The 72,089-nt window shown below is 48.9% G+C and overlaps 1 protein-coding gene and 1 non-coding gene across 2 annotated transcripts; both read left to right on the top strand.

The window, feature by feature from the left end:
• The first annotated feature begins 48,175 nt into the window (after window positions 1–48,175).
• Window positions 48,176–48,248, top strand: TRNAR-CCU (transfer RNA arginine (anticodon CCU)). The gene has a single exon. It is a non-coding gene; the product is annotated as a tRNA-Arg (tRNA).
• A 3,268-nt stretch (window positions 48,249–51,516) lies between these two features.
• On the top strand, window positions 51,517–62,323 carry LOC133361868 (neuronal cell adhesion molecule-like; the record flags this gene model as incomplete). The annotated part of the gene is made up of 12 exons (XM_061580856.1): window positions 51,517–51,622; window positions 52,090–52,207; window positions 52,268–52,349; window positions 52,681–52,809; window positions 55,321–55,488; window positions 56,315–56,423; window positions 57,078–57,301; window positions 59,223–59,357; window positions 59,956–60,099; window positions 61,104–61,215; window positions 62,042–62,201; window positions 62,303–62,323. Coding segments are annotated over 12 exons (1,508 nt in total), but the record flags the coding sequence as incomplete, so codon positions are not given.
• Window positions 62,324–72,089: the final 9,766 nt, after the last annotated feature.

Raw genomic sequence — 72,089 nt, 5'->3', positions numbered from 1 at the left:
CGAATGAAATAACTTTTCTCTTAATATCTGGAGGTTTATACTCTTTGGTTCTTTAGGTAAAGTCACGTAGAAGGGAAATAATAAAATAATATAAATATAAAACAATTAAAATTCTCATGACGTTTCGACTGCAACACAAGCTATCATATATTTATAGTATTATTTTATTATTTCCCTTCTCCGTGACTTTACCGAAAGAACCAAGAATATGAAAATAATTAAGTTACGACGTTTCGGAGGCAACACAAGCTTCTGTCATCAGGTGGGACAACCAGAGCACAATCACTGCCGTGAGCAGAGAGCTCTTAGTGACACGCTCTTATATAGGGTGAGAAGGGGGAGGAGCCAGGGAGGAGGGATGCAGGGGGGGGGGGCTCCCTGCACACGGATGTCTCTGTAGTGCGTGTGTGCATGTTGTAATGTGTAAGGTATATCTGCAGTCGATTTCATGTTGTGTGTAACGTGTAAGGTATTATTCTTTGGTTCTTTCGGTAAAGTCACGTATAAAGATAAAATAATAACTTAAATTAAATACGAGCATACGACGTTTCGATTGCAACACAAGCAATCATCATCAGGTATAAATTAAATAGAAACACAAATCTAGTATACTTAGAAATGTAATGTAATATAACAGAGAGTCGGATAACATAACAGTCAACACCCTATCTGGTTGATTACGTTCTTCCTGAGAATGCTAAATTTGAGAGAGAGATTTAATCTCTCTCAACCAGATAGGGTGTTGACTGTTATGTTATCCGACTCTCTGTTATATTACATTACATTTCTAAGTATACTAGATTTGTGTTTCTATTTAATTTATACCTGATGATGATTGCTTGTGTTGCAATCGAAACGTCGTATGCTAGTATTTAATTTAAGTTATTATTTTATCTTTATACGTGACTTTACCGAAAGAACCAAAGAATAATTCCTGCAGTCACGAAAGCTCCAAATTAAGTGTAAGGTATATTTGCAGAGTCGATCGCATGGAGAAGCCCTCGACAGAGCCCCGTGCTAAAAGGCATCAATGCGACCGGTGTGCCTACAGCACGGATCACACTGGACACTTCAAGCTGCATGCGAGAACACACACGGGCGAAAAGCCATTCAAGTGCACCACGTGTGGGAAGGCATTTGCTCGTTTACAAACTCTTGAACATCATCAGAGAACACACATGGGGGGAAAGCCATTCAAGTGCGCCATCTGCGAGAAAACATTTGTACATTCATCATATTTTCTAGTTCACCAGAGAACGCACACGGGCGAAAAACCATTCAAGTGCACCACGTGTGGGAAGGCATTTGCTCGTTTACAATATTTAACATATCATCAGAGAACACACACGGGGGAAAAGCCATTCAAGTGCGCCATCTGCGAGAAACATTTTATATATCCATCTAATTTTCGAGTTCACCAGAAAACACACACGGGCGAAAAACCATTCAAGTGCACCGTGTGTGGGAAGGCATTTGTCCATTCAAGATATCTTCGAGTTCATCAGAGAACGCACACGGGCGAGAAGCCCTACAAGTGCATCGTGTGTGGGAAGGCATTTGTCCTTTCAAGATATCTTCGAGTTCATCAGAGAAAGCACACGGGTGAGAAGCCATTCAAGTGCACCGTGTGTGGGAAGGCATTTGTCCAGTCAAGCTCTCTTCGGATTCACAAGAGAACGCACACGGGTGAGAAGCTCTACAAGTGCAGTGTGTGTGGGAAGGCATTTGTACAATCAAGTTATCTTCGAGTTCACGAGAGAACGCACACGGGCGAAAAGCCATTCAAGTGCACCGTGTGTGGGAAAGGGTTTATTGCGTCAGGAAAACGAAAGAAGCATGAGAAGATCCATGAGAGGGTGAAATCTACTTGCGATGGTCAAAGTGCTGCTCCCATGAGTCCATCTCGCATAAAACAAGAACCGGAAGAAAATTACAACTTCGCTACGTGGCCAGGAGTGACGGTGAAGTGTGAAGAAGAGACAACGGTGAAGCGTGAAGGTCAGGGTTCGACTCCAGGTGGCGACCTCCTGGTGGATGGAGTCTGCGTGAAGCAGGAGGATGAGAATCGAGATTGTCGCTGGTGATGACCCCGTCGCTTTTGAAAAAGGGGTCATTTCAGCTTGGTCGGCATTAGCGGGGAAAAATAATGTGTTTAGTAAACTGGAAAATGACTTTGGCCATATTCCAGGGATCCATTTGTGCGCCGTTTTCTTTTTTTTTGGGGGGGGACTTATAAATCGCGTAAATATAAGTATATATACTGTATACCTGGTGCGGTTTGTAAACATTGCCCCCTAGGGAGACAAATGCGTTCAGCCGTATTGCTGGCCACCCACCCACTCACTAGTGTATAATGTAACATAGAGACCCATAGGCTCACAAAGAGACCCATAGACTCATAACGCAGACCAATAGATTCATCACGCAGATACCCATAGACTAATCACACATACCCATAGACTCACAAAGAGACCCATAGACTCGTCACGCAGACCAATAGATTCATCACGCAGATACCCATAGACTAATCACACATACACATAGACTCACACAGAGACCCATAGACTCACAAAGAGACCCATAGACTCATAACGCAGACCAATAGATTCATCATGCAGATACCCATAGACTAATCACACAAATCCATACTCATCATTTAGAGACCCATAGACTCACGCAGAGCCATAGACTCGTCATACAGAGACCCATATACTCACAGACCCATAGACTCATACAGAGACCCATAGACTCACAAAGAGACCCATAGACTCATAACGCAGACCAATAGATTCATCACGCAGATATTCATAGACTAATCACACAAATCCATAGACTCATCATTTAGAGACCCATAGACTCAAGAGCCATAGACTCGTCATACAGAGACCCATATACTCAGACCCATAGACTCATACAGAGACCCATAGGCTCACCACAGAGACCCATAGACTCATCATTTAGAGACCCATAGACTCATACAGAGACCCATAGACTCACCACAGAGACCATCGACTCGTCACACAGAGACCCATAGATTCACAAACACCCATAGACACAAAGACCCGTAAACTCATCATACAGAGACCCATAGACTCCCACAGAGACCCATTGTAATTTTCATAATTGCATTGTGAAAATTCGAAAGTTTTCAGAAATGTTGATTGTGCAATGTAATGTTAGATGTGTCATTACAAAAACGTGTTTGTTGTGTGTGTTATTATTGTTATTTGAAGTTTTCGTGACTGCAAGAATCCATACTCTTTGGTTCTTTCAGTAAAGTCACGTTTCGGGCGCAACACATTTTATTTTATACCTACGTGACTACCGAAAGAACCAAAGAGTATTATTGTTGTGATTTATATTCTTGACTAATATGTATGTTTATGATTATTTTCGATTGTGCACAAAGTGTATCGCGACTTGTTACTGGCTCTCTAGTTGTCTAGGGGTTTGTATTGTCAATCGTGACGACATCGATGAATCTCGCTTCAACATTCAAACGCGGCGTGTCGGGCCCAGCACGCTGCCTGTAGCAGCAGCCTGCACGTGACCCCCCCCCTCTCCCCTGGCCTCTCCACCAAATACAACGTCAAGTCACTGGGCTTAACCAACAACTTTTACAGCCTGTCGCTCGGGCACTCTATCGGTGTGCGACGACTCAAATCTCCACCTGTTCCACGTCTCAGCTCACAACTCTTAGCTCAGTGCAGTACGACTTCTCCAAGTCCTTTATTCTGCAAGTGACTCGAAAATGAAAAAGCGTCGAGGAAAACTTTCAGCGATACTTAAGTCTGCCTCGGCAAGAACTCAACTCTTAACTACTCGGCGCTTTTCTCCCGGCAAAACTCAACTTATGGATGATTGCGAGAACTGTACCTCAATGCACGTGATGAATGACGTCACAAAGCAACCCTTAAAGGGCCTCAATGCACGTGATGAATGACGTCACAAAGCAACCCTTAAAGAGCCTAATTGCACGTGATGAATGACGTCACAAAGCAGCCCTTAAAGAGCCTCAATGCACGTGATGAATGACGTCACAAAGCAGCCCTTAAAGGGCCTCAATGCACGTCATGAATGACGTCACAAAGCAGTCCTTAAAGGGCCTCAATGCACGTGATGAATGACGTCACAAAGCAGTCCTTAAAGAGCCTCAATGCACGTGATGAATGACATCACAAAGCAACCCTTAAAGAGCCTCAATGCACGTGGTGAATGACGTCACAAAGCAGTCCTTAAAGAGCCTCAATGCACGTGATGAATGACGTCACAAAGCAGTGCTTAAAGAGCCTCAATGCACATGATGAATGACGTCACAAAGCAGTCCTTAAAGAGCCTCAATGCACGTGATGAATGACGTCACAAAGCAGTCCTTAAAGGGCCGCATGCAGCTCCGACGCGTCAGGCTGCCAACCCCCTGGGTCTTGTCAATTGCAGCCTGCGGAATTGTAAGTCTTGGTCATGTGACTTACTAACTGTTTACTATATATTTCACCAGGCAAGGCCCACTGAGATAGAGAGGTCTTTTTTTCCGAAAGCGACCTCGCCGAATGAGGTGGCTTGTCACGTGGACTTTTATAGCAGCGGCCAATGCACATGGAGGGGAAAAGCCGGAGGGTGCCGGGAAAAAAATCCACACAACCATGGGGAGAGAGATGCGCAAACTTCAAACATACAGCAGCAGGCGTCTTCAGGGTCGAGATCAAACCCACGACCTCCTGTACACCAGGCGAGATAGTCAACATCTGCTAGCCACCATGATGATGAGAGACACTCAAACTCCAAACATACAGCAGCAGGCGTCGTCAGGGTCGAGATCAAACCCACGACCTCCTGTACACCAGGCGAGGTAATCAACATCTGCTAGCCACCATGATGATGAGAGACACTCAAAATCCAAACACAGCAGCAGGCGTCAGGGTCGAGATCAAACACACAACCTCCTGTACACCAGGCGAGATAGTCAACATCTGCTAGCCACCATGATGAGAGACACTCAAACTCCAAACATACAGCAGCAGGCGTCGTCAGGGTCGAGATCAAACCCACAACCTCCTGTACACCAGGCGAGATAGTCAACATCTGCTAGCCACCATGATGATGAGAGACACTCAAACTCCAAACATACAGCAGCAGGCGTCGTCAGGGTCGAGATCAAACCCACAACCTCCTGTACACCAGGCGAGATAGTCAACATCTGCTAGCCACCATGATGAGAGACACTCAAACTCCAAACATACAGCAGCAGGCGTCGTCAGGGTCGAGATCAAACCCACAACCTCCTGTACACCAGGCGAGGTAATCAACATCTATCCACCGTGGTTCCCCTCCGATGTGGTTATAATCTCGTTGATAAATGAGGAGTCCTGTAATGATCTGCGAGTTCTTCTGAATGGTCACATGGCCTGTCGGTAGCTAGGGACGAGCTTATCGGGTATCTCAATAAAGCTGTCGTATTTTTGGGGAACATCGGGGCCGCCGCTCGCTCCGACAAACGCAACTCCCTCGTGGTCTCTCGACTTCTCAGGCTCGACTCGACAAAATCAACTGGAACTTCGCCTGATGGGGCGGGGGCGAAATGGAGATTGCGCGCTCACCCGGGATGCAAAGCTGCCAAGGGCACCGAATATTTCACATCTTGAGAAGGAGCTTCGCGGATGTTGAAGTTATGTTTAATGATAGAATATAGTATTGTCATCGGTATGACGTACCTATGCCAAGTTTGCAGTCGATACGACATTGTGAAGACGGTTAAAAGTGAGTTTCAAGATTTGAGGATACAACAACCGACGGAGTGAGTGACATAAAAGCGTGTAAAATGTTTTAAAAATATGTTTTGGATGTTTTATGATAGAATATCGTGTTGTCATCAGTATGACGTAGATATTTCAAGTTTGCAGTCGATAGCACATTGGGAAGTGGGTAAAATTATGAGTTGGAGAAGACGTTTTTTGGAGGATACAACAGACTGAGTGAGTTACATAAAAGCGTGTAAAATGTTTAAAAATATGTTTTGGATGTTTTATGATAGAATATCGTGTTGTCATCAGTATGACGTAGGTATTTCAAGTTTGCAGTCGATAGCACTTTGGGAAGTGGGAAAAATTTGAGTTATTAGAGAAGATGTTTTTTGGAGGAGACAACAGACTGAGTTAGTTAAATAAAAGCGTGTAAAATGTTTAAAAAATATGTTTTGGATGTTTTATGATAGAATACCGTGTTGTCAGTATGACGTAGGTATTGCAAGTTTGTAGTCGATAGCACATTGGGAAGTGGGTAAAATTTGAGTTATTAGAGAAGATGTTTTTTGGAGGATACAACAGACTGAGTGAGTTAAATAAAAGCGTGTAATAAAAAGAGGATGTCACTCCCCTGTCTGTGTGCTTTTACATCGCACGGGGCGGTGTTCGTGCAATGCGTTTGATGAGTTTGTTTAATGTAATCATCACACCCACCCACCCATTTCATTGCATTATTTATTAACGAGCTTTAATATAATTTCTGCCTTTTGTTCAACCGTCTGAGGTCGCTGGGAAGTGTTAATGGAATTGATTTGAACTGTATCACGGATAGTCATAATCTTTGGGTTTTTTCGGTAAAGTCACGTAGGTAAAAAAATTTAATTAATAAAAGTAAAATAAAATAAAAATCACGACGGTTCCACCTGAAGACGGAAGCTTGTGTTGCCTCCGAAACGTTGTGATTTTTATTTTACTTTTATTAATTTTTTACCTACGTGACTTTATCGAAAAAACCAAAGAATATTAATCCTTGCAGTCAAGAAAGCTTCAAATCTAGAATGTATCACGGATCTTTGCGATTTATTTATTGCTTTATGACCTTTAACAATGAGGCCCCCATTGAGATACAGCACATTCATGTGTGTTGTGTTATTATTGTGATTTGAAGTTTTCGTGACTGCAAGAATCCATACTCTTTGGTTCTTTCGGTAAAGTCACGTGGGGTATAAAATAAAATAAATCGCGACGTTTGGGGCGCAACACATTTTATTTCATACCTACGTGACTACCGAAAGAACCAAAGAGTATTGTGTTTATGATTATTTGCGATTATGCACAAAGTGTATCGCGACTTGTTACTGGCTCTCTAGTTGTCTAGGGGTTTGTATTATCAGTCGTGACGACATCGATGAATCTCGCTTCAACATTCAAACGTAGGTCTACAATCTTGTCGCTGACATCCTTGTAGAGCTCTTTGGTCTTGGCCATGGTGGAGAGTTTGGAATCTGATTGATTGCTTCTGTGAACAGGTGTCTTTTATACAGGTAACAAGCTGAGATTAGGAGCACTCACTTTAAGAGTGTGCTCCTAGGAGACGTGACGTCATCGCACTGAACGGCACACCTGACGTCACGTCCCCATTTTACTCCTCTACACATATAATGAAATTTGATTTAAGTCTGACAACATTGATGTATCACATCGTGATGTGAGTGAAAAGGAATAACACCATTGGGTTTCACAATAGCTTCGTGTCTCTCTGTATGCTGAACGTCTTTCACACCGTACGTAGTCAACCACGCTCATCGCCATGTGTTAGGCTACTAAATACGGGTAAACTCTGGTTATCCGCGTCTCATTTGGGGATTGTTGAGTTTATCCACTTCTAATTTGGGGAAAGTGGCATTGCAACACCAAGCCCTGAACAGAGACGGCTAATTTATTGTCACGCACAGCGATGTCAGTGTACAAATTACTGCAAAAAAACACGGTGATAGAGGAACAGTGGCAACACAAGCCAACAATCTTGTCAGAATTATTAAATTGTACATTTACATGCGATAACAAGTACATGTTCAAAACTTTGTGACGTGTAGGGGTTGGAATTCAAGCATACTTTCAAGGTGACACTGCAATGCACATGCTAACAGACGATACAGTTGTTTAAAATGAAAACGTAATTTCAATACTCAAGCATGTTTTTACATTTCGAATTTGTCTCAGAGGAAACATTCTATATCGCGACGGAATCCACGCACACACATTACTAGGAATTGAGTAAAATTGCTTTAGAATTATTACGTACAGAACACAATCATCTCCACACTCGTGCTTAAATGTGGGAGTCACGGCCTTAGGGCTGAAAATAAGATTTCAGAGCTCACGGGAGTGAGGCCATTGTCTGAAAGGCACGGCCATTTTAGAGCCTCGGGGATTCTACCACTGGGCCTAGGGGATTTTTTTCGATGTAAAGCTTTCGTGACTGCAGGGATTCATCTTCTTGGTTCTTTCGGTAAAGTCACGTAGAAGGGAAGTAATAAAATAATAAAAATAAAACATAATAAAACAATTCTCACGACGTTTCGGCCACAACGCAAGCAGCCGTCCTCAGGTGAAAACCAGGTCTGTTGGGGAGACAGCGTCTGAATGAAACAGCACACGTGACGCTGTCGCCTCAACAGACCTAGTTTTCACCTGAGGACGGCTGCTTGCGTTGTGGCCGAAACGTCGTGAGAATTGTTTTATTATGTTTTATTTTTATTATTTTATTACTTCCCTTCTACGTGACTTTACCGAAAGAACCAAGAAGATAGGGGATTCTTGCGCGGTTTCTGCTCCGATGGCAGCCAACGGTATCGGCCCCCGCTGAGGGTGATCCTACATCACTCCTTGAGGGGGACCCTTCGCCGTCTCTCTCTCTCTCTGGGTTCGGCGCTGCCGTCAGCTCGACCGCGGAGCCTTCAACGGAACCCCACCACCGCCGGCGCGTCGATCGCCGTGCCCGGGGGCTCTGCGCCCGTCAGCGGCGCCGGCTCCTCCGGCGGCCGTCGCCGGTTTTCCAGCGGCGTCCATAAAGTGTGGGAGGCGCTTCCTGGTCGGGTGAGAGGAGACGCCTCTGCAGACGCCATGGGCGTCCGGACAGGCTCGACTGCCGTGGGAGTGGAGCGTGACCACCGCCGTAAGTTGGGCGACCCAGTCCGCCCCAGTTCGCCCGAGGCCTCCTCCTGCTCCTCCTCTCACGGCTCTCTCGGACCTGTGGGTGAGTGGGTGGGTGAGTGGATGAGTAAGTGGGTGGGTGAGTGGTTGAGTGAGTGGGTGAGTGAGTGGTTGAGTGGGTGAGTAAGTGGGTGGGTGAGTGGTTGAGTGAGTGGGTGAGTAAGTAGGTGGGTGAGTGAGTGGGTGGGTAAGTAAGTGGTTGAGTGAGTGGGTGGGTGAGTGGTTGAGTGAGTGGTTCGGTGAGTGGGTGGGTGAGTAGGTGAGTGGTTGAGTGACTGAGTGATTGAGGGAGTGGGTGAGTGGTTGAGTGGGTGGGTGAGTAAGTGGGTGGGTGAGTGGGTTTGTGAGTGGGTGAGTGGGTGGGTGAGTGGGTGGTTGAGTGAGTGGGTGACTGGGTGAGTGAGTGGGTGATTGTGGGTGTGTGGGTGACTGGGTGGGTGACTGGGTGATTGTGGGTGTGTGTGTGAGTGGGTGAGTGACTGGGTGAGAGAGTGAGTGGGTGGGTGATTGTGGGTGATTCTGGGTGATTGTGGGTGTGAGTGGGTGAGTGACTGGGTGAGTGAGTGTGTGTGAGTGGGTGAGTGACTGGGTGAGTGTGTGTGTGATTGTGGGTGTGTGTGAGTGGGTGAGTGACTGGGTGAGTGAGTGGGTGATTGTGGGTGTGTGAGTGGGTGAGTGACTGGGTGAGTGTGTGTGTGTGATTGTGGGTGTGAGTGGGTGATTGTGGGTGTGAGGTGGTGTGAGTGGATGATTGTGGGTGGATGAGTGAACCAGAAAATCGACCCCCTCCTACGGGGGGAGGGCGTTCCGACGGCGTCTGCAGACCGCCTCTACCGGTGACGTCACCTGCACACTGGAACATCGGATCATGGCGTAAGGATTTGTACTATACACACTGCACCATAGACTCAACACTGCCCATAGACTCAACACTGCACCATAGACTCAACACTGCCCATATACTCTACACTGCCCATAGACTCAACACTGCCCATAGACTCAACACTACCCACAGACTCAACACTGCCCACAGACTCAACACTGCCCATAGACTCAACACTACCCACAGACTCAACACTGCCCATAGACTCAACACTACCCATAGACTCAACACTGCCCATAGACTCAACACTGCACCATAGACTCAGCACTGCCCATAGACTCAACACTACCCACAGACTCAACACTGCCCACAGACTCAACACTGCCCACAGACTCAAAACTACCGATAGACTCAACACTGCCCATAGACTTAACACTGCCCACAGACTCAACACTGCCCATAGACTTAACACTGCCCATAGACTCAACACTGCCCATAGACTTAACACTGCCCACAGACTCAACACTGCCCATAGACTCAACACTGCCCATAGACTCAACACTACCCACAGACTCAACACTGTGCACCATAGACTCAACACTGCCCATAGACTCAACACTGCCCACATACTCAACACTGCACCATAGACTTAACACTGCACCATAGACTTAACACTGCCCACAGACTCAACACTGCACCATAGACTCAACACTGCCCATAGACTCAACACTACCCATAGACTCAACACTGCACCATAGACTCGAGACTGCCCATAGACTCAACACTGCCCCATAGACTCAACACTGCACCATAGACTCAACACTGCCCATAGATTCAGCACTGCACCATAGACTCAACACTGCCACCCATAGACTCAACACTGCCCATAGACTCAACACTGCACCATAGACTCAACACTGCCCATAGACTCAACACTGCACCATAGACTCAGCACTGCCCATAGACTCAACACTACCCACAGACTCAACACTGCCCACAGACTCAACACTGCCCACAGACTCAAAACTACCGATAGACTCAACACTGCCCATAGACTTAACACTGCCCACAGACTCAACACTGCCCATAGACTTAACACTGCCCATAGACTCAACACTGCCCATAGACTTAACACTGCCCACAGACTCAACACTGCCCATAGACTCAACACTGCCCATAGACTCAACACTACCCACAGACTCAACACTGTGCACCACAGACTCAACACTGCCCATAGACTCAACACTGCCCACAGACTCAACACTGCACCATAGACTTAACACTGTACCATAGACTTAACACTGCCCACAGACTCAACACTGCACCATAGACTCAACACTGCCCATAGACTCAACACTACCCATAGACTCAACACTGCACCATAGACTCGAGACTGCCCATAGACTCAACACTGCCCCATAGACTCAACACTGCACCATAGACTCAACACTGCCCATAGATTCAGCACTGCACCATAGACTCAACACTGCCACCCATAGACTCAACACTACCCATAGACTCAACACTGCACCATAGACTCAACACTGCACCATAGACTCAACACTACCCATAGACTCAACATTGCACCATAGACTCAACACTGCCCATAGACTCAACACTGCCCACAGACTCAACACTGCACCATAGACTCAACACTGCCCACAGACTCAACACTGCCCATAGATTCAACACTGCCCATAGACTCAACACTGCCCATAGACTCAACACTGCCCATAGACTCAACACTGCCCATAGACTCAACACTGCCCATAGACTCAACACTACCCACAGACTCAACACTGCCCATAGACTCAACACTACCCACAGACTCAACACTGCCCATAGACGCAACACTACCCATAGACTCAACACTGCCCATAGACTCAACACTGCCCATAGATTCAACACTGCCCATAGACTCAACACTACCCATAGACTCAACACTGCCCACAGACTCAGCACTGCCCATAGATTCAACACTACCTACAGACTCAACACTGCCCATAGATTCAACACTACCCATAGACTCAACACTGCCCATAGACTCAACACTGCCCATAGACTCAACACTGCCCATAGACTAAACACTGCCCACAGACTCAACACTGCCCATAGACTCAACACTGCCCATAGACTCAACACTGCACCATAGACTCGAGACTGCCCATAGACTCAGCCCCATAGACTCAACACTGCCCATAGACTCAACAATGCCCATAGACTCAACACTACCCACAGACTCAACACTGCCCACAGACTCAACACTGCCCACAGACTCAAAACTACCGATAGACTCAACACTGCCCATAGACTTAACACTGCCCACAGACTCAACACTGCCCATAGACTTAACACTGCCCATAGACTCAACACTGCCCATAGACTTAACACTGCCCACAGACTCAACACTGCCCATAGACTCAACACTGCCCATAGACTCAACACTACCCACAGACTCAACACTGTGCACCATAGACTCAACACTGCCCATAGACTCAACACTGCCCACAGACTCAACACTGCACCATAGACTTAACACTGCACCATAGACTTAACACTGCCCACAGACTCAACACTGCACCATAGACTCAACACTGCCCATAGACTCAACACTACCCATAGACTCAACACTGCACCATAGACTCGAGACTGCCCATAGACTCAACACTGCCCCATAGACTCAACACTGCACCATAGACTCAACACTGCCCATAGATTCAGCACTGCACCATAGACTCAACACTGCCACCCATAGACTCAACACTACCCATAGACTCAACACTGCACCATAGACTCAACACTGCACCATAGACTCAACACTACCCATAGACTCAACATTGCACCATAGACTCAACAATGCCCATAGACTCAACACTGCCCACAGACTCAACACTGCACCATAGACTCAACACTGCCCACAGACTCAACACTGCCCATAGATTCAACACTGCCCATAGACTCAACACTGCCCATAGACTCAACACTGCCCATAGACTCAACACTGCCCATAGACTCAACACTGCCCATAGACTCAACACTACCCACAGACTCAACACTGCCCATAGACTCAACACTACCCACAGACTCAACACTGCCCATAGACTCAACACTACCCATAGACTCAACACTGCCCATAGACTCAACACTGCCCATAGATTCAACACTGCCCATAGACTCAACACTACCCATAGACTCAACACTGCCCACAGACTCAGCACTGCCCATAGATTCAACACTACCTACAGACTCAACACTGCCCATAGATTCAACACTACCCATAGACTCAACACTGCCCATAGACTCAACACTGCCCATAGACTCAACACTGCCCATAGACTAAACACTGCCCACAGACTCAACACTGCCCATAGACTCAACACTGCCCATAGACTCAACACTGCACCATAGACTCGAGACTGCCCATAGACTCAGCCCCATAGACTCAACACTGCCCATAGACTCAACAATGCCCATAGACTCAACACTACCCATAGACTTAACACTGCCCATAGACTCAACACTGCCCATAGACTCAGCCCCATAGACTCAACACTACCCATAGACTCAACAATGCCCATAGACTCAACACTACCCATAGACTCAACACTGCCCATAGACTCAACACTCCCCATAGACTCAACACTGCCCACAGACTCAACACTGCCCATAGATTCAACACTGCCCATAGACTCAACACTGCCCACAGACTCAACACTGCCCATAGATTCAACACTGCCCATAGATTCAACACTGTGCACCATAGACTCAACACTGCCCATAGACTCAACACTGCCCATAGACTCAACACTACCCACAGACTCAACACTGTGCACCATAGACTCAACACTGCCCATAGACTCAACACTGCCCACAGACTCAACACTGCACCATAGACTTAACACTGCACCATATACTTAACACTGCCCACAGACTCAACACTGCACCATAGACTCAACACTGCCCATAGACTCAACACTACCCATAGACTCAACACTGCACCATAGACTCGAGACTGCCCATAGACTCAACACTGCCCCATAGACTCAACACTGCACCATAGACTCAACACTGCCCATAGATTCAGCACTGCACCATAGACTCAACACTGCCACCCATAGACTCAACACTACCCATAGACTCAACACTGCACCATAGACTCAACACTGCCCACAGACTCAACACTGCCCATAGATTCAACACTGCCCATAGACTCAACACTGCCCATAGACTCAACACTGCCCATAGACTCAACACTGCCCATAGACTCAACACTGCCCATAGACTCAACACTACCCACAGACTCAACACTGCCCATAGACTCAACACTACCCACAGACTCAACACTGCCCATAGACTCAACACTACCCATAGACTCAACACTGCCCATAGACTCAACACTGCCCATAGATTCAACACTGCCCATAGACTCAACACTACCCATAGACTCAACACTGCCCACAGACTCAGCACTGCCCATAGATTCAACACTACCTACAGACTCAACACTGCCCATAGATTCAACACTACCCATAGACTCAACACTGCCCATAGACTCAACACTGCCCATAGACTCAACACTGCCCATAGACTAAACACTGCCCACAGACTCAACACTGCCCATAGACTCAACACTGCCCATAGACTCAACACTGCACCATAGACTCGAGACTGCCCATAGACTCAGCCCCATAGACTCAACACTGCCCATAGACTCAACAATGCCCATAGACTCAACACTACCCATAGACTTAACACTGCCCATAGACTCAACACTGCCCATAGACTCAGCCCCATAGACTCAACACTACCCATAGACTCAACAATGCCCATAGACTCAACACTACCCATAGACTCAACACTGCCCATAGACTCAACACTCCCCATAGACTCAACACTGCCCACAGACTCAACACTGCCCATAGATTCAACACTGCCCATAGACTCAACACTGCCCACAGACTCAACACTGCACCATAGACTCAACACTGCCCACAGACTCAACACTGCCCATAGATTCAACACTGCCCATAGACTCAACACTGCCCATAGACTCAACACTACCCATAGACTCAACACTGCCCACAGACTCAGCACTGCCCATAGATTCAACACTATCCACAGACTCAACACTGCCCATAGATTCAACACTACCCATAGACTCAACACTGCCCATAGACTCAACACTACCCATAGACTCAACACTACCCATAGACTCAACACTGCCCACAGACTCAACACTGCCCATAGATTCAACACTACCCATAGACTCAACACTACCCATAGACTCAACACTGCCCATAGACTCAACACTGCCCATAGACTCAGCCCCATAGACTCAACACTGCCCTATAGACTCAACAATGCCCAGACTCAACACTGCCCATAGACTCAACACTACCCATAGACTTAACACTGCCCACAGACTCAACACTGCCCATAGACTCAACACTGCCCCATAGACTCAACACTGCACCATAGACTCAACACTGCCCATAGATTCAGCACTGCACCATAGACTCAACACTGCCACCCATAGACTCAACACTACCCATAGACTCAACACTGCACCATAGACTCAACACTGCCCACAGACTCAACACTGCCCATAGATTCAACACTGCCCATAGACTCAACACTGCCCATAGACTCAACACTGCCCATAGACTCAACACTGCCCATAGACTCAACACTGCCCATAGACTCAACACTACCCACAGACTCAACACTGCCCATAGACTCAACACTACCCACAGACTCAACACTGCCCATAGACTCAACACTACCCATAGACTCAACACTGCCCATAGACTCAACACTGCCCATAGATTCAACACTGCCCATAGACTCAACACTACCCATAGACTCAACACTGCCCACAGACTCAGCACTGCCCATAGATTCAACACTACCTACAGACTCAACACTGCCCATAGATTCAACACTACCCATAGACTCAACACTGCCCATAGACTCAACACTGCCCATAGACTCAACACTGCCCATAGACTAAACACTGCCCACAGACTCAACACTGCCCATAGACTCAACACTGCCCATAGACTCAACACTGCACCATAGACTCGAGACTGCCCATAGACTCAGCCCCATAGACTCAACACTGCCCATAGACTCAACAATGCCCATAGACTCAACACTACCCATAGACTTAACACTGCCCATAGACTCAACACTGCCCATAGACTCAGCCCCATAGACTCAACACTACCCATAGACTCAACAATGCCCATAGACTCAACACTACCCATAGACTCAACACTGCCCATAGACTCAACACTCCCCATAGACTCAACACTGCCCACATACTCAACACTGCCCATAGATTCAACACTGCCCATAGACTCAACACTGCCCACAGACTCAACACTGCACCATAGACTCAACACTGCCCACAGACTCAACACTGCCCATAGATTCAACACTGCCCATAGACTCAACACTGCCCATAGACTCAACACTACCCATAGACTCAACACTGCCCACAGACTCAGCACTGCCCATAGATTCAACACTATCCACAGACTCAACACTGCCCATAGATTCAACACTACCCATAGACTCAACACTGCCCATAGACTCAACACTACCCATAGACTCAACACTACCCATAGACTCAACACTGCCCACAGACTCAACACTGCCCATAGATTCAACACTACCCATAGACTCAACACTACCCATAGACTCAACACTGCCCATAGACTCAACACTGCCCATAGACTCAGCCCCATAGACTCAACACTGCCCATAGACTCAACAATGCCCAGACTCAACACTGCCCATAGACTCAACACTACCCATAGACTTAACACTGCCCACAGACTCAACACTGCCCATAGACTCAACACTGCCCACAGACTCAACACTGCACCATAGACTCAACACTGCCCACAGACTCAACACTGCCCATAGACTCAACACTACCCATAGATTCAACACTGCCCATAGACTCAACACGGCCCATAGACTCAACACTACCCATAGATTCAACACTGCCCATAGACTCAACACTACCCATAGACTCAACACTGCCCACAGACTCAGCACTGCCCATAGACTCAACACTGCCCATAGACTCAACACTACCCATAGACTCAACACTACCCATAGACTCAACACTGCCCACAGACTCAACACTGCCCATAGATTCAACACTACCCATAGACTCAACACTACCCATAGACTCAACACTACCCATAGACTCAACACTGCACCATAGACTCAAGACTGCCCATAGACTCAACACTGCACCATAGACTCAACACTGCACCATAGACTCAACACTGCACCATAGACTCAAGACTGCCCATAGACTCAACACTGCACCATAGACTCAAGACTGCCCATAGACTCAACACTGCCCACAGACTCAACACTGCCCATAGATTCAACACTACCCATAGACTCAACACTACCCATAGACTCAACACTGCACCATAGACTCAACACTACCCATAGACTCAACACTACCCATAGACTCAACACTGCACCATAGACTCAACACTGCACCATAGACTCAACACTGCCCACAGACTCAACACTGCCCATAGACTCAAAACTGCACCATAGACTCAACACTGCACCATAGACTCGAGACTGCCCATAGACTCAACACTGCCCATAGACTCAGCCCCATAGACTCAACACTGCCCATAGACTCAACAATGCCCATAGACTCAACAATGCCCATAGACTTAACACTGCCCATAGACTCAACACTGCCCATAGAATCAGCCCCATAGACTCAACACTGCCCATAGACTCAACAATGCCCATAGACTCAACACTACCCATAGACTCAACACTGCCCATAGACTCAACACTGCCCATAGACTCAACACTACCCATAGACTTAACACTGCCCACAGACTCAACACTGCACCATAGACTCAACACTGCCCATAGACTCAACACTGCCCACAGACTCAACACTGCACCATAGACTCAACACTGCCCACAGACTCAACACTGCCCATAGATTTAACACTACCCATAGACTCAACACTACCCATAGACTCAGCACTGCACCATAGACTCAGCACCGCACCATAGACTCAACACTGCCCATAGACTCAGCCCCATAGACTCAACACTGCCCATAGACTCAACAATGCCCATAGACCAGGGGTCGGCAACCTGCGGCTCCGGAGCCGCATGCGGCTCTTTTGAACCTTGACCGCGGCTCCGGGGCGGATGCTAGCGAGGGGAGGAGGCGCACTGTGACACCTGCTCTGGCGTTGCTGCTGACAGGTCGCCGCTCCGCTCCACACTGCCCGCCCGGTGACAGGCAATAACGTTGCCGTTGCTAGGTAACGCAAAACATGGCTGCCTCCATCAGCTCTGCTCCTCATGGACAGAATCATTCGCATTCTCTACTGACGAGACTGGTTTAGCAGTATGCTTAATATGTGGTGAGAAATTTGCAAACAACAAAAAGTCGAATATTGCAAGACATTTCCAGAATAAACACACAGCCTTTGCTGAAAAATATCCAGATGGAGATGAGAGACGAAAAGCCATTGCAGAACTTATGAGGAAGTTTAATATGAGCAAAAATAATTTCAAGAAGTGGGTGAAGACTGAAAATTCCACAACATATGCTAGTTTTGTGGCCGCTCAGGAAATAGTCAAGCACGGGAAGCCCTTCACAGATGGAGTGTATATAAAAGAAGCATTCATTAATATTTCGGAACATCTATACATGGAATTCAAAAACAAGAATGAAATTGTGCAGAAAATCAAAGACATGCCTCTCTCTGCGAAGACTGTCAAAGACAGAACCCTAAAAATGGCAGAAAACATTAGCAAACAGCAAATTCAAGACATTAATTCAGCTGTGGCGTACTCCATCGCCTGTGATGAGTCCAAAGATGAAGGTGATATTGAACAAATAGCGCTGTTCTGCCGATATGTGAACTCTTTTGGGCCACAGGAAGAACTGATTGAGCTGATACCACTAAAAGACCAAACAAGGGGTGAGGATATCTGTAAGGCTGTCCTGGACTTTTTAAGTGCTAAAAAAATAAACACCAACCACCTGGTCTCAGTGGCTACTGATGGGGCACCGAGCATGAGAGGAGCACAGAAGGGCTTTGTGGCTCTACTGCAGAAGGCGCTGGGTAGAACGCTGCTGTCATTTCATTGCATCCTGCACCAAGAGGCATTGTGTGCTCAAACATTTCCCCCGGAATGCACAAAAGTGATGGATGTGGTCATTCAGATTGTTAATAAGATAATGGCAAAGGGTTTAAACCACCGCCAGTTCCGTTTGCTATTGGATGAGGTGGAAAGCATATATTCTGACCTCCTGCTCCACAACAAGGTCCGGTGGCTGTCCAGAGGCGAGGTGCTAAAACGCTTTGTCACATGTTTGGAAGAAGTAAAAACCTTCCTGGGCAGCAAAGAGCTCACCTTTGCTGAGCTGGAACAGCCAGAGTGGCTGGAAAAATTACATTTTATGGTAGACATGACAGCACATCTCAACACGCTAAATACAACCCTTCAGGGGAAAGGAGGCACAGCCCTGCACATGCTGGAGGAGGTTTTGGCATTCGAGCGCAAGTTGACAGTGTTTGTCAAAGATTTACAGAGAAGTACACTGTCTCACTTTCCCTCTTTGAGAGAGTTCAAACAAAGTCATGATACGCTAAATTTGGAATATTTCAAGTCTGCAATCACCACAATGCAAAGTTCGTTTGGGAAACGATTCTGTGAGTTCAGAGAGGAAAAAACGACATTATCCTTCCCTGTCACTCCCCTGGCGATCGATCCATCCCTATTGAATATGACTGCATTTGCAGGTGTAAGTCAACCTGATCTTGAGATGGAACTGGCCGATATAGCCGACAAAGATGTATGGGTGTCCAAGTTCAAATGCTTGACCGCTACTCTTGAGGATGTTGCCCGTCAGAAGGCCATTCTGGCTCAGAATCATAAATGGAGTGATATTGAAAACCTTCCCAAACAGGACAAACTTGTATTCGAAACATGGAATGCCATCCCCAACACTTATATAAACATGAAAAAGTATGCATTTGGAGTCCTGTCGATCTTCGGCTCCACATATGTATGTGAGCAGGTCTTCTCCAACATGAACTATATTAAAAACAAACATCGATCACGCCTCACAGATGACAGCTTGCAAGCCTGTGTGAAAATGAAGGTGACGTCTTACAGCTCTGATGTGCAGACACTGTGCACTGAGGTTCAGGAGCAAAAATCCCATTAACCAGGTAATTTAGCTATTAATTTGCAAAAATATATTTTACATTGTTAAGTGAAAAAGTCCTTTTTTTATTCAGATTGACAGCTGACTGCACGATCCTGTATATAGCAATAAGGTAAGAAACAATATATGCAGTGTTATATTTGTTTTAAATGTCGCAATGGTTTTGCGGCTCCCAGTTTATTTTTTCCTTCGGAAACGGGTCCAAGTGGCTCTTTATGTCTTAAAGGTTGCAGACCCCTGCCATAGACTCAACAATGCCCATAGACTTAACACTGCCCATAGACTCAACACTGCCCATAGACTCAGCCCCATAGACTCAACACTGCCCATAGACTCAACAATGCCCATAGACTCAACACTACCCATAGACTCAACACTGCCCATAGACTCAACACTGCCCATAGACTCAACACTACCCATAGACTTAACACTGCCCACAGACTCAACACTGCACCATAGACTCAACACTGCCCATAGACTCAACACTGCCCACAGACTCAACACTGCACCATAGACTCAACACTGCCCACAGACTCAACACTGCCCATAGATTCAACACTACCCATAGACTCAACACTACCCATAGACTCAGCACTGCACCATAGACTCAGCACCGCACCATAGACTCAACACTGCACCATAGACTCAGCACTGCACCATAGACTCAACACTGCACCATAGACTCAACACTGCCCATAGATTCAACACTGCCCATAGACTCAGCATTGCACCATAGACTCAACACTGCACCATAGACTCAAGACTGCCCATAGACTCAACACTGCACCATAGACTCAAGACTGCCCATAGACTCAACACTGCACCATAGACTCAACACTGCACCATAGACTCAAGACTGCCCATAGACTCAACACTGCACCATAGACTCAAGACTGCCCATAGACTCAACACTGCACCATAGACTCAACACTGCCCACAGACTCACCCCCGCTTGAGTTGGAGTAGTGGTTGTAGTAGTAATTGACGGGTAGTTGTAGGGGTAGCAGTATTTTTCGTAGATATAGAGGCGGTAGTATTGATAGCAGTAGTCGTAGTAGCGGTAGTAGTACAGGTAGTAGTTGTAGTACTGGTAGTAGTATTGGTAGTAGTTGTAGTACTGGTAGTAGTACCGGTAGTACTGGTAGTAGTATTGGTAGTAGCTGTAGTATTGGTAGTAGTTGTAGTACTGGTAGTAGTTGTAGTACTGGCAGTAGTACCGGTAGTACTGGTAGTAGTACTGGTAGTAGTTGTAGTACTGGTAGTAGTACTGGTATTAGTACTGGTAGTAGCTGTAGTACTGGCAGTAGTACCGGTAGTACTGGTAGTAGTATTGGTAGTAGCTGTAGTACTGGTAGTAGTGCAGTAGTCGTACTAGCAGTACTACTGGTAGTACTAGTCGTAGTAGACATTGTAGTAGTACTAGTTGTAGTGTTAGTACAAGCGGTACTAGTAGGATCACTACTAGTTGTAGTACTACTGCTACTACTAGTGGCACGTGTGGTAGTAGTGGTACGTGTGGTAGTAGTGGTACGTGTGGTAGTAGTGGTAGTAGTGGTACGTGTGGTAGTAGTGGTAGTGGTACTAGTGGTACGTGTGGTACTAGTGGTACGTGTGGTACTAGTGGTAGTAGTGGTACTAGTGGTACTAGTGGTACGTGTGGTACGTGTGGTACTAGTGGTAGTAGTGGTAGTAGTGGTACCTGCGGTAGTAGTGGTAGTAGTGGTAAGTGTGGTAGTTGTGGTACGTGTGGTACTAGTGGTACGTGTGGTACTAGTGGTACGTGTGGTAGTAGTACGTGCGGTAGTAGTGGTACGTGTGGTAGTAGTACGTGCGGTAGTAGTGGTACATGTGGTACTAGTGGTACGTGTGGTACTAGTGGTACGTGCGGTAGTAGTGGTACGTGTGGTAGTAGTGGTACGTGCGGTAGTAGTGGTAGTAGTGGTAAGTGTGGTAGTTGTGGTACGTGTGGTACTAGTGGTACGTGTGGTACTAGTGGTACGTGTGGTAGTAGTGGTACGTGTGGTAGTAGTACGTGCGGTAGTAGTGGTACGTGTGGTAGTAGTGGTACGTGTGGTACTAGTGGTACGTGTGGTACTAGTGGTACGTGCAGTACTAGTGGTAGTCGCATCGTCTGTGCCTCGTCTGGAGGCGATTAGTCAACAGCTGCCGACATCACAATAGTTCTCTCAAACACACTGGGGGCTGACGTAGTCACCAATCGGCACCACGTTTCGTCTCCGTGACACAACCTTGCTGGCTGATACCGGGTGGGTGGCGGGGGGCTCAACGACACATCCACAACTAACGCGAGATCTGACCCCCCAAAGAGAAGACCTTTATTTGTGAATAACTCGGCGTTAAACTCGCAACAGGAAACTTAAATGGCGATTTGAAGCTGTGTATAGTAGTGTATAGTGTAGTGTATAGTGTAGTGTATAGTGTAGTATATAGTAGTGTAGTGTATACTAGTGTAGTGCATAGTAGTGTATAGTGTAGTGTATAGTAGTGTAATGCATAGTAGTGCATAGTGTAGTGTATAGTAGTGTATAGTGTAGTGTATAGTGTAGTATATAGTAGTGTAGTGTATAGTGTAGTGTATAGTGTAGTGTATAGTAGTGTAGTGCATAGTAGTGTATAGTGTAGTGTATAGTAGTGTAGTGTATAGTAGTGTAGTGTACAGTAGTGTATAATAGTGTAGTGTATAGTGTAGTTTAGCGTAGTGTAGTGTCATGTGTAGTATATAGTGTATAGTGTAGTGTATCGTAGTGTATAGTGTAGTGTATAGTAGTGTAATGTACAGTAGTGTATAATAGTGTAGTGTATAGTGTAGTGTAGTTCAGTGTAGTGTATAGTGTCATGTGTAGTATAGACCTGGCTATCTCAAATGATACCAGCTTAACAAAGTGGCCGATATCATCATCAACATCATCGCTGATTCACGTGGAAATTTCAAGCGGCAAAATAACGTAAACAAACTAAAACACACGATCGGTGAGGTTTGCACTCACTTTGTGAGGCAAAAGGGGGGCTAATTTCCCTCAAGAAATGCAATAAAATGTACTTTAAACCTTTTTCTTAATATCTAAAAATTATCGTGCTGTACAAACCGCCGGCGGGAAAAGGCCGGCGTTGGTGAAATCAAGGGGGCTTTGGTCGCCAAGGGCATCCTGTGCGTAGTGGTTGAGTGGTCTAAGTTGTTAGATTCAGCCTCCAGTCTCTTTGCAGGCGTATATATTTTATTTTAAATAATTTTACATTTTATTCCTAAATCACATACTCTTTGGTTCTTTCGGTAATGTCACGTAGGTAGAAAAAAAAATAATAGATCACAAAGTTTCGATCGTAAGACAAGCGGTCGTTCTCGCTTCTGATCAGGGATCTATCCAGCCCACAGGTCCACAAAGACTGGCCGCTCGCTCTTACTCTGCAGGTTGAACCTAGGAACTGAGTGTTCAACTCTTCACTTCTTCGCTCTTCACCATCACCTCTTCACATTTCACCTCGATTCCTTTAAGTGTCAAATCTGGGATTTTCCTTCAGTTCTTGTTTCACGAGGGATGGGCTCACAAGCCAATTTCAGACTCCACTCCTTGCAGATCTTCTGATGCTTATGCGTTTTCTGGTGTAGATGAAGATTTTATGAATGTGCAAACGCCTTCCCGCAAAGTGCACCTGAAGGGTTTCTCTCCCGTGTGTGTTCTCTGGTGTCTTACAAGAGTAGATGAATGTGCAAACGCTTTCCCACACACACTGCACTTGAAGGGTTTCTCTCCCGTGTGTGTTCTCTGGTGTCTTACAAGAGTAGATGAATGTGCAAACGCTTTCCCACACACACTGCACTTGAAAGGTTTCTCTCCTGTGTGTGTTCTCTCGTGTCTTTGAAGATGTTGTGACCGTGCAAACGCCTTACCGCACAGAATGCACTTGAAGGGTTTCTCTCCTGTGTGTGTTCTCTCGTGTCTTTGAAGATGTTGTGACCGTGCAAACGCCTTCCCGCACAGAATGCACTTGAAGGGTTTCTCTCCTGTGTGTTCTCTGGTGTTTTATAAGAGAAGATGACTGTGAAAATGCCTTCCCACACACACTGCTCTTGAAGGGTTTCTCGCCTGTGTGTGTTCTCTGGTGTTTTTTAAGAACATGTGACTGTGAAAATGCCTTCCCACACACAGTGCACTTGAAGGGTTTCTCTCCTGTGTGTGTTCTCTCGTGTCTTTGAAGATATTGTGACCGTGCAAACGCCTTCCCGCACAGAATGCACCTGCAGGGTTTCTCTCCTGTGTGTGTTCTCTGGTGTCTTACAAGAGTAGATGACTGTGAAAATGCCTTCCCACACGCAGTGCACTTGAAGGGTTTCTCTCCTGTGTGTGTTCTCTTGTGTTTTTTTAAGAACAGATGACAGTGAAAATGCCTTCCCACACACAGTGCACTTGAAGGGTTTCTCCCCTGTGTGTGTTCTCTGGTGGGTCTGAACAACAGATGAATGTGCAAATGCCTTCCCGCAAATTGTGCACCTGAAGGGTTTCACTCCCGTGTGCGTTCTCTGGTGTGTTACAAGAATATATGACTGTGAAAATCCCTTCCCACACACACTGCACTTGAAGGGTTTCTCTCCCGTGTGTGTTCTCTGGTGTCTTTGAAGATGTTGTGACTTTGCAAATGCCTTCCCGCACAGAATGCACCTGCAGGGTTTCTCTCCTGTGTGTGTTCTCTGATGTTCTTTAAGAGAAGATGACCGTGAAAATGCCTTCCCACACGCAGTGCACTTGAAGAGTTTCTCTCCCGTGTGTGTTCTCTGATGTCTTACTAGAGCAGATGAATGTGCAAACGCTTTCCCACACACAGTGCACTTGAAGGGTTTCTCTCCTGTGCGAGTTCTCTGGTGCTGTGTCAAATTTCCAGTGCAATCCGTGCTGTATGCACTCTGGTCGCATTGTTGTCTTGCCGTACCGAGCTGTGCTGACTGCCTTTGCTCCATTAGACCAATTCTGCAGAGGAAGCGTCAGAGGAAGCGTCAGCTGCAGACAGATAATAGGAACATCCACACCATCATCAAGTCCGTAACGTGGCACGGAGGAATGCATATATACAGTCACATGTGACTTACACGTCTATACTTATTCATATATTCATGATGTAGTGAAACAGTTTCCCAATATTCATCACACGCGCTGTTATTGCACACAAAGAGAGATCAAATGGTCATACATATGCCTAGAAGCCCTCGTATCTTAAAAATGAATGTTAACCCAAAACTCCGAGCACACAATTTCGGCTGTCTGGCTACAAAAGGAATATTTATAAAGCTAAATTCAGCTGACATAGCAAAAGGTGTTAAAACAATTCTATTTGTGTTATGCAGAAATGCATAAATTCATGTTCAATCGCAACTCAGGTGTGAGTCCAGGCTCAGATGTCCTTGAAGGCTGGGATGAACAGATCCGACTTTCAGCTGTACGTGTGTGCTGTGTTCACTTCCTGTTTCCATTCTTACAAAGAGTTCCAGAGGTAAACAAAAATAAACTATTGTTCTGATATAACCTCCGTGTTCAACAGAGTTAATAGACTTTACTGCAGACACAAACTTTACACTGTCACACACTGCCATGGGTAAACAGGGGATGGTTTGACCAGAACCATGCCTGGCCACCTTCATCTGATCACCATTAATGATTCCTCACTCCACCAAGTAATTGAGGATCAATCAACATAGCCGAGGCTAACTGGAGTTTGTGTGTCTCTCTCTCTCCGTGGTGAGATGTTAACTACCTCACCTGGTATGCATGAAGTCGTGGGTTCAAACCCGGCCCTGACGCCAGCTGCTGTATATTTGGAGTTTGCGTGCGTGTCTCTCTCTCCGTGGTCGCGTGGATTTTCCTCGGATTCCCCGGGTTTGCCCTCCACATTTAGAGTGAACATCAGCACGATTTTAGCGTCTTTGACCGATACACATTTCCACACGTATTCTTGGTTCTTTCGGTAAAGTTACGTAGATAGAAAATATCAATAATAGATAATAAAATCAAATAAATGCCACTTGTGTTGCAATCGAAACGTCGTGGGTTTTTTTTCTTTATTTACAATTTTCTAATTTTTATTTTATTATCTGTTATTTTTATTTAATTTTCTATCTAAGTGACTTCACTGAAAGAACCAAGATATATGAATTCCTGCAGTCACGAAAGTTTCAAGTCAAAACATTCACACACAAGTTCACAAAGCCTCACCGTGCGTTGTGGGCAGGTCGCTTCTGAAAACAAGAGCGGTAGAGCAGCTCAAGCGGGCTTGGCCTGGTAACAAGTACACCCGTAAAAACAAAGTTTTTCACTATAAATCCTTTATATGCGTGGCGGCTAGAGTCCTCTCGTCCTCTGGCTTGAGATGGCTGCCACCTATGGGTCAGATGATTGCATGGCACCATTAAGCAATTGGTAATTAAATATAAAAAAAATCATAAAAAGTGTAAAAATTTGGAAAAAAAATTTCACGAAAATTAATTGTCACGCACAACGAGTCTGTGTGCAAAATGTCAGCTCGATTGGATCACGGGAAGTGGGTTAAAAAACGACCGAAAGATTTGCACAGTCGTAAGCAAGCAAGCAAGCAAGTGAACTTAATATAAAGGATTAAAAAAAAAAAGAAAAACTGCATAAATATTTACAGTGAGGGAAATGTTGTATGTGTCGGGATTATGAAATTTTGATGAAAATAATAAAAATTAATAATTTTCCGAAAAATGTGCAAATCGCATTAATTATGATAGTGTGTGTATTAATAAGCATAAATTATGATAATGCGTGTAATTATATGCATAAATTATGATAATCGTAGTAATTTATGCGGATGCTTGCGGTTGTGTTATTGTGTGCAGTTGTGATAATTAGGCTCAGCTTCGTTTATCCAGAGTTATATCAATCAGGATAACACGATTATCATCGATTAAACGTTTACCGATTATCTTAGTGTGTTTATGATATTTCAGGTCACCAGTTTCAGATCTCATCACAGGATACAGCTATCAATAATAAGACAGTTTTGCATGGACTTGGAAAGAAGCACTCGAACAGTTGGTGTGAAGCAATTTTAATTCTAAACAAGCACGTGACACTCTAGTATGCGAAAGCGAGTATACGTCAATAAATTCATGGGCAATCTTATGCAATTAACGAAATTGAATGACTAAAAATACTTCTTCATTGGCGAAATTATGCAGTTAACGAAAATGAATGACCAAAACATTTCTTATTCATGTAACTCGACGGCAGCAACTGCTTTGCACGATCAGTTGATATTGAACGCACCACCTCGAAATGGCAACCCTTTTTGAAACGCAAAGACAGTTTTTCTTTTAAAGTCTTATTCGTGTGCGTGCTGTGTGTGCGTTGTCCCCTCGTAATATTAATTGTGTCGTTAGCTTGTGTGGTGTAGGAGGATACAAACAGCGGCCAGGTGTTCCTCTCGATTGGGCGTGGCCGCCGCAAGCTCCTGCTGCTCCCTCGCTCGGCGTGTCGCTCGGCTTTTGCTCTCTCTCTCTCTCTCCACTGCTCGATGACGAGTTGGCACGATGCTGTCCTTGAAGATGCTCGGTCGCTCGTGTCGCTCGGTGTCGCTCGGTGTCGCTCGGTGGCGCACGGTGGCGCCCGGTGGCGCACGGTGGCGCCCGGTGGCGCACGGTGGCGCAGGGTGGCGCACGGTGGCGCAAGGTGGCGCACGGTGGCGCAAGGTGGCGCACGGTGGCGCAGGGTGGCGCACGGTGTCGCTCGGTGGCGCACGGTGGCGCAGGGTGGCGCACGGTGGCGCAGGGTGGCGCACGGTGGCGCAAGGTGGCGCACGGTGGCGCAAGGTGGCGCACGGTGGCGCAGGGTGGCGCACGGTGGCGCAAGGTGGCGCACGGTGGCGCCCGGTGGCGCACGGTGGCGCAGGGTGGCGCACGGTGGCGCAAGGTGGCGCACGGTGGCGCACGGTGGCGCACGGTGGCGCACGGTGGCGCAAGGTGGCGCACGGTGGCGCAAGGTGGTGCACGGTGGCGCAAGGTGGCGCATGCGCTTTCTTGGTGGCAGCCCCCGGCTTCTCCACTGCTCGATTGATTGTTGAGTCGGCACGATGCTCGCCGTCGCTCTGGAAGTCTTGTGTGTTCACACTGGTCGTTGGTCGGTGTGCCCTCAGGCACACGGCGCATTCGATGGCGCTGTCCTCTCCCTCGCAGCCGTTTGACCAGGCTTCCTCCACTGCTTCGCGCTCTCTGCTTTGCTCGCTTGGTCGACGCTTGGCGATCTCCACCCTTTTACAGGTTGATTGCTTGTCGTCACTAGTCACTCTCTCTGCTCCGTGCTTCCCTTGTTCGTGCAGCGGCCGGCTTCACTCGCACTTAACTTCGTTCTGCGAGAAGCGACTCCGGCTATCGGCATCGGTGTTTCGTGTCCTCACGACGCTCCACCAGCCGGAGCACGGCTGAAACCCAGCCCCGACCCAGGTTGAACTCAGACTTCTGCGACTCGAACGACTCCTCCTCGTTCCATCACTTCTCGAGGCACAACCGCCCCAGCTCTCTTGCGAGCCCCCGTCGCAACGCTGCGTCGCAAGCCGAGTTGCGAGACTGAGCGCGACTCGAACAGACTGCTCTCAGACTGTCACTTTAACGATGTCTCGTCGTTCCATCTCTCCTCGAGGCACGACGCGCCTCCGCTCTCTTGCGTGCCCCGTCGCAACGCTGAGCTCGACTCCAACTCGACTGCTCTCAGACTGTCACTTTAACGATGTCTCGTCGTTCCATCTCTCCTCGAGGCACGATCTGCCCGAACTCTCTTGCGAGCCCCGTCGCAACGCTGCGTCGCACGCCGAGTTGCGAGACTGAGCACGACTCAACCCAGACTGCTCGTTCGCTGTGTGCCTGTCTAACTTAAAACGTGACTCCCTTCTCTCTGCATTCCTTGCGAGCGGGCAACCAAAAAAAAAACACAAACAGCGAGAAGAAGCAGACACCGGCGCGATCCCTCCTCGTGACCTTTTCCTAACCCTCCAAGCATTCCTGGGCCATCTGTTTGTGCTGCGGGGAGACAAAGGCGGCCGTGCTTAACTCAAACACGCGAGCATCCACTCCTCTCTCCGCGTCTCTTGCGAGAGAAAACAACCAATGTCAGCACAAACCCCCCCCCTTTGTGACCTTTTTACTCCCTCCTTGCTTGTCAGACCCCGCTGGAAGACAAAGGTGGTCGAGGAGATGTTTGCAATACATTTATGTGGTCCTGTGTGTTACATTTATTCTTGAATTATTTTTTATGAGTTCCTTCGGTCTTAGTATCGTGGTTATCATTCGTCTATGTTTAATGAATATTCGTAATGCTCCTCGTCACATTATTATTTTGGGGCTTCGCCCAGTTTAGTTCTCCAGAGATTGGTGTTTTATTCTGAGTAAATTTTTTTATGTCCTGAGGTTAAGTGCACATGCACTTAAGCTTTCTGGAATTCGTACTCTTTAGTTTTTCGGAAGGTCGTGTAGATAGGAAACATATACTTGTAAATAATATGTATGCGGTGAATATAAGGGAATTACTAATAATAAAATTATTGTTTGTTGGTTAATTATCTATGTTAAGTTTCTACTTTTCGGTAAGGAAAACGTTAAGAAAACGCGAGTTTCAACCGTTGTTTGCTCTGCACCTTATCTGTACATCTCCAGATGTCTTTGGGAGGTTAGTCCATACATCTTTTGTCCATCTGGATGTCTATGACCTCTTCGTGACCGAATTCCTATCATTTCAACCGCCCTCCATGTCTCATGGACTCCCGGTGTGCCCGTGAGGAGAAGTGAGCCGTCCTCATTATTAAAAAAATATATATATATAGATATAATAAAAACAAAAAACAAATTTTTCTTAATTATTCTTAATATTAATAACGGAAAACAGGGCATAGATCCAACAGAAAGAAAGAAAGACAAAGAAATGATCAGTCTATAATTTTAATGGTAAGTTTATTTGAACAGTGAGAGACAGAATAACAACTAAAAATAAAAAAAAAACGCATGTCAAAAATGTTATAAATTGATTTGCATTTTAATGACGGAAATAAGTATTTGACCCCCTCTCAATCAGAAAGATTTCTGTCTCCCAGGTGTCTTTTATACAGGTAACGAGTTAAGATTAGGAGCACACTCTTAAAGGGAGTGCTCCTAATCTTAGCTTGTTACCTGTATAAAAGACACCTGTTCACAGAAGCAATCAATCAGATTCCAAACTCTCCACCATGGCTAAGACCAAAGAGCTCTCCAAGGATGTCAGGGACAAGATTGTAGACCCAGTTAAGGCTGGAATGGGCTACAAGACCATCGCCAAGCAGCTCGGTGAGAAGGTGACAACAGTTGGTGAGATTATTCGTAAATGGAAGAAACACACAAGAACTGCCAATGTCCCTCGGCTTAGGGCTCCATGCAAGATCTCACCTCGTGGAGTTGCAATGATCATGAGAACGGTGAGGAATCAGCCCAGAACTACACAAGGCAGATGGGACCATAGTCACCAAGAAAACAGTTGGTAACACACTACGCCGTGAAGGATTGAAATCCTGCAGCGCCCGCAAGGTCCCCCTGCTCAAAAAGCACATATACATGCCCGTCTGAAGTTTGCCAATGAACATCTGAATGATTCAGAGGACAACTGGGTGAAAGTGTTGTGGTCAGATGAGACCAAAATGGAGCTCTTTGGCATCAACTCAACTCGCCGTGTTTGGAGGAGGAATGCTGCCTATGACCCCAAGAACACCATCCCCACCATCAAATATGGAGGTGGAAACATGTTTTTGGGGTGTTTTTCTGCTAAGGGGACAGGACAACTTCACCGCATCAAAGGGACGATGGACGGGGCCATGTACTGTAAAATCTTGGGTGAGAACCTCCTTCCCTCAGCCAGGGCACTGAAAATGGGTCGTGGATGGGTATTGCAGCATGGCAATGACCCAAAACACACGGCCAAGGCAACAAAGGAGTGGCTCAAGAAGAAGCACATTAAGGTCCTGGAGTGGCCTAGCCAGTCTCCAGACCTTAATCCCATAGAAAATCTGTGGAGGGAGCTGAAGGTTCGAGTTGCCAAACGTCAGCCTCGAAACCTTAATGACTTGGAGAAGATCTGCAAAGAGGAGTGGTGGGACAAAATCCCTCCTGAGATGTGTGCAAACCTGGTGGCCAACTACAAGAAACGTCTGACCTCTGTGATTGCCAACAAGGGTTTTGCCACCAAGTACTAAGTCATGTTTTGCAGAGGGGGGTCAAATACTTATTTCCCTCATTAAAATGCAAATCAATTTATAACATTTTTGACGCGTTTTTCTGGATTTTGTTGTTGTTATTCTGTCTCTCACTGTTCAAATAAACCTACCGTTAACATTATATACTGATCATTTCGTTGTCAGTGGGCAAACGTACAAAATCAGCAGGGGATCAAATACTTTTTCCCCTCACTGTAACAAGCTGAGATTAGGAGCACTCCATTTAAGAGTGTGCTCCTAATCTCAGCTCGTTACCTGTATAAAAGACACCTGGGAGCCAGAAATCGTTCTGATTGAGAGGGGGTCAAATACTTATTTCCCTCATTAAAATACAAATCAATTTATAACATTTTTGACGCGTTTTTCTGGATTTGTGTTGTTATTCTGTCTCTCACTGTTCAAATAAACTTACCATTAAAATTGCAGACTGATCAATTCTTTGTCAGTGGGCAAACGTACAAAATCATCAGGTGGATCAAATACTTTATCCCCTCACTGTAACAATAAAACAGAGTTACAAAGTGAAGACAAATAAAACTTAATCAGGCGAGGGCAGGAGGCAAGGCCTCGTGTTGCAAAGCTCCAAGCTGGACATCGATTCCAAAGCTCGCTGCTACTCTAGTGACATCCCTACGAGAGAGAGAGAGGCTCTACCTTGGTAAACAACAAACACAACAACAACAACCACAACAACAACCACAACAACCACAACAACAATCACAACAACAACAATCACAACAACAACAATCACAACAACAACCACAACAACAATCACAACAACAACAATCACAACAACAACAATCACAACAACAACCACAACAACAATCACAACAACAACAATCACAACAACCACAACAACAACAACCACAACAACAACCACAACAATCACAACAACAACAACCACAACAATCACAACAACAATCACAACAACAACAATCACAACAACAACAACCACAACAACAATCACAACAATCAAAACAACAATCACAACAACCACAACAATCACAACAACAACAACAATCACAACAACAACAACCACAACAACAACAATCACAACCACAACAACAATCACAACAACAATCACAACCACAACAAGAACAACGAGAATTCATCACCTCAGATTTCAGAAAAAGCGTGGAGCGGGCAGCTTCCTGTTACCCCGTGACGTCACGCGGAAGCAGAAAGTGACATGACGTCACTTCCGGGATACAAGCCACGCCCCTCCCACAGATTCAGCAGTGACCATCGCGGAGGTGACGTCACGCACAAGAGCGCGGTGGAGGGGAAAACATTGGTGACATGACGTCACTAGCGAGGTTCACGTCGATGACGTCATGCTGAGTGGAGTTGAAGTTTATTTTGAGTCAATTTCCATTGCTCCATCTCTTGAACAGAGACCCCTTGGGTGGGTGAGCTCAGCAGCTACAATGTTTACATTATTGTGTGTACACAGTGTGTGTGTGTGTGTACACTGTGTGTGTGTACTGTGTGTGTGTGTGTACACTGTGTGTGTGTGTACACTGTGTGTGTACACTGTGTGTGTACACTGTGTGTGTGTGTGTGTACACTGTGTGTGTACACAGTGAGTGTGTGTGTACACAGTGTGTGTGTGTACACAGTGAGTGTGTGTGTACACTGTGTGTGTGTACACTGTGTGTGTGTGTACACAGTGAGTGTGTGTACACAGTGAGTGTGTGTAGACTGTGTGTGTATGTGTACATTGTGTGTGTGTAGACTGTGTGTACACAGTGAGTGTGTACACTGTGTGTGTGTACACTGTGAGTGTGTGTGTACATTGTGTGTGTGTACACTGTGTGTGTGTATACACTGTGTGTGTGTGTACACTGTGAGTGTGTGTGTACATTGTGTGTGTGTACACTGTGTGTGTGTATACACTGTGTGTGTGTGTACACAGTGAGTGTGTGTGTACATTGTGTGTGTGTACACTGTGCGTGTGTGTACACTGTGTGTGTGTACACTGTGTGTGTACACACTGTGTGTGTAGACTGTGTTCAGTGTGTACAGTTTGTAGACACTATGTGTGTGTACACAGTGAGTGTGTACACAGTGAGTGTGTACACTGTGTGTGTGTGTGTACACAGTGAGTGTGTACACAGTGAGTGTGTACACTGTGTGTGTGTGTGTACACAGTGAGTGTGTACACAGTGAGTGTGTACACTGTGTGTGTGTGTACACAGTGAGTGTGTACACTGTGTGTGTGTACACTGTGTGTGTGTACACAGTGAGTGTGTACACACTGTGTGTGTAGACTGTGTAGACACCGTGTGTGTACAGTGTGTGTGTACACAGTGTGTGTACACTGTGTGTAGACTGTTTGTAGACTGTGTGTGTACACACTGTGTGTACGTACACTGTGTGTGTACACACACACTGTGTGTGTGTGTGTACACACACACTGTGTGTGTGTGTGTACACATTGTGTGTGTGTGTGTACACAGTGTGTGTGTACACTGTGTGTGTGTAGACTGTTTGTAGACTGTGTGTGTACACACTGTGTGTACGTACACTGTGTGTGTACACACACACTGTGTGTGTGTACACACACAGTGTGTGTGTACACACACACTGTGTGTGTGTAGACTGTAGACACTGTGTGTGTGTATACACTGTGTGTGTATACACTGTGTGTGTACACTGTGTGTGTGTATACACTGTGTGTGTGTATACACTGTGTGTGTACACTGTGTGTGTGTGTACACTGTGTGTGTGTATACACTGTGTGTGTATACACTGTGTGTGTACACTGTGTGTGTGTACACTGTGTGTGTATACACTGTGTGTATACACTGTGTGTGTGTGTATACTGTGACGGAGAATCAAACTCAGGTGGTCTGTTTCATGGCGCACTGTTCTCAGCTTAACGTCAAGATGACATTTTTTATTTCGATGTAAAGCTTTCGTGAGTGCAGGGATTCATCTTCTTGGTTCTTTCGGTAAAGTCACGTAGAAGGGAAGTAATAAAATAATAAAAATTAAACATAATAAAATAATAAACTTTTGATGTAAAGCTTTCGTGAGTGCAGGGATTCATCTTCTTGGTTCTTTCGGTAAAGTCACGTAGAAGGGAAATAAAATAATAAAAATTAAACATAATAAAATAATAAACTTTTGATGTAAAGTTTTCGTGACTGCAGGGATTCATCTTCTTGGTTCTTTCGGTAAAGTCACGTAGAAGGGAAATAATAAAATAATAAAAATTAAACATAATAAAATAATAAACTTTTGATGTAAAGCTTTCGTGACTGCAGGGATTCATCTTCTTGGTTCTTTCGGTAAAGACCTGTGCTTGACCTGAGAACGGCTGCTTGCGTTGTGGTCTAAACTTCGTGAGAATTGTATTTTATTATGTTTTATTTTTATTATTTCCCTTCTACGTGACTTTAACGAAAGAACCAAGAAGATGAATCCCTGCAGTCACGAAAGCTTTAAATCGAAATGTATTAAATAACACATTTGGGTCGTTTGTTAGCCCATTACTCTATAATAAAGGGGGGTGTTTTGAGTTAGATCTCATAACCTTTTATGATGTTGACATAGCGAAAACATACGTGTTAAACTCACCCACTAATAGCTCACATTTTTTCCAGAGGTTTTAAAAAAATGTATATTAAATATTATAATACGCTTTAGTTATTTCGGTAAAGTCACGTAGGTAAAAAATGAAATTAAAATTAATAAAAATAAAATAATAAAAATCACGACGTTTCGGAGGCAACACAAGTCTCCGTCATCAGGTGGGACTGTCGTGATTTTTATTTTATTTTTATTTATTTTAATTAAATTTTTTACCTACTTGGTGACTTTACCTAAAGAACTAAAAGTATGAATCCTTGCAGTCACGAAAGCTTCAAATCTAGAAATATTATAATAAACTATTTTTTTATTTGAAGCTTTCGTGACTGCCGGAATCCATACTCTTTAGTTCTGTCGGTAAAGTTACGTGGGTCGAAAATTAAAACTGAAAATTAATAAATCACGACGTTTCGATCGCAAAACAAGCGATCGTCCTCAGGCGGAAACAAGTATAACCCGTTAAAACAAAGTTTTTCACTCTAAATCCTTTATATGCGTGGCGGCTAGAGTCCTCTCGTCCTCTGGTTGAGATGGCTGCCACCTATGGGTCAGATAATTGCATAACACCATTAAGCAATTGGTAATTAAATATGATATTTTTGTCCTAAAAAGTGTCAAATTTTGGAAAAAAAATTTCACGAACATTAATTGTCACGCACAACGAGTCTGTGTAGAAAATGTCAGCTGGATTGGATCACGGGAAGTGGGTTAAAAAAACGACCGCAAGATTTGGACGGTCGTAAGCAAGCAAGCAAGTGAACTTAATATAAAGGATTTAAAAAATCATCCATCAGTGTGATATGTAATTTTTTATTTTTATTTTCTACTTACGTGGCTTTACCCAAAGCACCAAAGAGTATATTATAATAAACCTTTTATGATAAAAACACGATTTTTTTAATAATATATTTTAAAATATATAATATACAGTATTATATAATATTAGGAGCCATCCATTTAGTACGTACGTATGAAGGGGGAGCGGGGATTAACCCAAATGTGTACGCTTGCGTATGTGGGGGTCTACTGACAACGTACACATAGGAAACGGGGGGGGGGGGGGGGGATTGAAGCCTCGACGAGATGACGATTTGTCTATATTGGTCTTCAAATGAGCCCACAGTTCAGTGTCTCCAGCGGTCAGACGACAAGTCCTGCCGGGAGAAGTGGAACTGTGGCAGAGACGTCACTTCGTGTGCCACGTGCCCCTGACTGCAGCTGTCACGCAGCTCAGCAACATCAGTGGCCGAGGTACGTAACCTCATTCTTTAATGCAGCCGGCGGTGGACTATCTGTTTGCTTAAACACGTTTATATGATTGATCCTTGCTCGTTTCTGCGTGGATTAAATATCGGCCATTCTATAGGATTCGTGTGTAAAAAGTCCGCGTGCGAACGGGGAGTTGAGGAGGGGTCTCAAGTTTTGACAGATTTTTGCGTACCTACTAAATGGATTGCCCCTTAATGGTTGTTTTATATTTCATATTATAATATTCAATATATAATACACCTTTTTTGTTAATACATTTTTTTTTACATTTGTTTTATATAATATAGTATTTTATTTTAATGGTTATATTACATTTACTATAACATAATGTTTAATATTACATTATAATAAACCATTTTTAAATATAAAAATTATTTATAAGTCTCCACTGAGCTACGTAGCTCTTTTTCAGAAGCGACCTGGCCACAAATGATGGTTCTACGAAGTTGGCTTATCACGTGGAAATGTATTGCAGCCAAATACCGGAGGACCCGGAGAAACATCCACACGATCACGGGGAGAGAGACACACAAACTCCAAATATACAGCAGCAGCAGGCATCGTCAGGGTCAGGATCGAACCCACGAACCTCCTGTATACCAGGCGAGGTAGTTAACATCTCCCAGCCACCACTGCGCCCACTCCTGACGGTGCTCGTTTAGAATCTCAATGCTTGACGTGTGATTACCGACGGCGATGTAAAGAGGGGGAGGCCTCCGTCCATTGCTGTATTGAGATGGTTGTGACGAAGATGATGATTGTGATGATGACGGTGGTGATGGCGGTGGTGATGGTCGTGATGGTTGTGACGAAGATGATGATTGTGATGATGACGATGGTGATGGCGGTGGTGATGGTCGTGATGGTTGTGATGATGACGATGGTGATGGCGGTGGTGATGGTCGTGATGGTTGTGACGAAGATGATGATTGTGATGATGACGGTGGTGATGGTTGTGACGAAGATGATGGTTGTGATGATGACGGTGGTGATGGTTGTGACGAAGATGATGGTTGTGATGATGACGATGGTGATGGCGGTGATGGCGGTGGTGATGGTTGTGACGGAGGTGATGATTGTGATGATGACGGTGGTGATGGTTGTGATGAAGATGATGATTGTGATGATGACGGTGGTGATGGTTGTGACGAAGATGATGGTTGTGATGATGACGGTCGTGATGGTTGTGACGAAGATAATGGTTGTGATGATGACAGTGGTGATGGTTGTGACGAAGATGATGGTTGTGATGATGACGATGGTGATGGCGGTGGTGACGGTGGTGATGGTTGTGACGAAGATGATGGTTGTGATGATGACGGTCGTGATGGTTGTGACGAAGATGATGGTTGTGATGATGACGATGGTGATGGTTGTGACGAAGATGATGGTTGTGATGATGACGATGGTGATGGCGGTGGTGACGGTGGTGATGGTTGTGACGAAGATGATGGTTGTGATGATGACGATGGTGATGGCGGTGGTGATGGTCGTGATGGTTGTGATGATGACGATGATGATGGCGGTGGTGATGGTCGTGATGGTTGTGATGATGACGATGGTGATGGCGGTGGTGACGGTCGTGATGGTTGTGACGGAGGTGATGGTTGTGATGATGACGATGGTGATGGCGGTGGTGATGGTCGTGATGGTTGTGACGGTAGTGGTGTCCGGAGGAGTCGCACAACCGGAGCGCTGTGATGGAGAGCGGCGGCAGAGGGAGAGGAGAGGAGAGAAGAGGAATCCGTGCAGTTGCGGAGACCCTGAGGCAGTTCATCGTCAGGACAAGACTGGATGCAGCTAGACCAGCGCAAGTCCCAGAGGGAGACGGACGGGGCAGACTGGGAGGGCGGGGGGGGGAGCAGAGAGTCGTGGGGGGAGAGGGAGGCCGGGAGGCAGAGAGACGTCGACGCGAGGCAGAGGTGGTCGGCGGATAGATACTTGTGGGAGTGGGAGGTGGCCGCATCGAGGGTAGAGGGAGTGCGGTTGAACGGAGAATACGTAAACAGGGGACGAGAGGTCACGGAGAGGACGGGACGGGAAAGAGAGGGGCGTGGGGGGAGGGGCGGTGGCGGGGGTGGGCGGGCAGAGAGAGGAGGAATTGGTGGTGGGGGGGGTCAGAGCGGTGGGGCGGTGGAGAGGGCTCCGAGGGGCGCCCCGGCGAGGGAAAGTTTGCAACGACCAGCGAGGGACGTTGGCCCAGTCGCCAGAGGAGATCAAGGCGGGCGACGGGATGCAGGTGGCAGGCCCTGGAGTTGGTGAGGGAGGGAGGAGGAGGGGGTGAGAAGGGAGGGTAGTTGGCACGACGCTGCGTTACGATCCCGGCAAGCTGGGTTCGATTCCCTCTCGTGGCCAACGACACCGTCAGTGACGATTATCTGAACCGGTTCTGGGCATCCCCTAGGTCAGGGGTCGGCAACCTACGGCTCCGGAGCCGCATGCGGCTCTTTACGGGCTGCTTCTTGACGATGAGTACGTATGTACTCAGATGCATTGCGGCTCTTGAAATACTGAATTTTGTACCGAATTGGAAAGAAATGGCTCTTCTTGTTATTTTGGTTGCCGACCCCTGCCCTAGGTCGACTCGTCCTCAAATGAGTACCTGGTGCGGTGTGTCGTGAACATCGCCACTGGGGAGACAAAGGCAGCCGGGCGTGGTGTTGGTCACCCTTCCCCTCGTGTGCCGTGCTGGCCTTTATGGGTGCTTGCCAACAGCACTTACCTCAACAGTCTGTTAAGGCTATTCGTGGGGTCTTTGTCTTTGTGAGCGAGTGAGCGAGTGTGTGAGTGAGTTTGTGGGGAGCGGTCGTGTCGTGTTTAGCGCTGCGATATGAACCCGGCGATCCGAGTTCGATTCCCGCTCGTGGCCAACACCGGTGGTGATTTATCTGAGCCAGTCCCGGCGCCTTCCCTTGGTCAACTCGGCCTCAAATGAGGACCTGGTGCAGCGTGTAAACGTCACGACTAGGTGAGACAAAGGCAGCCGGGCGTGGTGCTGGCCACCCATCCCCTCGCGTGCCACAGTGCCGGCCTTCGTAGGTGCTCGCAAAAAGCACTCGCCCCCCCACAGTCTGTTAAGGCTACAAGGAAGTGGGGATCTTTTGTCTTTGTTACCATGTTATTAAAATATCTTCACGTAGATTGTTTTCACTAGGAACCTGAACACACGTGATAGCTTAACGAAGTGGCTTGTCATTATCACGTGAAACTTCACGGTAGCCAAAGAGTCTAAAAGCGTGACATTGATTTTGGAGAGATAAACCGGAGGACCCCTTGAAAAATCCACTTGAGCACGGGGACAGAGAGACGCAAACTCCAAATATACAGCAGGCGCAGGGTCGAGATAGAAACTACGACCTGTATACCAGACGACGTAGTTAACATCTCCTATCCTCCATGATGAGAGAGACTGACGCTCAAACTCCAAATATACAGCAGGCGTCAGGGTCGGGATCGAACCCACGAACTCCTGTATACCAGGCGGGGTAGTCGGCATCTCCTAGCCACTATGAACGTTGAGACTTATAAGGGCACGGTGACCAATAAGGTCTGAATCGGTCTGTGATAAGGTAGACACTGATAAGCGGTTGACAACTATGTGAATTGGCACGTTTTGTTTCCATGACATCCTCGGTGGTCTACCGATCTGGCAATTGCCAGCGAAGTTGAGTTCACATTTAATCGGCTTCATTCTTCTGAATTGCATTGTGTTTATTGTTAATAAAGATGGATACACGTGTGTGAATCTAAGGATCTCTAAATTTGTCTACTAGCGGGTAGTATCCGGCATTGCCCGGGGGAAAAATATATTTCATAACTTGTCTTAAAAACATAACATATACATACACAAGCGTAATAAAGGTCGTTGAGACAACTCCTGGAATTCAGTATTTTTTATTAAGTTTCTTTCACAGCTTCTCACTATGTTCCTCTGCTCTATAGCTCCTTCACGCTGTTGGCAGACAACGTGAGAGAGAGGGAGAGAGAGAGAGAGACTGCCGCAGCCCGCCACGTGGCAGGCTCCGGACGTCCGCACCAGCCACGTGGCTTCCACCTTCGTTCCTCCAAGCTCTGACCACGTGCTGTCCGTCTCCCCCCCTTTCAATCAATGGCCCACATGATGCCTCGCAGCCAATCCTCAGCCACATCCCTGGAACCTTCCAGAGCCCACTCTTTGGCCCCAGGACCACGCCCCTAACTCGACTTCCCATTGGTTGTGGGCTGAGGCCAGCAGAGCCAATCATTATCATCTAGGTGTAACCCATTTATCATCCAGGTGTAACCTCACATTACACAAGTACTAAGCTATTGTGAAAGGCCGGCGTTCCATTTGACTATTTGCCCATCAACAAAATGTAAAGAGGCTTGAAGAAGTCCTGAATTAAAAAGGAATAGAAAGTGGCGGGTAGGTAAATAGTTGATCTAAAAGGTTTCCGAAAATTGTCGACCCCCCCCCCACCCCTTCAAAAATGTGTTTTACCCCTCCGTAGGCATATATACCTACACACCCTACATACAATAGAGTGAGAAGTATCTAGTGACTATAGTAGTATCCGGCTCTCCAATAGTATCTGTCTCTACAGACTGTATATTAGTATCTATTGACCCTACAGTAGTATCTACTGACTACATAGTAGTATCTACTGACTCTATAGTAGTAACTACTAACTCTATAGTAGCATCTGCTAACTCTATATTAGTATATAGTGACGCTGCAGTAGTTTCTACTGACTGCCGTAGTATCTACGGACTCTATAATAGTGTAGTGGGTTCCAGCTGAGTCGCAGACGTTCCTTTTAGAGGCAACACATGTATTTGTAACACGTAACACAAAGGGGTAACTGCCCCTTCACCAGATACAGCTGAGGGTGTTGACCACCTAGCGAACTACACTATACAGAGGAGTTACAGCTACCCTCTCACTCGGGTCTGCGACCACGTGTTGATGCCTCGTAGGACGTAGACCTTCCAGCTTGAGACGTAGAGATTCCAGCTTGTAGAATGCAGCGACCACGGTCCCTCCCAGGAACCCACCTTATATCCCCCCACGGGTCGGGGCTTGGTTCTTAATTGGAGTGAGTGTACTGGCAGTTTACAATGTAGACTGTAGCCTGGTTATTAAATTTGGTGAGTGTACTGGCAGTCTATAATGTAGACTGTAGCATCGCAGCTCGTGGCGATGCGTGTGTATACGAGTGTGCGAAGTGTAGCGGGTAGCGCTACGAACCTGGCGATCCGGGTTCGATTCGCGCTCGCCGGCAAACACCGGTGACGATAATCTGAACCGGTCCTGGGCCTCCCCTAGGTCGACTCAGGCTCAAATGAGTACCTGGTGCAGTGTGTAGTGAACATCGTCACTAGGGAGGCGGCCGGGCGTGGAGTTGGCCACCCACCCCCTCGTGTGCTGTGCCGGCCTTTATAGGTGCTCGCTAACAGCATTTGCCCCCTACAGCCTTCATGCTGCACCGTGTGGCAGCGTCTCCCGGGGCAGCATCCCTGTCAGCTCCTGCGTGTGCACGCGTGTGTGTGTGAATGTGTGAATGTGTGTGAGTACGTGAAAGTGTGTGTGAGTGTGTGTGTGTCCTGGATGAATGGGTGGTGGTCGCGGGTTGCTGAGGAGATAGAGTCTGCCTCAGTGGCCCGCGATCACAAATCACTACTTAACTCCATCAAAAAAGTAACCTGCAGCGCCACACCTATTACCATCATTAGGTGAGAAAACGGTGATCCAATTTCCGACCCTCAGGAACAGGTTTGCAGATTTGCTGAGCATTTCTGTGAGGTCCTGGGGAAGGGGAAATCCCTCAGCCAGGAAAACATCATGGCACAAAGTGGGGATAACCCTGCTGAGGCTGCCGTGCCTCAAATATTGGAAGAGGTCACCCCCTGTGAGTGGCTGGCTGAGGTGCCGTCTGTTGAGGAAGTACTGAAGGCGATCCGGAGTCTGAGACCAGGAAAGGCACCGGGCAGAGATGATCTCCCAAGCGAAATGCTGAGGGAGGGTGGCGTTTGTGCACAGACTGCCCTATATGACATCATAACAACAGTCTGGACCACTGGACGGGTTCTGCAAGATTGGAAGGATGCCCTGGTGGTCCCCCTCTTTAAGAAGGGGGACCGCACAGACTGTAACAACTACAGGGGCATCTCACTCCTCAGTGTGCCGGGAAAGGTCCTGGCAAGGATTATTCAACATCGCCTTGCTAGGCAAGCTGAGGAGAGGCTTGCGGAGCCCCAATGCGGTTTCAGGAAAGGGCGGTCCTGCACAGATGGCATTTTTTCTGTCCGTCTGCTACAGCAAAGGTGTAGGGAATTCCAAAAAGACCTACATCTCTGCTTTATTGACCTGGTCAAGGCCTATGATACCATCAGTAGGACTGGGCTCTGGGTTGTTCTTCGTGCTTTCGGAGTCCCTGACCCTCTGCTCACGATCATTAAGGACCTTCATGATGGTGAGCGGGCCCGGGTAAAACTACGTGGCCGGGAGTCGGAGCCTTTCCCTGTACACCTTGGGGTGCGACAGGGATGTCCTCTGGCTCCCACATTATTTAACATCTATTTTGACCGCGTAGTTCGTGAAGCCTTCAATAGCTGTACCGGGGGAATTTCCATTTGGTACAGATATAATGGGAGGCTGATCGATGCCCGGGTGCGATCAAGGGATGGCTCCCTATTGGTCAACCACGTTATGTATGCCGATGATTTGGTAATAGCTGCTCATTCAGAAGAGGAGTTGGAGACGCTGCTGCTGAGACTGGAGCGTGCCACTAAGAGGTGGGGCCTTACCATCAGCCCCACCAAAACTAAGCACCTGCCTGGGTATTTTGTACCATCGGACACTCCACCCCCACAACTCCCAATTGGTGATGGGGCAGTTGTGGAGAGAGTGGAGAGTTTCCCATACCTGGGCAGTGTGCTTATGACCGGCTCCAGTTTATCAGCAGAGGTCTCACTCCGAATCAGTCGAGCGGCAATATCTTTTCATCGGTTGCGTAACGCTGTGTGGAAGCTACCTGGTCTGTCGCTCCGCACGAAGCTTCAGGTCTTCTCGGCCACAGTCATTCCCTCCCTTCTCTACGCTTGCGAAAGTTGGACCCCCCTTAATGGAGCATCTTCGCCGGTTGGAAACATTTAGGCTGGCCTGCCTACGATCCATCCTGGGTTTAACCAGGCTGGATTGTGTGAGGAACTCACAAATCCTTGAAAGATCTGGGCAAAGTCCCATCGGTGAGCTCCTCCGGCAGGCAAGGCTGCGTTGGCTGGGTCATGTAGCCCGCATGCCCAGCCACATGCCTAAACAGCTTTTGTTCGGCCGGATCGAGGGGGCTAAACGGGCACGGCACGGGCTAGAGAAGAGATGGAGTGATGTGGTACAGGAGGACGTGGAGCTGAGTGGACTTGCCGATGACTGGTACCAGCAGTGTCAAGATCGGCCTCTGTGGAGGAGGCTCGTGAAGGACTCTACTGGGCAGTTGGAGGCAGTCGCCCTCCAACAACAACGGAGGGCGGAGGAGCGACGCTCACAACAACGAGCGGAGCGCCGGGTGGCTAAAGCACAGCAAGTTGGCACAGTAGGGGGCACAGGTGGTGCATCAGCCAGTCATCTCAGTCATCTTGGTCAGTCGACCCGTGGCACCTGGGTCTGCCCCGTGACCTCCTGCCAGCGGGCATTCGACACTTCACGTGGCCTCAAGGTGCACATGGCCTGGCACAAGCGTCGTGGTGAAGTCACCGCCACTTAGTGGCGAATGGCGATTGTTGTTGTCCGGCAAAACAACCCCCTACCTCGTTCGTGCCGGACAGCAACGCTGTGATGGGCAGTGCCGTGGGGGGAGGGCCAACTTAAATTCGCCATTCCCCTCATGGCGTTTGTAAACACCGCAGCGGCCAAATGGGGGCTCTGGTCAGGTGTGAGGGGCTGGTAATCTCTCCACCTTCAATTCATGACCACAAAGCGACCTGCAAAATATCTAATTCAGCTTGTCCCGGAGGAGCCGTGGGGACAGGCACTTATGACGTCTACTGGCCAAACCCCATTTGGCGGAGCCAGGAGACTGAATCCTTACCCTCGGGGCTCCTCCAGAAACAATAAAAAACCACTGCGGGTGGCCACGTGGAATGTTCGAACGCTCACTGCGGAGGAGAGTATGCCACCCCTCTGTCGGGAGCTGGACCAGTACCGCCTGGATCTCTGTGGTATTCAGGAGGTCCGGTGGACCGGCTCAGGCTCCTGCCACCATGAGGGGTGGACAGTCCTCTTCTCGGGGCATGAGACTGCCAAACAACAGGGTCTGGCTCTTCTGAACAAAACAAGGGGTTGCGGGAGCGTGGTGGTGAGGTGTGGGAAGCTGTAAGCCCCAGGCTACTGTGGGCTCGCCTTCCCATCAACCAGAGGCGAGGAGTGGTGGTCGTGGTTACTTATGCCCCCACTGAAGACGAACATCCGTGGAGGGATGCAGGCAAGGCCGATGAGTCAGATGCCTTCTATGACCTGTCACAGGTGTTAGCTAAAGTGGCCCCTCGGGATAGAGTCATCTTGTTGGGCAACTTCAATGCCCGAGTTGGTCATGATACTGGCACTTGGCCTGCAGTGATTGCACCATAAACTCAACACTGCCCATACACTCAACACTGCACTATAGACTCAACACTGCCCATAGACTCAACACTGCCCATAGACTCAACACTGCCCATAGACTCAACACTGCACCATAGACTCAACACTGCCATAGACTCAACACTGCCCATAGACTCAACACTGCCCATAGACTCAACACTGCCCATAGACTCAGCACTGCCCATAGACTCAACACTGCCCATAGACTCAACACTGCCCATAGACTCAACACTGCCCATAGACTCAACACTGCACCATAGACTCAACACTGTCCATAGACTCAACACGTGCCCATAGACTCAACACTGTTACCCATAGACTCAACACTGCTACCCATAGACTCAACACTGCACCATAGACTCAACACTGTTACCCATAGACTCTACACTGCCCATAGACTCAGCACTGCACCATAGACTCAACACGTGCCCATAGACTCAACACGTGCCCATAGACTCAACACTGCACCATAGACTCAACACTGCTCATAGACTCAACACGTGCCCACAGACTCAGCACTGCACCATAGACTCAACACTGTCCATAGACTCAATACGTGTCCATAGACTCAACACTGCACCATAGACTCAACACTGTCCATAGACTCAATACGTGTCCATAGACTCAACACTGCCCATAGACTCAACACGTGCCCACAGACTCAGCACTGCACCATAGACTCAACACTACCCATAGACTCAACATTACACATAGACTCAACACTGCCCATAGACTCAACACGTGCCCACAGACTCAGCACTGCACCATAGACTCAACACTGCACCATAGACTCAACACTGCCCCCCCTGCACCCCCCGCACCCCCCTGTACCCCTCCTCCTCACCCAGCAGTAGATAGAGTCTACCCTACGCGATGTTGACTCTAGACGTGGGTATTGCGCAACGCATTCCATGATTGTGAAACTTAAATCCGCACAGCTCAGCGGGAACCATCGACTATTCGCCAGAGTCGAGCCAGCCCTTGGCAAGGGGCGTGTTGAGTCAACAGGGCTGAGTCTACACGGAGCCCTGGACACAGACGCTGCTGCAGTCAAGCTGCTGGGTGCTGGCTGGGTTCTTGCTGGGCAACTGCTGCTCCACCATTGCTGTGGTGCTGGGACTGACACCTCACCAGGCAAGCCTCTCATCACCACCACCTCCACCTCATCCTCCTGCTGTGTGGGTGAGTGAGCGAGCGAGTGGGGGGTGAGTGTGTGCGTGTAGGCCTCGGCAAGGTGGAGGTTAAAGGGAAAAGCAGCGATTCTAGATTTGAAGTTTTCGTGACTGCAAGGGTTCATACTCTTAGCGGGTTGTTTTTCGGTAAAATCGCGTCGGTAAAAAAAAGAAAAAACATTATAATGAAATAAAAATACATCGACTTATTTTCACGTATTATTATTTTACTTTTCTTATTTAACCTACGTGACTTTACCGAAAAAAACTTAAGAGTAAGAAAAACAATGAGCCTACTTTTACCCTTACCAATAATCCGATTACAGGGTAATTACTGGGGTACTACTACACGTGCACAAGGTGTATAGCGGTACATGCTGTAGGTAGAGCGCTTTGTTCATATAGATACTCTCGATGATTCCAATTTTACACGTTGTTGTTGTTGTCGTTGTTGTATCCTCAAATCTTGAAAGTCAATTTTAACCCACTTCCCAATGTGGCATCGACTGCAAACTTGGTATACTTACGTCATACTGATGACAACACTATATTCTATCATTAAAACTAAAAAAATATATATTTTAAAACATTCTTTTGGAAATGTTATGTTTCGGCTTGGGTCGAATTGTCCACGCTCAACTAACGTTGGCTGTAATTGGCCACGGTGAATGCATTTATGATACGTAGCTTGAGCGATTTTATTTACTACTACACACTAATATACACTACACTATACACTACACGCTAAACTATACACTACACTATTACTATACACTACACTATACACTACACTATACGCTACACTATACACTACACACTAATATACACTACACTATACAGTATACACTACACTATGATACGTAGCTTGAGCGATTTTATTTACTACTACACACTAATATACACTACACTACACACTACACTATTACTATACACTACACTATTACTATACACTACGCTATACACTACACTACACACTACACTAAACTCTACACTACACTATTACTATACACTACGCTATACACTACACTATACACTACACTATACACTACACTATACAGTATACACTACACTATGATACGTAGCTTTAGCGATTTCATTTCAATGTTACCACGATACGATACGTTCAATGCATGCTAAAAGTTTATTTTTCTAGCAGATAGGATTGTTTCCTGAACAAACTTCATATTAATTTGCAGTTCATATAGGTAGGCTAAGAATTACCTTGGTTTTTTTACTTTAAATGTTACTGTGCAATACAGTCTTGTAATTAATAAGCACACAGGATATAGTCTATACAGTACGCTACTGTAACTTGCTCTGTTTTGCTAGATTATCACCAAGACTCCTGGCTAGGCTAGAGGCCATCTTCGACTTACGATATTTTCGACTTACGATGATAGGGTCGTCGTGACACATCTCCATCGTAAATAGAAGTGACATTCAGATCGACATCACGTGCCACCCTCCATCTGCACTGCTCCTTCTGCTGCTGCTGAGTTCAACAACTCGGCAGAACCAGCGTCACCGCCACGCAAAGTAGAGGAAAGGTAAAACCATCATTGACATGTTTTTATAAATACATATTCAACTTAACTAATTCGTTATCTATATACAGATAACATGAAAACACGATATTGTTTATCGATATACAGATACAGCTAAACTACGTGTTATCCATATACAGATAAAACTAAACTAGATTTAATCGGTATACAGATAATTGATATACTCTTAGGTTTTTTTCGGTAAAACTACGTAGGTAAGAAAAGTTATAAAATTTATAATAAACGAAAAATAACTCAATTGTGATGTAATTTAGTTATTTTTCATTTATTATAATATTTTTCTTATTTTTTTCCTACGTGACTTTACCGAAAAAACCTAAGAGTATGAATCCTTGCAGTTACGAAAGCTTCAAATCTCAAAGAAAATTTCGTATTTTAAAATCCTTTATATTAAGTTCACTTGCTTGCGCGCTTATGACCGTGCAAATCTTTCGGTCGTTTTTTAACCCACTTCCCGTGATCCAATCGAGCTGACATTTTGCACACAGACTCGTTGTGCGTGACAATTCATTTTCGTGAAAAAAAAATTCCAAAATTTTCCACTTTTTAGGAAAAAAACAATTATCAACATGAATAAAACAGAGGGGACGAAAGGGGAAAAACATATATTTTTTTATTGTGAGTTTATTTAAGAAGTCTGTACATAAGCCAGGTTTTCATCATGCTACATGTAGCCCCAGTGGCCTAATGGATAAGGCACTGGCCTCCTAAGCCAGGGATTGTGGGTTCGAGTCCCACCTGGGGTTGCTGAGAAAAAGCTGTTCATTTTGTAAAATCAAAAAGTCAAGTTAACGAATCTGATAATGAAAAGCCAAAATGGCGCTGTGCCTATAGAAGAGAGTTTTAAAACAGTGTTCAGTTATACTCTTTGGTTCTTTCGGTAAAGTTACGTCGGTATAGTGTCCATCATCAGGTGATGATGATGGATGCTTGTGTTGATGATAGACGCTTGTGTTGAGCCCGAAACGTCGTGATTTATTTTATTTTACACCTACGTGAATTTACCGAAAGAACCAAAGTGTATGGATTCCTGAAGTCACGAAAGCTTCTAATCAAGAGAGCTTTAAACATTCTAGATTTGAAGCTTTCGTGACTGCAAGGATTCTTATTCTTAGGTTTTTTTCGGTAAATTCACGTAGGTAAAACATTAAAATTTATAAAAGTAAAATGTAACTTTTTTTTACTTTTATTAATTTTAATGTTTTACCTACGTGACTTTACCGAAAAAACCTAAGAATAAGAGTTTTAAACAGTGTACTTTGGTGACAATTATCAACATTGATAAAGCAGAGAATAAAAGGGGAAAATACATATCCATTTCTATTATTATTAAATCCTTTATATTCAGTTCACTTGCTTGCGCGCTTACGACCGTGCAAATCTTTCGGTCGTTTTTTAACCCACTTCCCGTGATCCAATCGAGCTGATATTTTGCACACAGACTCGTTGTGCGTGACAATTTATTTTCGTCAAACATTTTTTCAAAAATTTTCCACTTTTTAGGGAAAAAAAATTTCACTAACACAATCGTATATTTTTCCTAAACACAGAAAATTATTCAAGAAAACAACAAAAATGTACAATATAAACAATCATACAAAAACTGAAAACCTTATAATCCTTATATACGACTTCCCTTATATTTAATTTAAAATACCAATGTGATAAAAATGAAACTCTTACTCAAAAAAAACAGAAATGAATAATAAAATAAAACCGATGCCCCACATATAAAGGATTTATAGTGTAAAACTTTGTTTTTACTTTGAGCGTATCGTGCTTTTGTATTGAATGTTCTCATGTCCTGACCCCGTGACCGTCCTCGGCGTTTGTGTAAAATAACTTGATAGCTCACCGGAATGAAGACCTTCATCTGTATTTCTAAAACACCTCAATGCTTTTAGATTTGAAGCATTCGTGACTGCAACGATTCATACTCTTAGGTTTTTTCGGTAAAGTCAAGTAGGGAAAAATAAATATTAAATAATAAAATAATGAAAATAATAAAATTATTTAAATTATATAAAATAGTCTAATAATTATCATTTTATTTCTATAATTTCTATCATTTTATAATTTATTTATTACTATTTATTTTCCCCTACGTGACTGAAATTCGCTGCCTGGATGGCTTTTAGTAGACAAACAACACGTCACAGATGTTCCATTGTAAGACCCCAAAATCTCCCTCCCATCCTTCCCCCTCCTGCCGCCCCTCCCTCTCCTACTCCCCCCTCCCTCTTGCTCCTCCCCCCTCCCTCCCACCCCTCCCTCCCTCCTCCCCTCCCTCCCCCCCCTCCCTCCCACCCCTCTCTCACCTCCCTCCCTCCTCCCCTCCCACCACTCCCTCCCTCTCTCCCTCCCACCCCTCTCTCCCTCTATCCCTCGTCCCCTCCCCCCCTCCCTCCCACCCCTCTCTCACCTCCCTCCCTCCCACCCCTCTCTCCCTCCCCTCCCTCCCTCCTCCCCTTCCTCCCTCCCCCCCTCCCTCCCACCCCTCTCTCACCTCCCTCCCACCCCTCCCTTCCTCCCTCCCCTCTCCCTCCCCTCCCTCTTCTCCTCCCCTCCTAGCCAAGTGAAGGAAGCCCCCCCCCACCCCGATGGCGTCTTCTTTCTCCACCACCACCGCCGCCCCCCACCTCGTGGTGGCGTCTCTGCTGCTGCTGCTGCAGCTCGGCGCTCTTTGTGAGCAGCCCCTCGTCCTGCCCCTTGACCGTGAGTAGCAAACACCCCCCCCCCCTCCCGTTAAGCAGCTGATACCCCCCCCCTACAGCACCTAAGGTCCATCTTCTTGATTCTTTCGGTAAAGTCACGTAGAAGGGAAATAATAAAATAATGAAAATAAAATATTTTATGTTTTTAATAATAAAAATTAAAAATGTAATTTCGATGTAAAGCTTTCGTGACTGCAGGGATTCATCTTCTTGGTTCTTTCGGTAAAGTCACGTAAAAGGGAAATAATTAAATAATAAAAATAAAACATAGTAAAATAATTCTCACGACGTTTCGGCCACAACGCAAGCAGAAGACCAGGTCTGTCGGGGAGACAGCGTCAGATACTGTCTCCCCGACAGACCTGGTCTTCACCTGAGGACGGCTGCTTGCGTTTAACCAATAAGATGAATCCCTGCAGTCACGAAAGCTTTAAATCGAAACACCTAAGGTCTTCGCTCATTTACCAGCTTCACATTCCCTATTGTTGTACAAACACTGGAGGAAGGGCCTTTGCTATTGATGCCCCCAGGGTCTGGAATGCTGTCGCCAATAAACTGCAATTTGAATCTCTACCTATGAGATCTTCACTCAAAACTGCTCTAGAGGAGTTGTACACCCCTAACTGCCACTGCAATTTAGTGGCCTAAAATACAATGTTTCGCTCCAGATGATCGCTGCAAAGTATGATCTGTGTTTTGATTTAGTGCGCTGATCTTAAAGGTGCATTGAAAAATGTTGACACTCCGACTGATGCTCCTCCTGCTGTTGTGGAGTGACCCATGCAGCCAGCTGTGGCTGCAGGGTTTGGTGGTACATGTTGTTTACATCGTTTATTGTGAAAACTCCGTCACAGTTCCTATGACCTGCACTGTTGCATTGCTTTCACGGCTTTATTTTGGTGATTTTCGAAAAGTTCTTTGGTTTGGCCATGTTTGTTTGTTGTAGTACAGAGTTAGACTGATGGCGTTAATCTAAGTTGTCTTGCGGTTGTTGTTGTTGTTGTTTGACTTGCATCCCACTGGGATGTTTGCACACAGCGTTGGTGTACGGTGATTTTTCTGCAATATTTTGCTGTCTTTTCTTGGATTTGCTTTTAGCACTCAGTCACATCGTCACTTTAAGATGTTTTTTGTTCGTGTTTTTGTTTTTTGTTTGTTGCGGTTGCACCCGATTCAAGAGCCGAATGTCTCACAGGGCTCTACACCCACTACATGAACTTGAAACTTGAAACTACACCCATCACTCATCCACCCAAGTCCATCAACTCAACTTTGTTGTTGACCCGTTGGTCTCTCGCAGTCACCCAGCCCCCGTCCATCACGTGGCAATCGCGCGAGGACTACATCGTCGACCCACGTGACAACGTGGTGCTGCAGTGTGAAGCACGCGGCAACCCAGCGCCCACGTACGCTGCACACTCCTCCATCCATCCCTCACTACATCTCCCCTCACTCCCGACTTACCCCCCCTCCCCATCTCCCTACCCCCCTTCCTCCCTCCATCCCGAATTAACTCTCTCCCTCCCTCCTCCCTCCCTTCCTTCCCCTCCCTCCATCCCATCCCCACCTCCCCTCCCCTCCCCTCCCCCCTCCTCCCTCCCCTCCCTCCATCCCATCCCCACCCACCTCCCTCCCCCACCCTCCCCCCTCCCTCCATCCCTCCCTTCTGACTTACCCCCATCCCCACCTCCCTCCCCCCTCCCCCTCCCTTCCCTCTCCTCCATCCCATCCCTCCCCCTCCCCTCCCTCCCCCCTCCCCTCCCTACCCCCCCTCCCCCTCCCTCCCCCCCCCCACTCCCCCCCCCTCCCCCCTCCCCTCCCTCCCTCCCCCCCCCCCACTCCCCCCCCTCCCCCCTCCGCGCCTGTGCTGCAGCTTCTGGTGGAGCAAGGACGGGGGCAGCTTTGACCCCGACAGTGACCCCCACGTGCGGCGCCGTGGGGATGGCTCGGGGACCTTCACCGTCGACTTGGCGGCGGTGGCGGCGGCGGCGGCGGAGTCCGGTGGTGACGGTGGCGGTGACGGTGACGGTGACGTCACCGCGGCGGTGCAGCGCTACCAGGGGGTCTACCGCTGCTGGGCGGGGAACCGGGCGGGCACGGCGCTCAGCAACAACATCACCGTGAGGCTGGCGCGTGAGTGGGGGGGGGGGGCACGCTCGCACCGTCAACTACTCACTCACTCACACACACACAGGGTGTGCTAACCGCTGCACCACCACTCCCCACTCACACACACACACAGGGCGCTAACCGCTGCACCACCACTCCCCACACACAAAGTGCTGAACCCGTCCTGGGCCCTCCCCTAGGTCGACTCAGCCTCAAACGCGTACCTAATGCGCCATGTAAACACGTCACCATCGGGGAGACAAAGGCGGCCCGGTGCTGACCACCAACTCGCTGGCAGCACTTGCCCCGACGCCCTGCGAAGGCTACACAGGGAGACTTTGTCTGTACCCTGCAGGTGCCCCGCGGTGGCCTCGTGAGCAGCTTGCGCCCGTCATGGCCGCCGTGGGCTCCCCGGCCGTGCTGCCCTGCCGCCCTCCTGCTGCCCACGGCTTCCCTCCTCCCACCGTCTTCTGGCTGGACAGCTGTGAGTACCACGCTGCCCTTGAGATGTTGACTACCTCGCCTGGTAGACAGGAGGGCGTGGGTTCGATCCCGACCCTGACGACGCCTGCTGCTGCTGTATATTTGGAGTTTGCGTGTCTCTCTCATCATCATCACGCTGGCTATGAGATGTTGACTACCTCACCTGGCACGCAGGAGGTCTGTGTCTCTCTCTTTCATCATCATCATGGTGGCTATGAGATGTTGACTACCTCGCCTGCTAGACAGGAGGGCGTGGGTTCGATCCCGACCCTGACGACGCCTGCTGCTGCTGTATATTTGTAGTTTGCGTGTCTCTCTCATCATCACGTTGGCTATGAGATGTTGACTACGTCGCCTGGCACGCAGGAGGTCTGTGTCTCTCTCTTTCATCATCATCACGGTGGCTATGAGATGTTGACTACCTCGCCTGGTACGCAGGAGGTCTGTGTCTCTCTCTTTCATCATCATCATGGTGGCTATGAGATGTTGACTACCTCGCCTGGTACGCAGGAGGTCTGTGTCTCTCTCTCTCATCATCACCACGCTGGCTATGAGATGTTGACTACCTCGCCTGGTACGCAGGAGGTCTGTGTCTCTCTCTTTCATCATCATCACGGTGGCTATGAGATGTTGACTACCTCGCCTGGTACGCAGGAGGTCTGTGTCTCTCTCTTTCATCATCATCACGTTGGCTATGAGATGTTGACTACCTCGCCTGGTACGCAGGAGGTCTGTGTCTCTCTCATCATCACCACGCTGGCTATGAGATGTTGACTACCTCGCCTGGTACGCAGGAGGTCTGTGTCTCTCTCTTTCATCATCATCATGGTGGCTATGAGATGTTGACTACCTCGCCTGGTAGACAGGAGGTCTGTCTCATCATCACCACGCTGGCTATGAGATGTTGACTACCTCGCCTGGTACGCAGGAGGTCTGTGTCTCTCTCTTTCATCATCATCATGGTGGCTATGAGATGTTGACTACCTCGCCTGGCACGCAGGAGGTCTGTGTCTCTCTCTTTCATCATCATCACGGTGGCTATGAGATGTTGACGACCTCGCCTGGTGTGCAGGAGGTCTGTGTCTCTCTCTCTCATCATCACCACGCTGGCTATGAGATGTTGACTACCTCGCCTGGTACGCAGGAGGTCTGTGTCTCTCTCTTTCATCATCATCACGGTGGCTATGAGATGTTGACTACCTCGCCTGGTAGACAGGAGGTCTGTGTCTCTCTCTCTCATCATCACCACGCTGGCTATGAGATGTTGACTACCTCGCCTGGTACGCAGGAGGTCTGTGTCTCTCTCTTTCATCATCATCATGGTGACTATGAGATGTTGACTACCTCGCCTGGCACGCAGGAGGTCTGTGTCTCTCTCTTTCATCATCATCATGGTGGCTATGAGATGTTGACTACCTCGCCTGGTGTGCAGGAGGTCTGTGTCTCTCTCTTTCATCATCATCACGGTGGCTATGAGATGTTGACTACCTCGCCTGGTATACAGGAGGTCTGTGTCTCTCTCATCATCACGGTGGCTATGAGATGTTGACTACCTCGCCTGGTAGACAGGAGGTCTGTGTCTCTCATCATCATCATCATCACGGTGGCTATGATATGTTGCCAGACGACCCCGCCGGGAGTAGCGGAGCGGTGAATCATCATCATGTCTCCACGGGTCGATGTGTTGATGATTCGGCTCTCTCGGGGTGTCTCTGGGTCTCCCTGAGTCTCTGTGCATCTCTGTGAGTCTGGATATCGGCGGGTATCTACGAGTCTGCTCTGTTCGCGTGGCTGCCGATGCCGATGCAAATGAACAAGCACAATGCCACATACTCTCAGGTTGTTTCGGTAAAGTCATGTAGGTCAAAAAAATAAGTGAAAAATAACTAAATTAAATCACGACGTTTCGGAGGCAACACAAGTCTCCGTCTTCAGGTGGGACCGTCACAGCCAAAATCACTGTATCAATCACAGCCAAATTCACTGTATCAATCACAGCCAAATTCACTGTATCAATCACATCCAAATTCACTGTATCAATCACATCCAAATTCACTGTATCAATCACATCCAAATTCACTGTATCAATCACAGCCAAATTCACTGTATCAATCACATCCAAATTCACTGTATCAAGTGGTAAATTTGGCTGTGACGGTCCCACGTGAAGACGGAGACTTGTGTTGCCTCCGAAACGTCGTGATTGAATTGAGTTATTTGTCACTTATTATTTTATTTTCATTATTATTTCTTACCTACGTGACTTTACCGGAAAAAAAACCCCGAGAGTGTGAATCCTTGCCAGTCACGAAAGCTTCAAATCTAGAATCACTGCTGCAGAGTTGTTCATCTTCCATTTGCGTCTCGTCAAGAATCCGCGTCCGCCACTACCACGGTTTGCGCGACGGACTTCTAATAAAGATTCCCATCTCCTCAATCCCTCCCCCTGCCGCCCCCCCGACTGCCCACCGCCCTTAACCCCGGGGTGGTGCTGCTGCCGGTGCTGCCGCAGCCGTGAAGAAAGTTCCGCTGGATGCGCGAGTGACGCAGGGTCCAGAGGGTGACCTGCATTTCGCCAACGTGCTCCGCGGCGACGGGGGTGACTACGTGTGCCACGCGCGCTACCCGCACACGGGCACCATCCGCTACAAGCAGCCGCTACGGCTGGTCGTCACACGCAGTGAGTGGCGGCGGCGGCGTGGTGGCGGCAGCGGTGGCAAACGCCGGGAAGTTGCGTGTGTACATGTGTGTGTGCGTGTGTGAGTGTGTGTGTGTGCGTGCGTGTGTGGATGTGTGTGTGTGTGGACGTGTGTGTGTGTGGACGTGTGTGTGTGCGTGTGTGTGCGCGTGTACGTGTGTGTGGACGTGTGTGTGTGTACGTGTGTGCGTGTGTACGTGTGTATGTGTGTGTGGACGTGTGTGTGTACGTGTGTGTGTGTGTGTGTACGTGTGAGTGCGTGTGTACGTGTGTGCGTGTGTACGTGTGTGTATGTGTACATGTGAGTGTGTGTGGACGTGTGAGTGTGTGTACGTGTGTACGTGTGTGTGTGTACGTGTGTGTGCGTGTGTGTGTGCGTGTGTACGTGTGTGTGTGTGCGTGTGGACGTGTGTGTGTGTGTGTACGTGTGAGCGTGTGTGTGCGTGTGTACGTGTGTGTGTGCGTGTGTACGTGTGTGTGTGCGTGTGTACGTGTGAGTGTGTGTACGTGTGAGCGTGTGTGTGTGTGAGTGTGTGTGTGTGGACGTATGGACGTGTGTGTGTGTACGTGTGAGTGTGTGTACGTGTGTGTGTGCGTGTGTGTGTGTGTACGTGTGAGCGTGTGTACGTGTGTGCGTGTAGGTGTGTACGTGTGTGTGTGTGTGGACGTGTGAGTGTTCAGATAATCGTCACCGGTGTTGCCCTACGGCGGGAATCAAACTCGGGTCATGGGCAGGTTTTGTAGCGCAGCGTGGCGCTAACCACTGTCCCACCGCTCCCCGCGCACCACACGTGGATGATGCACGCAGAGCGTCCGTCAAAGCGCCGGCCGGTGTTCGTGGAGCCTGCGGGGGAGACGAGTAGCAAGGTGGTGCTCACCGGGGAGACGCTGCTGCTGATGTGCATCACACAAGGGCTGTACGTACACACGCGCGCACACGCACACACACACGCGCACACACATGCACACACACACACACGCGCACACACACACATGTACACACACACGTGCACGCACACACACACACGTGCACGCACACACACCCACACGTGCACGCACACACACACACATGTGCACGCACACACACACACGTGCACGCACACACACACACACGTGCACGCACACACACACACGTGCACGCACATACACACACGTGCACACGCACGCACACACACACACGTGCACGCACACACACACACGTGCACGCACACACACACACACGTGCACGCACACACACACACGTGCACGCACACACACACACGTGCACGCACACACACACACGTGCACGCACACACACACACACGTGCACGCACACACACACACGTGCACGCACACACACACACGTGCACGCACACACACACACGTGCACACCACACGTGCACGCACACACACACGTGCACGCACACACACGTGCACGCACACACACACGTGCACGCACACACACACGTGCACACTTACGCACACACACACATGCACACACACACGTGCACACGCACACACACACGTGCACACGCACGCACACACACACACGTGCACACGTGCGCGTGCGTTCCCTGTGTGTGTGCGCGTAGCCCCACGCCTAAGGTGAGCTGGAGCAAGTGGGGTGGGGCGGCGTCGTCGGAGGAAGCCGCCCCCCTCGCCGCCCCCTCCGGCACGACGTTGGCACAACGCTGGCACGACACCGGTACGACGCTGGTCATCCACAACGCGGCGCTGTCCGACGGCGGCAGCTACCAGTGCCGCGCCGTCAACAGCGAGGGTGTGGCGCTGCACACCGTCACGGTCACCGTGGAAGGTGTGCACCTGTGTGTGTGTGTGTCTGTGTGTGTGTGTCTGTGTGTTCGGCCGGATCGAGGGGGCTAGACGGGCGCGGCACGGGCTGGAGAAGAGATGGAGTGATGTGGTACAGGAGGACGTGGAGCTGAGTGGACTTGCCGATGACTGGTACCAGCGGTGTCAAGATCGACCTCAGTGGAGGAGGCTCGTGAAGGACGCTACTGGGCAGTTGGAGGCAGTCGCCCTCCAACAAGAACGGAGGGCGGAGGAGCGACGCTCACAACAACGAGCGGAGCGCCGGGTGGCTAAAGCACAGCAAGTTGGCACAGTAGGGGGCACAGGTGGTGCATCAGCCAGTCATCTCGGTCATCTCGGTCAGTCGACCAGTGGCACCTGGGTCTGCCCCGTGACCTCCTGCCAGCGGGCTTTCGACACTTCACGTGGCCTCAAGGTGCACTTGGCCTGGCACAAGCATCGTGGTGACGTCACCGCCACTTAGTGGCGAATGGCGGTTGTTGTTGTTGTTGTTGTCTGTGTGCACCTGTGTGTGTGTGTGCCTGTGCCTGTGTGTGTGTCTGTGTGTGTGTGTGTGTGGGTCTGTGTGTGTGCCTGGCTCCTGCCACCATGAGGGGTGGACAGTCCTCCACTCGGGGCAGGAGACTGCCAAACAACAGGGAGTGGCTCTTCTTCTGAGCAAAATAATGAAGGGGGCGTGGGAGTGTGGCGGTGAGATGTGGGAAGCTGCGCCTGCCATTCTTCCACTCCGGTGGTGGGTGTACACCCAGGACCCCATTCCAACCTAAAGTGGCCTGGTCTCAGCTGATGAAAGTTGCAAGTGAGAATTTCATCATCGCTTGCGGCTGGGGTTGGCATCGTCCCCCACTCCTCCTGATGTCGAGGGTAAATGGGCGAGGTTTAGGACTGTGGATCATGCAGCTGCAATGGCTGCTTTGGGTACGCGGTCCAGACCTCCCCAGAAACACAGGTTAGTTGAGAAAAAGTGACAGGCCCACTCTCATCGGCTACAGCATCCCATGTCAGAGAATGAGGAGGTTGACCGCAGCCTTCGCTCGGAGGATCGGAGAGCCGTGAGGCGCTGCAAGGATGGGTGGTGGTCGCGGGTTGCTGAGGAGATGGAGTCTGCCTCAGTGGCCCGCGATCACAAATCACTATTTAACTCCATCAAAAAAGTAACCTGCAGCGCCACACCTATTACCATCATTAGGGGAAAAACGGTGATCCAATCTTCGACCCCCAGGAACAGGTTTGCAGATTGCTGAGCATTTCTGTGAGGTCCTGGGGGAGGGGAAATCCCTCAGCCAGGAAAACATCATGGCCCAAAGTGGTGATAACCCTGCTGAGGCTGCGGTGCCTCAAATATTGGAAGAGGTCACCCCCTGTGAGTGGCTGGCTGAGGTGCCATCTGTTGAGGAAGTACTGAAGGCGATCCAGAGTCTAAGACCAGGAAAGGCACCGGGCAGAGATGATCTCCCAAGCGAAATGCTGAGGGAGGGTGGCGTTTGTGCACAGACTGCCCTACATGACATCATAACAACAGTCTGGACCACTGAACGGGCTCCGCAAGATTGGAAGGATGCCCTGGTGGTCCCCCTCTTTAAGAAGGGGGACCGCACAGACTGTAACAACTACAGGGGCATCTCACTCCTCAGTGTGCCAGGAAAGGTCCTGGCAAGGATTATTCAACATCGCCTTGCTAGGCACGCTGAGAAGAGGCTTGCGGAGCCCCAATGCGGTTTCAGGAAAGGGCGGTCCTGCACAGATGCCATATTTTCTGTGCGTCTGCCACAGCAGAGGTGTAGGGAATTTCAACAAGACCTACATCTCTGCTTCCTCCTCCTCCTCCTGCCCCCCCTTTCCCCCCTCCTCTTCCCCCCCCCCCCTCCTCCTCCCCTCCTTCCCCCCCCCCCCGCCCTCTGCAGCCAAGCCGCACTGGGCGGCTGCGCTGCCAGCGAGCTGCAGCGTCGCCCCGGGGGGCAGCGCCGAGCTCACGTGCAGAGCCAGCGGAGTCCCCGCACCGACCATCCGCTGGCTCCTCAACGGCGTGCCCATCCACGGTGAGACGCGGGGGGGGGGAGCGAATGGGGGGGGGGCGGTCAGCCTCGCTCGCTTGCGGTCGATCGCACGCTCACTCAACCGCTCGTCCACCCACTTGCACGTGCACACGCTCGTCCACTTGCTCACGCTCGCGGTCCATCGTCAAGCGATCACTCGGTCGACCGATCGCGGCAAATCGCACGCTCGGTCAGCCAATCGCCCGCTCACCCGCACGCTCACTCGTCCACAATGTGCACCCACTCACCCAGCCGGTCACACGCTCACCCAGCCGGTCACACGCTCACCCAGCCGGTCACACGCTCACCCAGCCGGTCACACACTCACCCAGCCGGTCACACACTCACCCAGCCGGTCACACGCTCACCCAGCCAAATCACAGGACGTACCGAGTTGAGCCAGATCACGCCGCGTTGCGCTAAATGCATCCTACCAAACAATGGCAAATCGCGCTGAGACCATTCCACATCGTGGCACATCGTTACACATCGCGCCGAGACCACGCCGAGACCACGCCGAGACCGTGCCGAGACCGCGCCGAGACCGCGCCGAGACCGCGCCAAACCGTGCCGGGTGTCGTGCCGCCGTGCGACGGAGCAGAAGCCCCCAAGGTGCCGGGCCGGTGGGTGGACGGCGACTCCCTGACGCTGACCCGGCTGCGGGAGGAAGACACCGGCGTGTACCAGTGCCAGGCCTCCAACCGCCACGGCACCATCCTGGCCAACGCCTACGTCAACGTGCTGGGTGAGCAGGGGGTGCGGGGGAAGGACGACTGAGTCGCTGTGTGAGTCTGTGGGTCTCTGTGTGAGTTTATAGGTTGCTGTGTGAGTCTGTGGGTCGCTGTGTGAGTTTATAGGTTGCTGTGTGAGTCTGTGGGTCTGTGTCAGTCTGTGGGTCTGTGTCAGTCTGTGGGTCTCTGTGTGAGTCTATGAGTTTCTGTGTAAGTCTATGAGACTCTGTGAGATTGTGTGGTCTATCGGTCTGTGTGATTCTGTGGGTCTCTGTGTGAGTCTATGAGTCACTGTGTGAGTCTATGGGTCTCTGTGTCAGTCTGTGGGTCTCTGTGTGAGTCTATGAGTCACTGTGTGAGTCTATGGGTCTCTGTGTGAGTCTGTGGGTCTCTGTGTGAGTCTGTGGGTTTCTGTGTGAGTCTATGGGTCTCTGTGTGAGTCTATGAGTCGCTGTGTGAGTCTGTGGGTCTCTGTGTGAGTCCACTTCCTGTATTTTGTGGAGGGATGACCGCTCAGTGTCTCCCTCCGCTCCTTCCACTTGCTGATTCGCTCTCCTCATTCTCCAATCTCCTCTCTCTCTCTCGCTTCCCTCCTGAACTTTCCCTCGTCAACTCCTGCTACCACCACCCCCTCCTCCTTCACCTGGTGGCATCTCTGCTGTGGTCCCACAACATTCCTCTAACCCAGCAACCCTCCCTCCCTCCCCTGCCTCCCCCTGCTCCCTTCTAAGTTGTCTTGTGGTTGTTGTTGTTGTTGTTTGACTTGCATCCCACTGGGATGTTTGCACACAGCGTTGGTGTACGGTGATTTTCTCTGCAATATGTTGCTGTCTTTTCTTGGATTTTCTGTTTGCACTCAGTCACATATTCACTTTAAGATGTTTTCTTGTTCATGTTTTTGTTTTGTGTTTGTTGCGGTTGCACCAGATTCAAGAGCCGAATGGCTCACAGGGCTCCACACCTACTACATGAACTTGAACTTCTCTGCCTGCCCCCCCCCCCCCTGCCTCTCCCTCAGCCGTGGCCCCACGGATGCTGTCGCCGCCGGACAGGCTGTACACGGCCACAGAGGGACAGGCCGCGCACTTGGACTGTGCCGTGTTTGGGTTGCCGCGTCCCAACATCCTGTGGTGAGAGCGACGCTGGCCCGGCTACTTTACTCTCTCCGTGAACTAAGCACTCTTTGTTGTTGCTGTTGTCGTTGTTGTTGTTGTTTGAATGGGGTCCTGGTTGGAGGGGGAAGAGCGCCTAGCTTAAATATACGCTGCCAAGCCTGGCGGTGTTTCATTCAGATGCTGTCTCCCCGACAGACCTGTTCTTCACCTGAGGATGGCTGCTTGCGTTGTGGCCAAAACGTCGTGAGAATTCGATTTTATTGTGTTTTATTTTTATCATTTTATTATTTCCCTTCTACGTGACTTTACCGAAAGAACCAAGAAGAAAAAATTAACCCGTGAAAACAAAGTTTTTCACTATAAATCCTTTATATGTGGGGCATCGGTTTTATTTTATTATTCATTTCTGTTTTTCTTGAGTAAGAGTTTCATTTTTATCACATTGGTATTTTAAATTAAATATAAGGAAAGTCATATATAAGGATTATAAGGTTTTCAGTTTTTGTATGATTGTTTATATTGTACATTTTTGTTATTTTCTTGAATAATTTTCTGTGTTTAGGAAAAATATACGATTGTGTTAGTGAAATAGTTTTTTCCTAAAAAGTGGAAAATTTTGGAGAAAAAATTTTCACGAAAATACATTGTCACGCACAACGAGTCTGTGTGCAAATGTCAGCTCGATTGGATCACGGGAAGTGGGTTAAAAAACGACCGAAAGTTTTGCACGGTCGTAAGCGCGCAAGCAAGTGAACTTAATATAAAGGATTTAAAATAGTTTCGCCGCTTACTAGTCGTCAAGGCTCCCCCCCCCCTCTTTGCTTGCGCCGCGCACCGCCAGGTTCAAGGGCGACTACGCCGGACCCCTGGCGGGCGAGCGCCACCAAACCTTGGCCAACGGCACGCTGCTCATCTGGAGCGTGTCGCCTGGCGACTCGGGCACGTACACGTGCTTTGCGGTCAACAAGCTGCACCACGAGCAACTGCGGGCGCGCCTCTACGTACAAGGTCGGCAAGAGCATCGCCGGCCGGCCGGCTGCCCTCTCCGCTCCAGCACGCTCGTGCCCCCCCCCCCCCCCTTCTCTCACGCATCCCCCCCTAGTGGAGCTTCTTTGCCGCCTAGAAACACTCCGACTGGTTTGCCCATCGCTCGCTGCTCTCTCCCCCCCCCTCCCCCCCCCCCGTTGGTAACTGCCCCCTCCCTACAGTCGCCAGCGGCAGCAGCAGCAGCAGCAGCAGCTCGGAGCCGGGAGCCGTGCCACTGGACGGCACAGGTCTCTGGGGCTCCACCACCACCACCGCCACCACCACCGCCACCACTGCCACCACCACTACCACTGCCACCACCACTACCACTGCCACCACCACCACCACCACTGCCACCACCACCACTGCCACTACCACCGCTGCCACCACCACTGTCGCCACCACCACCGTCGCCACCACCACCGCCGTCACCACCACCATAACAGTCGCCACAAGCGCCACCACAACCACTCGGCACCACTACTACGGCATGAGGACACCGTCAGCACGCACGCCACCAGCCAGCGGCGGAGGTGCCAACGCTGATGACGGTGAGTTCCTCTCCTCCCTCCCGCCACGATCGCAGTGACGCCAAAATGTTAACTACCTCGCCCGGTACACAGGAGTTTGCGGGTTCGATCCTGACCCTGGCGATGCCCGTACGTCTGTTGTTTGCGTGTCTCTCTCCCCGCGGTCGCGTCCATTTGCTGCGCAATTAGAAGTAACATTTGTGGGAAAAGTCCACGAAGTTTTTCATTTTATGGGAACAGCTTCAACGCAGCCAGTTGGATCGCTGTGCACAAGATGGCGGCGATGGCTTGTCACGTCCCCGGGGGGTCCGCGTATCAGCCAGATCGACGGCGGCCGCCGGTCACGGAAGACGCATCAATCCCACGGGGTCGGCAGTGACCTCGGTGCGGTGCCAGTGTTTTTATCGTCCACGAAGAGTCGTCGCTTGTGGCCGTGCGACTCTCGTGACCCCCCCCCCCCCCCCCAGGCCGCTCCTCGTCAGAAGATGAGTCGCTCGACACGACGACTAAGAGCCCCTTCGTCAGCGCCGCGATCGCCGCGATCGCCGCGGTGGCCGCGATGGTGCCGCTGACCGTCGTGGTGTGCGCCGCGTGCCGGGCCAGGAGACGGAAGCAGACACACCACACAGAGACCCATAGACTCATCACACAGAGACCCATAGACTCACCACACAGAGACCCATAGACTCACACACAGAGACCCATAGACTCACCACACAGAGACCAATAGACTCATCACACAGACCCACAGACTCACACACAGAGACCCTTAGACTCACCACACAGAGACCCACAGACTCACTCACACAGAGACCCATAGACTCACTCACACAGAGACCCATAGACTCACTCACACAGAGACCCATAGACTCACTCACACAGAGACCCATAGACTCACTCACACAGAGACCCATAGACTCACTCACACAGAGACCCATAAACTCACTCACACAGAGACCCATAGACTCACTCACACAGAGACCCATAGACTCACTCACACAGAGACCCATAGACTCACTCACACAGAGACCCATAGACTCACTCACACAGAGACCCATAGACTCACTCACACACAGACCCATAGACTCACCACACAGAGACCCATAGACTCATCACACAGAGACCCCATAGACTCACCACACAGAGACCCATAGACTCACACACAGAGACCCATAGACTCACCACACAGAGACCCATATACTCATCACACAGACCCACAGACTCACACACAGAGACCCTTAGACTCACCACACAGAGACCCACAGACTCACCACACAGAGACCCACAGACTCACCACACTGACCCACAGACTCATCACACAGAGACCCATAGACTCATCACACAGAGACCCACAGACTCACCACACAGAGAGACCCACAGACTCACCACACAGAGACCCACAGACTCACCACACAGAGACCCACAGACTCACCACACAGAGACCCACAGACTCACCACACTGACCATACAGGTGTAATACGTGTCTCCGACACGCTAAGAACTCAAGTCGTTTATTAATAAATCTTTGGCACAGCTGGTTGTCTCTCTCTCTCTTTCACTACGGAGTGATGATCGCCGCCCCGCACCAGGGACTACTTTTAGGCCGAGTTGACCTTGGGGAGGCCCACGACCGGTTCAGATAATAGACAACTGTTTTTGGCCGTAAAATAAAAAATGAAAAAAAAAATAATAGAAATAATATAAATAAAATAATAAATCACGACGTTTCGGGGGCAACACAAGCTTCCTTCGTCAGGTGTAGAAAGGCAGCAAAGTAACTGCACGTCGTGATTAATAATGTTATTTATTAATAATAATTTCATATATTTCTTATTATTTTTCTCTACAGTAGTCTATGGGTTCTTTCGGCTAAGTCACGTCTAAAGATAAAATAAGAAATAAATAATTTAGTATTTAATAAATTAAATAAATTTTTAATTTATCTTCAGACGTGACTTAACCGAAAGATAAAATAATGAAATAATTTTTTTTAAAATTATTATTTTACCTTTAGGCGTGACTTAACCGAAAGATTAAGTAATAAAATAAATATTTTATTAATTAAAACATTTATTTTATCTTTAGACGTGACTTAACCGAAAGATAAAATAATAAAATTAATAAATCATTATTTTATAAATTAAATAACTTATTATTTTATCTTTAGACGTGACTTAACCGAAAGAACCAAAGAATAATTCCTGCAGTCACGAAAGCTCCAAAATTAAGATTAGTCTATGGGTCTCTGTGACCCCCCCCCCCGTGCGGATCGTGAATCGAGGTCAGAATCGACGGACGGCTTGCAATCGAAGTCGATTCTAACGTTATCGCATGGAGGAATCGATTGCTCTCGATCCATGGATCGATCCGACGCCATCACCGAGAACCAAATCGCAATGGAGGGAGACGCCATCAGCTCCCAGCGAGTCGCGAAGTTGCCACCACCACCTCCTCCACCACCTCCTCCACCTCCACCACCTCCTCCACCTCCACCACCTCCTCCACCTCCACCACCTCCTCCACCTCAATTGCCTCGCGACATCAACGACCCTCCCACAGCAGCAGCGGCAGCGGAATCAGCAACAACGACGTCAATTCCCGCCACTGAGGCCTACACCGCCATGCAGCCTGCGGCCTCTGCCCAAGCCGCGTCGCATTCTGCGGGGGAGATTCAGGCGAGGGTCGGTGGCGGCGAGGAGGAGGAGGAGGAAGATGATGAAGCGATGGAGCTGCTGACCGTCATGACCGTCGATCTAATCACCGGCTACGTAGCTCACCTGACGCAACAGCCGGAGCAGCGGCGGCAGCTCCACAAGCAGGAGCAGCAGCAGCAGGAGCTGCAGCAGCCTGTGCATCAGCGACTGCAGCAGCAGCAGCAGCAGCAGCGGCAGCTTCAGGAGGTGCAGGAGCAGCTCCCGGAGTTGCAGCGACATCTCGAGCTGGCGCAGCAGCAGCAGCGGCAGCGGGCGGAGACGCTCTGGCAGCAGCAGCTCCAGCACATGCAGCAGGTGCAGCAGCAGCTCCAGCAGGTGCAGCGGCAACAGGAGCTTGTGCAGCAGGTGCAGCAGCAGCTCCAGCAGGTGCAGCGGCAACAGGAGCTTGTGCAACAGCTGCAGGAGCAGGAGCTTGTACAGCAGCAACAGAAGCTTGTGCAGCAGCTGCAGCAGCAGGAGCTTGTGCAGCAGCAGGAGCAGCAGCAGCAGGAGCAGCTGCAGCAGGTGCTGCAGCTGCTACAGGAAGTGCAGGAGCAGCAGGAGCAGCAGCTGACGCATCGGTTCGAGCAGCTGCAGCTAATGCAACAGGAGCATCTGGAGCAGTCGCAGCAGTTCGAGGACCTTCAGGAGCTGCGGCGGCAAGTGCGGCAACTCCAGCGGCAGGTGCGGGAGGCCGGGGCGCAGCTGCAGACCTCCCAGCGGCTGCTGCGGCTGCGTGCGGAGCGGCTGCAGGAGGCGTTCGACACCCGAGGAGACGTCTTGCTGGCAGAGTTCGAAGCCTCCATCCCGGACTTTGTGAGCGGCGCGGAGCGGCTGGCGAAGCGAGTGGAGCCGCGCCGGCTGGTCGTGACCATGGCCTGGAAGGTTCTCAACGGAGCGCCCCTGAGCTGGGACGGCGTCCTGTCCGCGGTGGTGTACTGCGCGCTGCTCGTCAAGAGCCTCGGGGCCTGCGGGCGGCTGGGAGACTCGGAAGAAGACGCGGCCCCTGACGGACCTGGTGCCGCTGTGCTGCTGGTCGAACGCAGAAGCTGGCTCATGGAGCACGGAGGCTGGGTGAGGGGTTACACACCACCAACAACCGCCACCACCAACACCACCGCCACCACCACCACCAACACCACCACCAACACCACTACCGTCGCCAACACCACCACCAACACCACTACCACCACCACCACCAACACCACTACCGTCGCCACCATCAACACCACCGCCACACCACACCACCACCAACACCACCACCAACACCAACACCACTACCGTCGCCACCACCAACACCACCACCAACACCACTACCGTCGCCACCATCAACACCACCACCAACACCACCACCACCACCAACACCACTACCGTCGCCACCACCACCAACACCACTACCACCACCAACACCACCACCAACACCACTACCACCACCACACCCACGCCACCACCACACCACCCAACACCACTACCGTCGCCACCACCAACACCACCACTAACACCACTACCGTCGCCACCACCAACACCACCACTAACACCAACACCACCACCGTCGCCACCGCCACCACTAACACCACTAGCCAGCCACTCACAGGGGGTGTCTTCTTCCCATATTTGAGGCACCTCAGCCTCAGCAGGGTTATCCCCACTTTGTGCCATGATGTTTTCCAGGCTGAGGGATTTCCCCTCCCCCAGGTCCTCACAGAAATGCTCAGCAAATCTGCAAACCTGTTCCTGGGGGTCGTAGATTGAATCTCCGTTCTTTCCCCTAAGGATGGTAATAGGTGTGGCGCTGCAGGTTACTTTTTGATGGAATTAAAGAGCAATTTGTGATCGTGGGCCATTGAGGCAGACTCCATCTCCTCAGCAACACACGACCACCAACCATCCTTGCAGCGCCTCACGGCTCTCCGAACCTCCGAGCGAAGGCTGCGCTAAGCCTCATTCTCTGACAGTGGGATGCTGTAGAGTCTACAGCATCCCACTGTCAGAGAATGAGGCTACAGTCTACAGTGTAGACGATGAGAGTGGGCCTGTCGCTTTTTCTCAACCAGCATGAACACCACCTCTGTCAGCCAGGGTCTCTGGGGAGGTCTGGATGGTGTACCCAAAGCAGCCATTGCAGCTGCATGAGCCACAGTCCTAAACCTTGCTCATTTTCCCTCGACATCAGGAGTGGGGGATGATGCAAACCCCAGCCGCAATCGATGATGCAATTCTCGCTTACAACTTTCATCAGCGAGCTGAGACCAGGCCACTATGGGTTTGAATGGGGGTCCTGGGTGTACACCCACCACGGAGTGGGAGAATGGCAGACACATCTTACAGATGACAGATGGGCAGTGTCTCACCACCCAGTGTCTCACTACCCAGTGTCTCACCACCCAGTGTCTCACCACCCAGTGTCTCTCTACCCAGTGTCTCACTACCCAATGTCTCACTACCCAGTGTCTCACTACCCCAGTGTCTCTCTACCCAGTGTCTCTCTACCCAGTGTCTCACTACCCAGTGTCTCTCTACCCAGTGTCTCACCACCCAGTGTCTCTCTACCCAGTGTCTCACTACCCAGTGTCTCACCACCCAGTGTCTCACCACCCAGTGTCTCACCACCCAGTGTCTCTCTACCCAGGTGTCTCACTACACAGTGTCTCACTACCCAGTGTCTCACTACCCAGTGTCTCACTACCCAGTGTTCACTACCCATTGTCTCACTACCCAGTGTCTCTCTATCCAGTGTCTCACTACCCAGTGTCCCACTACCCAGTGGACTCACTACCCAGTGTCTCACTACCCAGTGTCTCACTACCCAGTGTCTCACCACCCAGTGTCTCACTACCCAGTGTCTCACCACCAGTGTTCACTAGCAGTGTCTCACTAGCAGTGTCTCACCACCCAGTGTCTCACTACCCAGTGTCTCACCACCCAGTGTCTCACTACCCAATGTCTCACTACCCAGTGTCTCTCTACCAAGTGTCTCTCTACCCAGTGTCTCACCACCCAGTGTCTCACTACCCAGTGTCTCACTACCCAGTGTCTCACTACCCAATGTCTCACTACCCAGTGACTCACCACCCAGTGTCTCACCACCCAGTGTCTCTCTACCCAGTGTCTCACTACCCAGTGTCTCACTACCCAGTGTCTCACTACCCAGTGTCTCTCTACCCAGTGTCTCACTACCCAGTGTCTCTCTACCCAGTGTCTCACTACCCAGTGTCTCACTACTCAGTGTCTCGCTACCCAGTGTCTCACTACCCAGTGTCTCACTACCCAGTGTCTCTCTACCCAGTGTCTCACTACCCAGTGTCTCTCTATCCAGTGTCTCACTACCCAGTGTCTCACTACCCAGTGTCTCACTACCCAGTGTCTCACTACCCAGTGTCTCACTACCCAGTGTCTCACTACCCAGTGTCTCACTACCCAGTGTCCCACTACCAGTGACTCACTACCCAGTGTCTCACTACCCAGTGTCTCACTACCCAGTGTCTCACCACCCAGTGTCTCACTACCCAGTGTCTCACCACCCAGTGTCTCACTAGCAGTGTCTCACTAGCAGTGTCCTCACCACCCAGTGTCTACACTACCCAGTGTCTCACCACCCAGTGTCTCACTACCCAATGTCTCACTACCCAGTGTCTCTCTACCAAGTGTCTCTCTACCCCGTGTCTCACCTACCCAGTGTCTCACTACCCAGTGTCTCACTACCCAAGTGTCTCACTACCCAATGTCTCACTACCCCGTGACTTCACCACCCAGTGTCTCACCACCCAGTGTCTCCTTACCAGTGTCTCACTACCCAGTGCTCTCACTACCCAGTGTATCACTACCCAGTGTCTCTCTACCCAGTGTCTCACTACCCAGTGTCTCTCTACCCAGTGTTCTCACTACCCAGTGTCCTGTACCTCCACTACTCAGTGTCCTGTACCTTCACTACCCAGTGTCCTGTACCTTCACTACCCAGTGTCCTGTACCTTCACTACCCAGTGTCTCTCTACCCAGTGTCTCCTACCCAGTGTCTCTCTATCCAGTGTCTCACTACCCAGTGTCCTCACTACCCAGTGTCCTGTACCTTCACTACCCAGTGTCTCACTACCAGTGTCTCTCTACCCAGTGTCTCACTACCCAGTGTCTCACTACCCAGTGTCTCACTACCCAGTGACCTGTTGTGATGATGATGGTGGTGATGATGGTGGTGGTGATGATGATGATGGTGGTGGTGATGATGATGGTGGTGGTGGTGATGGTGGTGGTGGTGATGATGATGTGGTGATGTTGGTGGTGATGATGTGGTGATGGTTGTGATGATGATGATGGTGGTTGGTGGTGATGATGATGGTGGTGGTGATGGTGGTGATGATGATGGTGGTGGTGATGGTGGTGATGATGGTGATGGTGGTGATGATGGATGATGGTGGTGGTGGTGATGATGGTGATGGTGGTGGTGGTGATGGTGGTGGTGGTGATGATGATGGTGGTGGTGATGGTGGTTGATGATGATGGTGATGATGGTGGTGGTGATGATGAGGGTGATGATGGTGGTGGTGATGATGATGGTGATGATGATGGTGGTGATGATGATGGTGATGATGATGGTGGATGATGATGATATGATGATGGTGGTGATGGTGGTGATGATGATGATGGTGGGGCTCCGTTCTGTTTCTCCTCCTTGGTGCTGCCACACAGGAGGGCTTCCTGCGAGCGCTCGAGCCGGGGACTCCCACCTAGGAGAGGAGCCACAGACGTCGAGCTCGACGGGCAGCGGCAGTGGAGACGAGTAGAGAGAGAGGAGAGAGTGAGGGAGATCGAGGTGAGGGGAGAGATGTGAGGAGACGAGAGTGAGGAGAGAGTGAGGGAGGGGCAGAGTGAGGAGAGAGAGAGAGGAGAGAGACAGAGAGATGGAGAGAGACAGAGTGAGGAAGAGAGACAGAGTGAGGAGAGGGGAGAGAGAGAGGAGGAGAGAGTGAGGGAAGAGGAGAGTGAGGAGTGAGAGAAAGCGCATCGTAATTTTCTGAATCGTGATGTAAACATTTTAAACTTGAGGAATTCATGTCTTGGCAGTGGCAATGAGAGATGCAAACATTGAAATGGTTCGGGGCTTGAATCGGATGAAAATTCAGAGGCGTTAAAACGTGCAAACTACCAACTGAAATGTTCATTATTTTAAAGAAATTCCACAAGAACAATAGTCGTGGGGTACGTGTTGCTGTGTGCGTTTACACAATTTGACTTGAAGTCTTCCCGCAGAAATCTGCTACACAGGAAACAAAACATACAGCCAAGGAATTGTGGTGACGTGTTGTTTTAAATTGTCTGAATTTTTGTAAAACACTTTTAAGTCACACATCAGACAGTAGTTTTGATCGTTGATGAATAATGTTTGTGTGTTTAGCTGTTACCGACATAAAGTGCGTGCAAGTAAGTCGTGATTTTTAAACGTAATCTTCACTTATCATGGAACACAAATCTGAGTAGTAGTAGTATCATGGCACGGAGCTGTGTGAACATATAGCTGGATACTCGCAGTCACCTCAACAACAAGTCATTCTCATGGTCTGAGAAAAGGATTATTTGAAACTCTTTCGGGAAAAAACAAGTATTACATAAATAATATAGATAATAGAAATAAGAGAATTGTTGAAAAATAATTATTTTATTTATTATAATGTCTAAGCCACGCAGGAAAACATTGAAATTGATCAATAACGGTGAGTGTTGACCGAGACTGAGTGATTGATGTGAAGCTATCTGCAATAAATGTGACACGTTGAGTCTCTTAAAACATCTGCGCCGTTCTCTCGCCGCCGTGCTGCAGGAACAATGTTCCTGCAGTTTTGTTGCTTTTGTTTAGATCACGTTGTTTCACGTGAACGTAGTGAGTCCAACTGGGTCACAGACGCAGTGGGAGCAACGCTGTTCACCAACTCAACTCAACACGAGCTGCACTTGGGGCTGTTGAACGCCCATCTACCCCACGCTACGCAGAGGTCGCAACCGGGTACCCGATACCCGTACTCTACCCGATACCCGTACCCTACCTGATACCCTACCTGATACCCGTACCCTACCTGATACCCTACCCGATACCCGTACCCTACCCGATACCCGTACTCTACCCGATACTCGTACCCTACCCGATACCATACCCGATACCCGTACCCTACCCGATACCCGTACTCTACCCGATACCCGATACCCGTACCCTACCCGATACCCGTACCCTACCCGATACCCGTACCCTACCCGATAGCCAGCTACCCGTACCCGACCGGGTAAGGGTAGCCGGGTACCCGTTTGCGACCCTGGTGCGGCCGGGTACGGGTAGGCCGTGAGTCACTGGTGAGTCACCGTTTGTCACTCATTTCGTGTGACGATGTGTGACGAGGGGGGGGGGGTCAGACATGTGTGACGATGTGTGACGAAGGGGGGGGGGGGGGTCAGACATTTGTGACGATGTGTGACGAGGGGGGGGGGTCAGACATGTGTGACGATGTGTGACGAGGGGGGGGGGTGAGGAATGTGACGTCACATCAAAATGCGCGACTTCAAATAAATACGGACGACACGTTCTACTTAACTAAACAGACTTTTTATTAAATGTTTTCTCCTACAACATCAGAGTGCAGCGCCACACTGAATACGC

Source organism: Lethenteron reissneri, unplaced genomic scaffold (assembly GCF_015708825.2).
Source record: "Lethenteron reissneri isolate LAM-NWPU_2019-01 unplaced genomic scaffold, ASM1570882v1 scaffold_1267, whole genome shotgun sequence".
In the NCBI taxonomy this organism is placed as follows: domain Eukaryota; kingdom Metazoa; phylum Chordata; class Hyperoartia; order Petromyzontiformes; family Petromyzontidae; genus Lethenteron; species Lethenteron reissneri.
The sequence above is the reverse complement of the archived record's forward strand: the minus strand, read 5'-3'. Positions and strand labels throughout refer to the sequence as shown.